We start from the raw sequence: 53,826 nt of genomic DNA, 5'->3' as shown, positions 1-53,826 counted from the left end.
AAATGAGCGTGTATAAGTAGTTCTTAACAATATTCAAAGCTTCGTTCACATTTTCTTATTTTCTATAAAAAACAATATTTTGACCATTTTAAAGAGACAGTTTTCTGTAATTGTTAAATCTATCAGTAATTCTTATTTTGATCTTCATAGAAGATTCTTTTATAGAAGAAATCTTCTATAAGATTTCTTATATCTTACAGCATTTTAAACCACGCTTATTAATAAGAAAAGGTAAAAGGTAAGAAAAGGTAAAAAAAGAAAAGGGTAAAGAGGAAAGAGAGAGAGAAACTCTCCTCCTTACATTGTTTACGAATCAAGTACATAAAAAGCATTTACATCCATTTTACTCAAACTATGGTGTTTTTCTCATTCTGTCTAAACTCTTTCTTCTTCTTTTTTTTCCTTTTTTCCAGTTCCAATATCCATAAAGTTATAAAGACTAACAGATTTAGTTCTTTTGTATTCCATATATGGAATACAATTGTTTAACTGTTCCAAATAGCTTCTTCTTCCCAAATGTCCATAAGTAGTTCAAAAACAAATTGAATACATCCAAAATCAAACCTCCTTAGTTTTTCCTCAATATACTCCAGTTCGAGAGATAAAAGACAAAGTTTCTTCTTCAAACAGCAAGGAATACACAATTTGCAGCTTCCACTTTCGCTTCTGTTAACAAGCATCCATCTTAAACTCCCTCCGCTTATTGTTTTCGCAGCTTTTAAAAAAGACATTCTGTTTCCTCTTCTCCTCCTTTCTCTTTACAGCTAGTCCATTCTTGCTGACACTTGGGGTGGTTTCAACTGCACTCATCTTGGCTTTAGAGATCTAATCTTTGGCTCAGGAGAGCAACGCAGGTGTTCCTTCTTATCAACATGGCTGTTTTTGGCTGGCTGATTGTTCTTTCTCTCCTATTCCTCTGTTTCTGGAAGAGCCAACGTCCAAACTCAAATAAAAAATTATAGACCCATCTATTTATTAAACACTGATTACAAAATTTCATGAATATAATGGCAAATAGGGTGAAAAAATTATTGAATAGCAGAATACACTCAGATCAAAATGGGTTCTTACCCACGAGACAAATTAAAAATAATATAAGAACAGTAATCAATGTAATGGAATATTACGAGGTGCATCTGGAAAGGCAGGTGGCACTGGTATTTCTGGATGCACCAAAAGCATCCATAGAGCATCCTCTTCATAGAGGATCCATTAAAAACAACACCAATACTAATAAAAGAGATAGAGGAATTCGGAAAAGTGGTGGGCCTAAAAATTAATGAAAAGATTAAAATGATAACGAAAAATATAACAGTAAAACAAGTAGAAGAATTAGTGAACAAATCAGGATTACAGGCAGTAAAAAAGGTGAAGTACTTAGGGATAAATCTGACAGCGAGAAGTGCAACTATAAAGGACAATAATTATGGAACCTTAGTCCAAAAAATAAAAGACGACTTGGAAAAATGGGGGAAATTGAAATTATCACTACTAGGGAGGATTGCAGCGATAAAGACAAACATCCTTTATTAATTTGGATAGAATAACTACAAAATTCGTGTGGGAAGGGAAGAAACCAAGAATCAAATTAAGTATTTTGCAAGACGATAAAACTAGAGGTGGATTTGGATTGCCAGCATGGGAAAAATACTATAAAGCAACAAGTCTAACATGGATTAGAGAGTGGGTGAGCTTGGAAAATCAAAGATTATTAAAATTAGAAGGACATGATCTGATGAAGGAGTGGCACGCCTTCTTATGGAACACCGGGAACAAACATATAAACCTTTCAGTAACCATATAATAAGAGACTCATTAATTTGTACATGGCGAGAAATCAAAAACAAACATTATTTGAAAGTTCCCGGATGATTATCTATAATGGAGGCAACAATGCACCCCAACACACTAGCAACACAAAAAACGATAAGATATAAGGAAATATTGGATTCTCAGGGAGTATTGAAAACACAGGAAGAACTTAGAGAGCAAGGAATATCAATAGACTGGTGGCCCTATTTACAGATAAAAATAAAATATAAAAAGGGTCAAGAGGAAGGAGGAATAGACCCAAAACCGAATCGATTAGATAAATTCTTAGCAACCAAGGAAGAAAAATTAATTTCAAAAATTTATAAATACTTATTAGAATTTGACCTAGCAGAGGAATTGGTTAAAGGACAAATGATAGCATGGGCAAGAAACATTGGACATAACATATAGTTAGAAGAATGGGAAAGGGTATGCGAAACCAATTATATCACGACAAAATCAGTAGTTTATAAGGAGAATCAGTAAAAAATGTGGTATAGATGGTATCTGGCCCCTTCGAGATTAGCGAAGATATATCCAAATTTAAACCCAACTTGTTGGAAATGTAAACAGGCACAGGGTACTTTCTGTCATGTCTGGTGGCTTTGCCCAAAAATTAGGAAATACTGGGAAAAAATAAAAATGTGGTTAACAGAAATAACAGAAGAGGAAATAAGAGTTTAAACCAGAAATTTTTTTATTTGTGCAGAAATGGATAAATTAACATTTGAGTTAAAAGACAAGGTAGACTCAAAATACTATATGGTATGGAATAGATGGTACGACTGGATAAGTCAAAAAAAAAAGAGAGTAAATGTAAAAGTTTGTATGAAAATAAAATTAACAAACAGGCACCGTCAACAGGATAAATGATGTAATAAGTCACTTTATATATATATATATATATTTAGTTTGTTTGTTTGGTTTTGTATTGTTTTTTCTATTTTATTGTTCAGTATATAAATGTATTTTGTATGTATTTGATTTGATATTTTATCTTTTTATGTTTAATAAAGTTTGTTTTTAAAATGAAAAAAAAAAAAGATGGCTTCCAGGTCTGACAAGTATTGCTTTTCATTCACTTAATTGAGGGGCCATCTTCTCCAGATTCACAGATGAAATGATTTCTGTGGTTTTAGACAAATGCGTAATGCTGTATTTTTCCTGAGGTTCCTAATGTGCCCAGGCTTGACTGAAATACCATATTATGGCTTGCCAAAGTACAAAATCTGACTTCAGAACACCGTGTACCCTCAACTTGACTTTAGAGATTTAATCTTTGGCTCAGGAGAGCAACGCAGAACGAGGTGTTCCTTCTTATCAACATGGTGGTTTTCGACTCCTATTCCTCTGTTTCTGGAAGAGCCAACATCCCAAAGGTTTCCCCCCTGGACCATGGAGGCTGCCTCTACTTGGGAATCTGATTTATTTCAGTACAAGGTTCCTTCTGAAGGAGTTGGACCAGGTAAAGCCCTTTACCTTCTCTCATGTTAAACTGGACAAGGTGAATCCGTCAATCTTTTTTTGCTGCTGAGGAAACAACTGAAAAAGGGACCAATGCGGTCGTTTAACTTTGCTACGTGAGATCCGATATCTGCTTGGCTCAGGATTGAGAGAAAAACATTTAGAATCTTGGAGATATGTGAACAATCCCTGTCATTTGAGGGTGGAGGATTCCTCATTCCCATTTGAATCAGCCAGAGGTGGTATTTGCCGGTTCTCCAAACTACTCAATATTTCTGCTACCGATTCTCCAGAACCTGACAGAACCTTCTGGATTTCACCCAGTTGAAATTGTCCCTTCAGGATAGTGCTATAGGGCATTGCATGCCAAAATATCTGGACACAGGGACAGTTTCCCCCCCCCTCATGCCTTCACTCTGTTGAACGCTTAATTCTCCCAGAATTACTACCGAACCGGTGCAAACCAGTAGAATCCCACCACTGAATAGAACTGAGTGTGAACTTAAGAGATATAAAAAACTGGGACTAATGCAGGGGTCCTCAACCTTTCGGACCTCAAGGACCACTAAATTCATAATTTTAAATCCCACAGACCACTAATATGATCTACCTAATGAATGGCTGGGTGGGTGTGGCTAGGTAGTCATGTGACTGGGCTGGTTGTGGCCAATTTGATGGCCAACTCAATGTCACTCACATCAAAGGGCGCCTTGCCGGCCTCTACTCACCCCTCTCCTGCCACCCACTTCTCGCCTCCCCGCCCGGGCTCCTTAGGGCCCCAACAGGAAGCAGCTGTTGGAGTTAGGCAGCCACCATGAGAAAGAGTTGGCAAAACAGCTGGCTCAGTTCAAATTGGATCTGACCGAGAAGGAAACTCAGCAGAAGCACCTCACTGAGGACTACGAGCATAGACTTTCCAAGCAGAGGGAAGACCTGTGGGGGTGCAAGGCCAGGTACAGGCACCTGGAGGCTCAGCGGGCTGAGATGGTCAGCCAGTTCCAGGCCATGAGGCTGTCCCACTGGAACGAGGCCCTTCAGCTCTTCACCACCAGTGGCACTTCCCTCCAGCTTTCACCCAAAGCCCTGCACCAGGAGGCCGAAGCAGACCCCAAGTCGGAATTTCTGTCCCCCTCCAACACGCACAAAAAGACCCCGAAGGGGGAGACTCTCTGCAGCAACACAAACGTTCATTGCCCATATCCGGCCCAGGGGGGATAGTTTGAGGACCCCTGATTTTGTGCAATATTTTTTTAAAAATGCAAATAATTTTTCTGCGGACCACCAAAATTTTCTCACAGACCACCAGTGGTCCACGGACCACCAGTTGGTGACCGCTGGACTAGCGTACTCCTTGAAAGATAGTTTAAAGACTAAATAAATAATTTTTGGACTGTTAGATCAATTTTTTAAAAAAAGATAATGAAGAAGGAGAGATGAGTGGAATTGTCCAGGAGATGGATCTACTTTTTCAAAATATAGAAGACATTATGGACAAAGGATTTAAGGATATCATGGAAAAAATGGAAAACACTATACAAGGGATGATGATTACAGACCAAGGCGCTCAGGAAAGGGAGGAGTCAAAAGAAAAAATAAAAAAGGAAGAAGACAAGGAGGAGATTATAACGAAAATAACAATGATTGATGAATTAAACTAGGCGGAAAACATATTAAGGGAGTTGGAAGATATGCTTGAAAAAGAGGCAGGGGTCATGGTAAAAACTTTAGAAAATAGGCAGTGGAAGAGGGTAGAGGTGGCAGAAATAGGTTGGACATCCAAGAAATAGGTATAGATGGAGATTTAAGAGAGGAATGGGGGAGGTAAGTAAAAAAAAAAAAACAGCATAGCAATTGAAGTATCAAAGCGGGCCAGAGACGATGGGTAGATGATTTCTTGTTTTTTCCCTTTATTGTTGTTTTTGACTTGTTTTTCCTTCCCCCCCCCTCTTTCTTTTAAGCTTAGCAATTAAAGTATAAGCACGCAAGAGATGATGGATGGATGATTCCTTTTCTTGGTTGTTGTTTTGAATTGTCTTTCCCTCCCTCCCTCCCTCTCTCTATTCTTTTCCCCCCCTCTTTTTGTAGGCAGGTGGTTGTAAGTCGAGGACTACCGATACAGCTAGTAGTCCTCAGTGTGCTACTTCTCTGGAGTACCTCACAAAGTTGGCATTGTAATAATCTTGTAAGTCTGAAAGTACTTCCCCTCCCCCCCCTCATGTTTACAGTCCAAGAAACTAGGGGGGGTCCCTTCTAAGATCTTTGCCTTGTCTCCGTTCTTTCCACAGGCTCGGCTGCCTCTTAACTCACTATTGCCTAGTCTGCAGCTCTTCCTCCTGTCTCCCAAGGTCAGGTCCACATACCACTACATCCAAAAAACAGCATTATTTTTCTAAATCAAGTTTATACTATTGAACATAATTTTTTCATATCATTTAGGATAAATCTTTTGTTACGTAATTGGTTTAAGCCACGTAGCCTATGAATTTCATCTGGATCTTTCAAGTGTCTTTGGAGTTGATGACTTTGCTTTGAGTGATGGAAAAAAACTTCCCTCGATCTAGTCACTCTCCTGGCGATCTTTCATGGATATTTTAAAGCTTGATGGGAATTGTGTGGGACCAAATTTAGGTGTGAGATCTGGTGCCTGGGATTTATCTGGCCAAGATAGCCGCAGGTTTCTCAGGTTGGTGGTGAGGAAGAGGAAGAGCTCCATCCGAGCCAGATTTTCTCCTGAGCAAACCCTTGGTCCTGAAAAGTCAAAGACAAGATGAACGATCAGGGCTATTCATCTAGAGCAGCACACACTTTGATGATAAAACAGCACCCCTGAAACTCAGACTTGTGGTTTGTAATGTCATGTGAAACTGACTAGTATCCTTAGGATTAATGGATTTATATCTTTGTGTGTGTGAGAGAGGGAGGAAGAGTAGGAGAGTCAGAAGGAAAGGGGAGGGGAGAGGGACAGGGGAGGGGAGGGGGAGAAGGAGAGGAAAGGGGTAGGTTGAGGAAGGGGGAGAAGGAAAGGGAGAGGGAAGGGGAGGGAGGAGGGGAGGGAGAGGAAAGGGGTAGGTTGAGGAAGAGGGAGAAGGAAAGAGAGAGGGAAGGGAGAGGGAATAGGAGAGGGAAGGGGGAGGGAGAAGGAAAGGGAGAGAGAGAAGGAGAGGGAAGGGGAGGGGAGAGGGAGAGGGAAGGGGAGAGGGAGAAGGAGAAGTAGTGGGAAGGGGAGGGGAAAGGGAGAAGGGAAGGGAGAGGGAGAAGGAAAGGGAGAGAGAAAGAGAGGGAGAAGGAGTGGGAAGGGGAGGGGAGAGGGAGAAGGGAAGGGAGAGGGAGAAGGAAAGGGAGAAGGAGTGGGAAGGGGAGGGGAGAGGGAGAAGGGAAGGGAGAGGGAGAAGGGAAGGGAGAGGGAGAAGGAAAGGGAGAGAGAGAAAGAGAGGGAGAAGGAGAGGGAAGGGGAGGAGAGAGGGAGAAGAGAAGGGAGAGGGAGAAGGAAAGGGAGAGAGAGAAAGAGCGGGAGAAGGAGTGGGAAGGGGAGGGGAGAGGGAGAAGGGAAGGGAGAGGGAGAAGGAAAGGGAGAAGGAGTGGGAAGGGGAGGGGAGAGGGAGAAGGGAAGGGAGAGGGAGAAGGAAAGGGAGAGAGAGAAAGAGGGGGAGAAGGAGAGGGAAGGGGAGGAGAGAGGGAGAAGAGAAGGGAGAGGGAGAAGGAAAGGGAGAGAGAGAAAGAGCGGGAGAAGGAGTGGGAAGGGGAGGGGAGAGGGAGAAGGGAAGGGAGAGGAAGAAGGAAAGGGAGAGAGAGAAAGAGAGGGAGAAGGAGAGGGAAGGGGAGGGGAGAGGGAGAAGGGAAGGGAGAGGAAGAAGGAGAAGGAAAGGGAGAAGGAAAGAGTGAGGTAATAGGAGAGGGAAGGGGAGGGAGAAGGAAAGGGAGAGGGAGGAGGAGAGGGGAGGGGAGGTGAGGGAGAAGGAGAGGGAGGGGGAGAGGGAGAGAATAGCAAAGGAAAACATGTATTTTCTGGTTTCTGGAATGGGTTGATGAAATGGCATATTTTAGCCTGCTGAAGGATACACTCATGCAGAGAAGGAGTGCTTTCACAAGTATGGGTGATGATATCCCCAAAGTGAATACACTTTTCATTTGCTCCCCGTTGGCAGCATTCACATGATATTTATTTATTTATTTATTTATTTATTTATTTATTTATTTATTTATTTATTTATTTATTTATTTATTTATTTATTTATTTACATTTCTATACCGCCCTTCTCCCGAAGGACTCAGGGTGGTGTACAGCCATATTAAATACAAACCCATCACAAGAATTAAAAAACGTTAAAATAATTAAAGTATGCATCCTAGTTTTCTCCACCCAATGGTGCCCTGAAGTAGGCTTAAGTACAGGAGCTGAGTTCACAGGGTTGTCTAATCCCTGATTCTGCCTATTGTGCAGCCCTTCCCATTCAGAGGAAAACAGAGAGAGAGAGAGAATTTACCTGCTGAAAATGGCAAAAAGGCTTCCGGCTTCACAAACTCTCCCTTTGCATTCAGGAAGTTGGAGGGGTTGAACTCGTGTGGGAACTTCCACTGGGATTCATCGTGATGAACAGAATGGAGGTTGGTCAAAATGGTTGTGCCCTGCAAATAGCAGGGCACCACCATCAATTTGGCTTAGCCCTTTTGAGATCTGGTTTAAAAATGAACTGATGATAGTGAAAAGAATCTTTCATGGAATCGTAAGGCTTGAAGGGTTGGCTCTCCAACTTTGTCTGGAAAACCTCCAGCAAGGAGCCTGGATAGCTCAGCAGACTAATGCATTGTAATTTAACTCCAGCTGTCTGCAATTAGTAAGTTCGAACCTTGCCAGGCTCAAGGTTGACTCAGCCTTCCATCCTTTCTAAGGTAGGTAAATTGAGGACCCGGTTTGTGGGGGCAATAAGCTGACTTTGTATAAATATACAAAAAGTATGAAGGCTATTGCTTAACGCCTTGTAAGCCACCCTGAGTCTCCGGAGAAGGGCGGCATATAAATCAAATTTAAAAAAAATAAAATGGTGAGGCTAGCTTTCCCACTGATTAACCATTCTCACTTTCCGGAAATCCCCCCTTATTTCCTGTCTGGAGCTCCCTGTGATGTGTTTTCACCCAGGTGCTTTGGAGAATAAACTGACCCCTTCTTTTCTCTGGCAGCCCTTTAAGTATTGGAAGACTGCTATGATGTCATGCCTCTCCTAATCCTTGTCCCCTCTTCTCTGTGATTTCCATTCAAGGATTGGAAGACTGCTATCAGGTCTCCCCTAATCCTTCCCTTCATTTGGCTAAATATACCAAGTTGCCTTAGTCTTCATTGCACAGTTTAGCCTCCAGACCCATGGCCCTCCTGTGAAAGTTCCCAGTGTTACCTTGGGAATTTGATAGCCCCAAAACCGTGCATTTTGGATGGGTGTGTGAGCTACTCCAAGAAGAACAATAGTTGTACAGCGCTGGATTTCATGAATGACGGCATTTGTGTAGGGCAGCTTTTCCCGATCTTCACATTGCAGGTTTGAATTACTTCCCAGAAAAGCGTCTATTTCCTTCTGGCATTTCCCTGCAGTGCAAATAAATCAGTTACTGAGGAGAGTAAGGAAGGAGACCTCAACACAATTATGCAGAAAGTGCTCCCTGAGAAGAAGGACTGAAGCATTTCTTTTTTAAATTTATAAACTTTATTAATACAGATAAAGAAAAAAAAACATAGTAAACACAAATGACAAAAACAAAACAAAAAACAAAATATACATTATAAAATAAACAGTTATAAATAGTCAATCATTTGAAACGTCTGTTTCGTAATGGTCTTTTCAGTAATACAATTTTCTTATTCCCTTAAATCCTAAAATAATGGTTTATTATTACTTCTTTATGCTCTCCTCTCTTTTACTCTTGAGGACTTCTAGTCTGTATGTTATATGTTTAAATTATGCCTTCGCATTCTGAGATCCTTTCTGAAGATTTATTCGCCCATAAGGAAGTAACTATATGCACGTTGTACTTCTGTTCTATCTAATTTCTGATTATATTTCTGACTGAAGCATTTTTAAGGGGAAAACAATTAGATAACATTCAGAAGAGAATGTGAAAGACCGCTCCCTAATCACTATAGTATAAGAAGGGGAGGATATCCATCCAAATGAGATGTGCAAGATCAATCAATCGATCAATCAATCAATCACAACAGAGTTGGAAGAGACCTGTCAGCTTTGGAAGCCATATTAGGCCAGAAGCTTCCATGCTGCCACCTTCTCATGTGTGGGAAACTAGGAGGGGGGAATTAATAGAGGGATTGTTGGTAGACATAATAGCATTCTTCCTGTCCGTCAAGGTCAGGGCGATCCGGCATCTGGAGAAGGAGTGGTCAGAGTGCTGAGTGGAGATGGGATGGACGTTGATTGCAGCATGTGATCGACTGAGGAGTGAGGGGATGGTTTTTGGGGTTTTGATTTACTGAGGGAAAACCCAGACCTTTCAGATTCAGGTTTTCCCAGATGTGCCAGTTTATCTATTCTAGTAAAGAGAACTTTGGAAAATGCTTGCGTCAGAGTTTTTATTTGGAGTTGGGGTTTTCTGGAACACTGACACCTTGGAGGTCTTCTACTCTTCTGGTCAAAGCAAATTGGAGAGAGATAAGAGTCAACGGAATTCAAAGTGGGCAGGACTTAGATCTCTTGTGGGCATGAAGGGACTCGAGACTAATGATGCACTTGACTCCTCCTTCAGGCTCAGCCATGTCATCTCTTACATATATATTTGAAAACTTTACACTGGTTCCCCACATTTTGTGTCTTTCTCAACTTGGTCCTCTCTTTGAGTTGTGGGAGAGCAATGCCTCTCTATCTGGGAATTCTTCTAGGTGTAATAGTTCTAAACATACCAGTCTGTATACAAATGAAGCTTTTAGAAAGGGTTATTAGAAGATCTTAGTCATTTCCATACCTTGGACCTCTGGAAAGGCTACCAAATACAGCAATGCCCACCAAAGTGTGCCAACCATTGTTTCTGATCCAGCAGTTAAAAGGTCCACCAGTAAAATTAGTAATTGTTCTTCTTCAAAACTCGAAACTTTCCTCTCTGCCTTTTATTTATTAAAACAAAGAAAGAAAGAGAAAATAGTCCTCAACATATAGTCCTGAACCATTAGTACACTGATAGTTTGAGGTTATGACAGTGCTGAAATGAAGAATAGACGAGAAGAGAAGAGGAGAGGAGAGGAGAGGAGAAAAGAAAAGAAAAGAAAAGAAAAGAAAAGAAAAGAAAAGAAAAGAGAAGAGAAGAGAAGAGAAGAGAAGAGAAGAGGAGAGGAGAGGAGAGGAGAGGAGAGGAGAGGAGAGGAGAGGAGAGGAGAGGAGAGGAGAGGAGAGGAGAGGAGAGGAGAGGAGAGGAGAGGAGAGAAGAGGAGAGAAGAGGAGAGAAGAGAAGAGAAGAGAAGAGAAGAGAAGAGAAGAGAAGAGAAGAGAAGAGAAGAGTCAAGACCATGGAAGTCTTCACATCCAACCCCCTGCATAGGGAGGAAACCTATACCATTTCAGACAAATGGCTGTCCAATCTCTTATGATTTAGGGACTCTTCTCACACTTATGACCATCACAGTATCCTGCATTCACAGGATCAAAATTTGGGCACTTGGAAACCAGCATGCATTTATGACGGTTGCAGCATCCCAGGGCCATGTTGATCACCATTTTATAAGGTTTCCACTCTCTCTCTGACAAGCAAAGTCCATGGGAGAAGCTGGATTTGCTTAATAACCATACAATTCAGTTAACAATCCTGGTGATTCACTTAACACTCAGGCAAACAAGGTTGTGAAATAGGGTGTGCATCGCTTCACAAGTGCCTTGCTTCGTGATGGAAGCTCCAGTCCCAACTGAGGTTATAGGTTGAGGGCCATTTGTATTATTCTAGGATATTTTCCAATCGCATCTGTTGAATGAAGTTCACATTCATTCATGTTCTGATTTAGAGCAATGGGTTGGCAGGGTTTATGCAACAGGCTAAGCAAAGTCCCATAGATGAGTTCAGATAACACAATAGCTTGTTCCTTTCTTTAGGACAAAACTCTAATTCACACAAATTTCAAACGACTTTGTGTGGAAGCTGTTTAACTGACCAAGCAACGTATGCTTTTAGATTATCATGTATGCTTTTAGATTATCAAATGAGGTTAGGGCCAACTACCAGAGACCTCTTTTTCATAGTCACACAACTGTAATTTGGTAGCCACGGATATAAGATGAGAAAATTTATATCATCACCGTCTTTTAACGACCCCAAAATCACTTGCGTGGTGGAGTCTGGGCAACTAAATGTAGCTGAGTGTTTACTGGCCGGATGCCTTTCCTGTCACCAATGCGGAGTTATATTCAGCAGATATATTTTCAACCTGCCCAGAGAGAGAAGTATCTGCCTCTACCTAGGATCGAACTCACAGCCTCCTGATTGTGAGTTGAGAGCACCGCCTCTAGGCCACCGCACCACTCAATGAGAAAAACTATATAAGAGTGCAAAATGAAACAAAGTGGAGTGAATTTTTTTACCTCCTTTATTTCTTCTAAATATGCATCAATGAAATCCCAGGTTTCTCCAGGGATCAAGGTTGCCTTGTGTTCCTCCAGCATTTTTTTCAAGAAAAGAAAAAATTTTATGGCCATTTCTTACTATTCTCTGATGGGGCAGGGGCAGATTTCTCACTAAGGGCACAGCATTATAAAGCTGCCAACAAAGAGAAAAGAAATCAACATTAAGTAAAATAATATTATAATTATAGTTATAATCTTAATATTATAGAATGTGTTGCTAGAGAAAAAACACCTTTGACCATCTATATTCATATGTTCATATATATTATCTCCTATTCAAGTTTGATAGGACACAAATATCCAAATAATATTTTAATAAAGAAGTGTCATGCCCTAATTAACTCTGTATCATCACCTTTTAACGACCCCATAATCTCTTGCAGGATGGAGTCTGGGCAACTGAATGGAGCAAGTGTTTACTGGCCAGATGCCCTTCCTGTCACCAATGCGGAGGTTTTTTTCCAGCAGATATATTCTCAGTGTGCCCAGAGAGTGAGAAATACCTGCTTCAACCTAGGATTGAACTCACAGCCTCCTGATTGTCAGGCGAGAGCTCCACCTCTAGGCCACTGCACCACTCGCCATAATTAACTCTGCTTCCTGCTGGCTTAATCAAGTCAGTCATAAAATTATGCTGCTCCTTAAAAAATAAATAAAATTGTGCAAGGAAAATTGGGTAAATTCCAATATATGTTAAGGCATTTTTTTCTACCAGTCTTATAATATCCTGCAAGTTGGTGTTTCTCAACGTCAGCCTTTTTAAGATGGCTGGAACATCTAATTGCAATAGACCGAAATTCCCACTAGTGTTTTGGGAATCGTGATCATTTTCCTGCACCCCTTTTGAGGATACCATGGCCCAGGATCCTGTTGCCATTTTGATATTTTGATGTATCGCATACATCACAGTCCTCAAAGAGTTGTCGTTGTTTTCAAAACGTTTCCCAAACAGAATGGAGGACATGATGTTGGTGACTGCAGTTTCAAGAAATAGAGAAGGATCAAAAGGGGCACCTGTGGAATAAAGCAAAAGAATGTAAGAAAGTCCTGTGAGGTGTAAACAACCAGACATGCAGAGTTCAAACTAGCTACTTTATGTTCTCTGCCTATAATACAGGAATCTTCCGAGACTGGAAGCTTTCGCCTGGGAAAGAGCAGGAAAAGTTCTAAATCATTCAAGGAGGCTGAGACTGCTTGTGTTTATGTAGGGAGACCAGACTGCTTCCTTGCTTGAGTCCTCCTCCCATCCATGATGGTTGCTCTTCAACAAGTTCTCAATTTATAACCCTTCAAAGTTAAAAGAGACTCCAAAAACAGGTGATTGGAGTCAGAGTGGAAGTTCCATTGTCCATCTCCCCCAACACATAATTATGGGATCTCATCTTGGGTTTTGCAGCCTGTGTTTGCAGCTCTCTGCAGCATATGAGATAACACAACCATGATTTGCGCATTTTGCAACATCCACAACTAGTCAAAACATCCATACAATCAACTATGGAATCAATTGAACTCTTTCCTACAGAATTCCCCAGCCATCCTATGAATACTGTGATCATATTTTAATTTGCTCTATTTTTATGCAAACAGAATTCTAAGCTCACTGGTCAACTTTGAGATCAACTGAATTGCGTCCTGTGGAAAAAAGAAGCAACATTGATATGACCATCCTGTCCCAGGAGAACTTACCCATGTTATCAGTAAATGTTTGAATCATATAAGATGCCTCCTGCAAGATCTTCTCTTCCATTGATTTTTTGCCCAGTCCAAAATTTCTGAGAAGCATCAATGAAAACCTCCGTTGTTCTTTCCATGCTTGACCATAGGGTGCTGCTACTATGCCTGTAACAATGAAAGACCAAAAATGAAGCACTGGAATTACACTTTTTTTTTCTTTTAATGACCCTGTAATCCCTTGCATCAGTGTGGAGTTAGACGACTGGACGGATATGAGCATTTACTGGCCGGATACCCTTCCTGACGCCTATGTGGAGCTCACAGCAAAAAAAATTTTCTTTGTGCCCAGAGAGAGAAATATAGGACCGAAATCACAGACTCCTGATTGTGAGATGAGAGCTCCACCTCTAGGCCACTGTGCCGCTCAAGCATTTGAACTACAATGATTCTTTTGTATTTTTCTTATGTTAACCTAATGGTATAACCTGCTAATTAATTAATTAATTATTCTGTTGATCAGTGGTGGGTTTCAAAAATTTTCGCTACCAGTTCGGTGGGCGTGGCTGGGGGGGCATGTGACTGAGTGGGCATGGCCAACTTGATATCACTCACGCCCATGCCCACTCAGTCACATGAACCCCCACACCTAGCCATGTCCACAGGAAAAGGTAGGAAAATTTTGGGAATTTCCACCTATCTATCCCTGCCCTCCCTTCGCCAGTCATTTCCCCTCCTTTAAAAGCCTCGGCCCTAGCCCCCTTCCTCTCCCACCACCGCCTCTTTGTTCAGGCTGCTTACCTTCCACGGCAGCTGGTCTAGAGTTCAGAAGGCAAGCCGACCGGAGTTTTCGACAGCCCCCTGCCAGCTGCCCCTGCTGGAAAGTGGCTGGCAAAGAAGCAGGCCACCAAAAAGTACTGGAGGGCACAGAAAAAGCTGCTGCCCTCGCTGCCATGTTCTTCATGCATGCATATCCCATTGGACTTGCAAGGCAATAGGATGAGCATGCGCGAAGAACATGGCGGCGGAGAACATGGCAGGCAGGGTGAGCGAGCGGTGTCCGGGGAACTGGTTCAGGGATGTGGCCAGCCGGCCATCGCTACCAGTTCGGTAACCTTGTCCAAATTTCCGCCAACGGTTCACGCGAACTGGTGCGAACCGGCTGAATACTATCTCTGCTGTTGATTCACATAGCCACTAATTGCCAACATCTGAATACTATCTCTGCTGTTGATTCACATAGCCACTAATTGCCAACATAAAGATCCAACAAAGCGAACAACAAAAGTAGAGAGGAAAAACAGTGTTTGGAAAGGATATATTGGTACCTTTTTTCTTCACGATATCATCTACTATTGGATTATCTGGCCTTCCAGCAAATTCTATGCCTTTTGTCACCAGGACCTCTTTGGCTGAAGAAAACCCATGAGTGAAGACCACAAGCGTTCCTCCGATGTAGAGGCTGAAGATGGGACCGTATTTTTGAGCTAGCTGAAATGAAATCACCGGGATTAACCTAGAAGCATTAGGACATTCAACTAGCTAAACATCTTGAAATAGATCTATGCTAGTCTCCCTTTATTTCTTTGTCAGTAAAATATAAATTCCACACAAAAAGAGTTTGTCACAAAAGCGACTGCCTACGAAGGCTCCCGGATTGGGGCTGAAAGGCGAAAGCGGAAGCAGTATGCTCCATCCCATAATTGGGTAGACCAGATTGCCCTGATAGACACTTATGACCTGGATGATTGAGAATCTCCATAGACACATGCTTCCCTCCATTCCCACAACTCAATTTACTTTCTTAATTTAGCCTAGTTTACGAATCAGATCAAATTATTCTTTCATAAGTGCTAGAAAAATATTGCAACCTTACCAATAGCCTGTCTTAAAAACTATAGAAGGACAGCTAAAAAACAGAGCACAACGTTATGGAATTACCATTGAGCTAAGCTCAATAAATTAGCATTTTAATTAAGAATAGGTTAATGAGTGGAAATGTAATATAAAACTGCAATACAGATGTAGATTGAAGAAAGGCCATTGAAAGAGGGGACAAGAATAGCAAGAAGACTCAACAGCAAAAACAACAAAGCTCCACCAACAATTTCACTTTAAATAACCAGGAGTGGCAGGCATATAACCACCGCCTTTTAATTACTGAAAAAACATCTGTTTTCTTCTTAAATGATCTGTATTTACGTCCTTCAAAGTACTGAATTTCTTTCAAAGCCCATGAAAGTCAAACATAGTTCTAGGATTGATTTCATCTTAAAAAGCTATTGATTCTCTCAAGAGCAGCCTGATCCCATTAACTATTAGGATTCCTTCGAATCAAACATATATTTCTACAGAGCAGAATCCTTTAATATCTAGGTAGCATTCTGAAAATTTCTTTCCCTAAATCTTACTTTGATCTCCTGTTTTGCAGCAAGACGCTTAACTAATTGCAAGGAAATGTCCTTCATTTTTGGCTGATTCACACAGAGGGGATTAATGAGGGATCGGATAAGAAGCCGTACCTGATCCAGGTCCTTGAGAGGGTCCTTCTTACTGAACTGAAGCAGGTTCCCAATCAGGGGGAGGCCCCATGGTCCAGGGGGAAAGCCTTTGGGGCGTTGGTTCTTCCATAAATAGAGGAATAGGAGGGAAAGAACGATCAGCCAGCTGAGAATAACCATGTTGGTTAGAAGAGACGCCTCTCTCTGTCTTTCTCTGCTGTGGTGACTTTAGCAAATCAGCCATAGATTAAATCTTTAAGGTCAGGATGAAAGATAAACTTTGAAGAGAATCTAGATTTCACAAGCTGCAACTTAACAAACAGGAAAGTTTGGGTTTTCCTGCCGTTAAAATCTTTCCCTTCATCAACAGGTGGCCTTTGATTTATGAGCAATTGATCAGGGACCATTCAAACTTCTGATGACACTGGGGGAAAAAAATGACTTACAGTCGGTCCTTACACAACTATTGCAGCAACCACAGGGGTCACACGGGATTGTGATCCAAACCCTTGGCAACAGGGTGTCCTCGAATCAGGACCATTTGTCATTCCCTAGTTCGTTTCACGCCCTGGGTTAGAAAGAATACAAGCCAAAATGCGACATAATGGCGATGTCGTGAAACAAGGAAAAACAGGTATCTAATGTTTAGACCCCACTCCCACCCACCATGAAGTGATTCGATGACACCTAGAGCAAGTAAAAACCATCCAAAAAATACAAAACCCTGGCCCTGATAGCAATAGCAATAGCACTTAGACTTACATAATGCTTCACAGTGCTTCACAGCCTTCTCTAAGCAGTTTACTGCTTAGTAAACTGCTTAGAGTTTACAGATTGATGGCCCCCAACAATCTGGGTCCTCATTTTATCGACCTCGGAAGGATGGAAGGCTGAGTCAACCTTGAGCCGGGGACAATCAAACTGCTGGCAGTGGGCAGAGTCAGCCCGCAATACTGCATTCTACCCACACACTTACTATAGGAGGGAGGGAGGGAGGGAGGGAGGGAAGGAGGGAGGGAGGGAGGGAGGGAGGGAGGGAGGGTAATAACAGTAGCACTTAGACTTATATTCCATTTCACAGTGCTTTTACAGCCCTCTCTAAGCAGTTTACAGAGTCAGCCTATTACCCCCAACAATCTGGGTCCTCATTTTATCGACCTCGGAAGGATGGATGGCTGAGTCAACCTTGAGCCGGGGAGAATCTAACTGCTGGCAGTGGGCAGAGTCAGCCTGCAACACTTACTATAGGAGGGAGGGAGGGAGGGAGGGAGGGAGGGAAGGAAGGAAGGAAGGAAGGAAGGAAGGAAGGAAGGAAGGAAGGAAGGAAGGAAGGAAGGAAGGAAGGAAGGGTAATAACAGTAGCACTTAGACTTATATACCACTTCACAGTGCTTCACAGCCCTCTCTAAGCAGTTTACAGAGTCAGTCTATTGCCCGCAACAATCTGGGTCCTCATTTTATCAACTTCTGGAGGATGGATGGCTGAGTCAACCTTGAGCAGGTCAGGATCAAACTCCAGACTGTTGGCAGAATTAGTCTGCAGCGCGTCTTTCCAGCCACGCACCATCACAACTCATATCTCTGGTTTGGCTTCATATGTTTTGGATTATTTCCTTACTCAATGCAGCTCACATTCCTTCCCCTCCTCTTCCCCCCACATGTTCCCAGCTACCAAGACCAACCCTATGATTTCCAGAGCCTGGTGTCAGGTGCAAAGGATCAGGACCATAGGTTGAGTTGTAGTTCAGAAAGTTTTATTGCTGTAGCCTAAACACAAGAATCTAGTCAAATAGCAGTCAGCATTAAATTGGGGATAGATAAGAATCGATGGAATTCAAGAAGGACTGGACTTGGATGGTTTGTGGCAATGCAAACACTCTAAACTGATGACACATTGAACTCCACCCTCCAGTTCTGCCTGCTCTTTTCAAAGGCTACAAAAAGCAACCCCATGATTTATACTCTGTTTCATGCAACGTCAGTTGTACTCTAACTTTGCAAGTTTTTGCCTGCTCCACATTCAGCCTACATTGCATTTGTGTTATTTTATAGAAACGCTTAATGGAAATGTTGTGAAGCAGGGGAAAACAGGTTCCTTGTTGTTTAGCCCGCCGAGTCATTGGTCAATGACCAAACAAAGATTTAATTGATGGTTTAGCCAATCCCCCAACTCTGTGAACTGACTCCGGCATAGCTCCAGGTAACTCTTCGAAGGCCCAATGACAACACTGATTTGAAAGCCGAACAGAAAGAAAACACTCAGAAGTTAGGAACCTCTGGCCATGATCATATCTCTAATGTGACTTCACATGTTTTGCATTATTTTCTTACTCAATTCAGTTCACATTCCTTCCCTTCCTCTTCCCCACATGTCCCCGCTTCCAAAACCAACCCTATGATTTCCAGAGTCTGGTATCAGGTGCAAAGGATCAGGATCATAGGTTGAATTGTGGCTCAGAAAGTAGCCTAAACACAAGAATCTAGTTGACTAACAGTCACCACTAAACTGGCGCTAGATAAGAATCAGTGGATTGTTTGTGGCAATGCAAACACTCTAAACTGATGACACATTGAACTCCACCCTCCAGTTCTGCCTGTTCTTCTCCCAGGCTACAAGAAGCAACCTTATGATTTACAAAGCTTGTAAACCAAATTTGCACATGTTTTTTTCTTCTGGTCCATAATTACCCTCTATTGCAGGGGTCAAACTCATGGCCCGCAGGCCAGATGCGTCACGCACTAGCCACACCCACACCTGGTTTAGCAAAAGGGGGAAGTAGTGATATCTCACGTGACAACGCCATGATTACGCCCCTTTCTAGATCGGGACTCCTTACACACAGTCACTCATGTCCTCGTCACCTCCCGCCTGGACTACTGTAATGCTCTCTACATGGGGCTCCCCTTGAGGAGCACTCGGAGGCTCCAACTGGCGCAGAGTGCGGCCACGCGGGTGGTTATGGGAGCAACGTGGCGTTCCCATGTAACACCTCTCCTGCGTGAGCTGCACTGGCTCCCGGTGGTCTTCCGGGTGCGCTTCAAGGTTTTGGTTACCACCTTTAGAGCGCTCCATGGCTTAGGACCTGGTTATTTACGGGACCGCCTGCTACCACCAATAGCCTCCCACCAGCCGGTATGCTCTCATAGAGAAGGACTCCTCTGGGTGCCGTCGGCCAAACAGTGTCGACTGGCGGCCCCCAGGGGGAGCATCTTCTCTGTGGGGGCACCTACTATCTGGAACGAGCTCCCCCCGGAGATAAGGAGGATCCCGGATCTGCGCACCTTCCGTCACACTCTCAAGACTTTTTTATTCCATCAAGCCGGCCTGGCCTAAATCTTTCCCCTTTAAAATGTAAATTTTAATTTGTTTTTAAAATTATTGGGTGTTTTAAATTTGTCTCGGCCAAATTGTTTAATTCGGTTTTATTCTGTTTTTAAATTTTGTATTTATGTGTTTTATTCTGTGGCTGTTCACCGCCCTGAGTCCTTTGGGAGTAGGGTGATATACAAATCCAATAAATGAAATGAAATGAAATAACATGAGTTTGACACCCCTGCTCTATCGCATTCATGTGATATTTCATAGAAATGCTTAGCATTTCGAAGCATTGCTAGTTTTTCGCTGGGTGTCCCTTAAATGCTAATTTGTGAAATTCAAATTTTATTTTTGGAAAAACTCCATTCTTTATAGTAGAATCAGTCCAAGGAATAGCCATCATAGGTAGGGAGACATATTAATCTATATGAGAAAAGCTCAGACATCGTGTAAGCCTGTTTCTTTAATTTTATTAAAAGGAATACACATTTGTGAACTACAGTGACAACTACAGATTTATTGTGTGATTAAACTGATCTAGGATTTAAATTTGAATGAGGTGATAGGGAAGGGAGGAGGAGGAGGAGGAGAAAGGCAGGCCGGTTGTGCAGATGCAAATTATACATAAAACAGATGATGAATATCAATGAATGAAAGAAATGTGTTAAAAACACAATGTGTTTGTGAGATCTTTGGAGATTGGCTGAAACCCTTTATGTAGGAGGATCCTTTAGGGATGCAGTGGCTCAGTGGCTAAGACGCTGAACTTGTCGATTGAAAGGTCGGCAGTTCAGCGGTTCGAATCCCTAGTGCCGCATAACGGGGGGAGCTCCCGTGACTTGTCCCAGCTTCTGCCCAACCTAGTAGTTCGAAAGCACGCAAAAAATGCAAGTAGAAAAATAGGGACCACCTTTGTTGGGAAGGGAACAGTGTTCCGTGCACCTTTGGGGTTTAGTCAAGCTGACCACATGACCACGGAGACGTCTTCAGACAGGCCTGGCTTTGAAACGGAGATGAGCACCGCCCCCTAGAGCCGGGAACGACTAGCACATATGTGCGAGGGGAACCTTTAATTTTACCTTTAGTCTAGAGAAAAGAAGGACTGGGGGAGAAAGGGGGACACATGACAACAGTATTCCAGAATTTGAAGGGCTGCCCCAAAGAAGAGAGGGCCAACTTATTCATCGAAGTACCAGAAGGCAAGACAAGAAACAATGGATGGAAACTAATCTAGGAGAGAAACAACCTGGAATGAAGGAGAAAATTCCTATCTGTGAGGACAATTAACCAGTGGAACAGCTCGCCACCAGAAGTTGTGGGTGCTTCATCACTGGAGGTCTTTAAGAAGAGGCTGTCCAGTAACTTATCTGAAATGGTACAGGTTCTCCTGCTTGAGCAGGGGGTTGGTCTAGAAGATCTCCAAGGTCCCTTCCAGTTGTATTCAGATTGATTAAAACTAGGGAGGGTCCCCTCTCAGAGATTTGCCTTGTGCCCATTCTTTCTGCAGGCTCAGTTGCCTCTTAACTCACTGTGGTCTAGCCTGCAGCTCTTCCTCCTCCCAAGGTCAGGTCCACATATATTTATACCCACAGAACAACATGATTTCTTCAAAATCAGGTCTACAATATTGAAGATAATTTTTTGAGATCATCTAGGATAAATCATTTGCTCACGTAACAGCTTTCAAAGCACGTAGCCTATGAATTTCATCTGAATCTTTCAAGTGTCTTCAGTATCTTCTTGGAGAGGACGACATTGTCTTGAGTGATGGAGAAACCTTCCCTCGATCTAGTCACTCTCCTGGAGGCCTTTCATGGATATTTTAAAGCTTGATGAGAATTGTGTGACACCAAAGTTAGGTGTGAGATCTGGTGCCTGGGATTTATGTGGCCAAGATAGCCGGAAGTTTCTCAGGATGGTGGTGAGGAAGAGGAAGAGCTCCATCCGAGCCAGATTTTCTCCTAAGCAGACCCTTGGTCCTGAAAAATCAAGGACAAGATGAACGATCACAGCTATTCATCTAGAGCAGCACACACTTTGATGATAAAACAGCACCCCTGAAACTCAGACTTGTGGTTTTGTAGTGTCATGTGAAACTAACTAGTATCCTTAGGATTAATGGATTTATATCTTTGTGTGTGAGAGAGAGGGAGGGAGAGAAGGAGAGGCCGAAGGAGAGGGACAGGGAAGGGGACGGAGACGGAGGGGAGAGGGAGAAAGAAAGAGAGGAAAGGGGTAGGTTGAGGAAGAGGGAGAAGGAAATGGAGAGGGAATAGGAGAGAGAAGGGAGAGGGAGAGGAAAGGAGTAGGTTGAGGAAAGGGAGAAGAAAAGGGAGAGGGAAGAGAGAGGGAATAGGAGAGGGAAGGGGAAGGGAGAAGGAAAGGGAGAGAGAGAAGGAGAGGGAGAGGGAGAAGGAGAGAGAAGGGGAGGGGAGAGGGAGAGGGAAGGGGAGAGGAGGGAGAGAGGGAGAAGGAGAGGGAAGGGGAGAGGGAGAAGGAGAGGGAAGGGGAGAGGGAGAAGGAGAGGGAAGGGGAGAGGGAGAAGGAGAAGGAGAAGGAGAAGGAGAGGGAGGGGAGAGGGAGTGGGAGAGGGAGAGAATAGCAAAGGAAAAGATGTATTTCCTGGTTTCTGGAATGGGTTGATGAAATGGCATATTTTAGCCTGCTGAAGGATACACTCATGCAGAGAAGGAGTGCTTTCACAAGTATGGATGATGATATCCCCAAAGTGAATACACTTTTCATTTGCTCCCCGTTGGCCTCATTCACATGATATTTATTTATTTATTTATTTATTTATTTATTTATTTATTTATTTATTTATTTATTTATTTATTTATTTATTTATTTATTTATTTATTTACATTTCTATACCGCCCTTCTCCCGAAGGACTCAGGGTGGTGTACAGCCATATTAAAAACAAACCCATCACAAAAATTAAAAAACGTTAAAATAATTAAAGCATGCATCCTAGTTTTCTCCACCCAATGGTGCCCTGAAGTAGGCTTAAGTACAGGAGCTGAGTTCACAGGGTTGTCTAATCCCTGATTCTTCCTATTGTGCATCCCTTCCCATTCAAAGGAAAACAGAGAGAAAGAGAGAATTTACCTGCTGAAAATGGCAAAAAGGCTTCCGGCTTCACAAACTCTCCCTTTGCATTCAGGAAGTTGGAGGGGTTGAACTCGTGTGGGAACTTCCACTGGGATTCATCGTGATGAACAGAATGGAGGTTGGTCAAAATGGTCATGCCCTGCAAATGTCAGTAAAACAAGATCATACAGAAGAAAATGCTGAGTGATGGAAGGGATCTGGAATCAATTTGGCTTAGCCCTTTTGAGATCTAGTTCAAGAATGGACCACTGATGGTGAAAAGAACTATTTCTGGAATCATAGAATCAGGAGTCCTTATAGCATCCCAGATAAATGGCTCTCCAACCTTTTCTTGAAAACCTCCAATGATGGAGCACTGGCAGTTTTTCCATGGAGTAATTAATTAGTGGAATTAATGAATTAATCCAATGATTAATAATTTCTAGGTTCTATCATATCACAAGATCTAAAATGGACACCCAACATCAAAAACGTCATCAAAAAAGCACAACAAAGTATGTTCTTTCTGCGCCAACTCTGAAAGCTCAAACTGCCCAAGGATCTGCTGATCCAGTTCTACAGAGGAATCATTGAGTGTCATCTGCACCTCCATAACTGTCTGGTTTGGCTCTGCAACCCAACAAGACAGACACGGACTTCAGAGGATAATCAGAACTGCAGAAAAAACAATGGCTACCAATCTGCCTTCCATGGAGGACCTGCATACTGCACGAATCAAAAAGAGGGCTGTGAAAATATTGACAGACCCCTCGTGTCAGCGTCCCAGCACTGACATATAATAAAGAGAGGAGAAGCCTGAACTTTTGCCTACTAAATCCCTTTGAAGATTCTGTCTCCTCGGAGAAGGGAGAGGGGGGAGACATTCCTGTGATCTGACGAAGAAGGGATCAGGAAAGTGACTTGGAAGATAGCCAATGAGAAGCAGAGAATTGGGGATCGGAAAGGGAGGGATTGGGGGGCAAAGGTCAGTACTGACCGCGAAAGAGCCAGGATCAGATTGCTGTGCTCGAATAAAAAGAAAATTTCCTTAAAGATCGGCAGTTTGGAAATTCATTTATTTTGAGATAGCATCGAAACCTGACACCTCGCATCCTGTACATAAACTGGTTCAACTCCTACCCTCAAATGATGTATAGAGCACTGCACATCAGAACAACTAGACATAAGGGGAGTTTTTTCTTGAAAACCAACACTCTGCTAAACAAATAATTCCCTCAACGTTGTCAAACTATTCACTAAGTCTGCCTTACTATTAATCTTCTCATCGTTCCTATCACCCATCTCCTCCCACTTATGACTGCAGGACTGTATGACTGTAACTTTGTTGCTGGTATCCTTATGATTTATATTGACTGTTTCCTAATATTATTTGATTGCTTATTTGTACCCTATGACTATCATTAAGTGTTGTACCTTATGATTCTTGAGGAACGTATCTTGTCTTTTATGTACACTGAGAACATATGCACCAAGACAAATTCCTTGTGTGTCCAATCACACTTGGCCAATAAAAAAATTCTAATTCACTGATTAATTATTGTCATTTTCAGAAAATTCCTGGTTGGATCTTCTTATGTTGAGCTTCCACCCATTGCTTCTTGCCCTGTCTTTGGAGAATAAATTGACCCCTTCTTTTCTCTGGCAGCCCTTTAAGTATTGGAAGACTGCTATGATGTCATGTCTCCCTTAATCCTTGTCCCCTCTTCTCTGGGATTTCCATTCAAGGATTGGAAGACTGCTATCAGGTCTCCCCTAATCCTTCCCTTCATTTGGCTAAATATACATAGTTCCCTTCATTGTACAATTTAGCCTCCAGACCCATGGCCCTCCTGTGAAAGTTCCCAGTTTTACCTTGGGAATTTGATAGCCCCAAAACCGTGCATTTTGGATGGGTGCGTGAGCTACTCCGAGAGGAACAACAGTTGTACAGCGCTGGATTTCATGAATGACGGCATTTGTGTAGGGCAGCTTTTCCCGATCTTCACATTGCAGGTTTGAATTACTTCCCAGAAAAGCGTCTATTTCCTTCTGGCATTTTTCTGCAGTGCAAATAAATCAGTTACTGAAGAGGGTAAGAAAGGAGACCTCAACACAATTATGCAGAAAGTGCTCCCTGGGAAAAAGGATTGAAGCATTTTTAAGTCTAGAACAACGAGGCCACATTCAGAAGAGGATCTGGGAGACACCTCCCTAATTCACTGGAGTATAAGAAGGAGAGAAGAATCCAGAAAAAGGAGACTTGCAAGATTCTTTGGCCAATCTCAATAAAAAGATCTTTAACCTGCAGAGTTTAACCTTCCACCGGCTATGCTTATTTTTGGGATGCGGAGGAGCGGGGCGCATGCAGGAGACGTGCCACATGTCCGTGGGGTTGCGCGCGCATGCGAGGTGAACAAGGAACAAGGTGATCCTGGAGGCTGCAGGGAGGCCTACAAGTCCCAAAACGGGGCGTGAGGAGTGGGGGCGGTCGTGCGCGCATGCGCAAGGGGGCACCCATTGCATTATGGCTGCCGGCATGCGTGCGTGCTGTTAGCCATCACTGCCCTAGTGGGACTAACACGAGATACAAAGTTGATGTGATCTGACAATTTAAAATAGTTCTTATTGTGTTGAGGTTTCAACTGGCATTTCCAGTAGAGAAATGGAGCTTCAGACACACATAATAATATGAAGCAGTCTCTTCTGGTGCTTCTTTTTTTTTTTTTTAATTTGATTTATATGCCGCCCTTCTCCGGAGACTCAGGGCGACTCAGGAGACTTACAATGCGTTAAGCAATAGCCTTCATACTTTTGTATATTTATACAAAGTCAGCTTATTGCCCCCACAAACTGGGTCCTCATTTTACCTACCTTAGAAAGGATGGAAGGCTGAGTCAACCTTGAGCCTTGGAGAGATTCGAACCAGCAGTAATTGCAGGCAGCTGTATTTTGGGCTAGTAGGCCTCTCTGTAGCCTCCTGGATCACCTTGTTCCTTGTTCACCATGCATCTGCATGCAACCCCTGCCCCCTGCATACGCGCTGCGACCATCCGTGCATGCTCTTGCGACTCCTCCGCATATACACGCACGTCTCCCACATGTGGCCCGTCCCCTGTGCATCCGAAAAATCAGCTGACTGGCGGGAGGTGCGCGTGCACATGCGCGGTGAAGCTGAGCTGGGCGATGGCTTGCATGCCCACAGAGAGGACTTTGCATGCGTGCCATATGTTCGCCATCACAGTTCTAGTAGCTAACTGGACACAAGGGAAGGAGATCTGGCACAATTAGATTCTCTTATGATATCCAATCTCAGTGAAAGCTGTTTTAGCTTCCTGAAGAATTGAGTTTGTGGTCTAGTAAGGTTGACAGTTATGTTGTCAAATGCAGGAAATCAGGAGTTAAGGCAGTTCAAATGAATACAGGTTCATTGCATGGAAACACTCTCTATGTTGTGGCTCCGTTACCTGAGCCTGTGTCATCGGCAGGAGAGGACTCCGAGATTGAAGGAGAGGAGTTGGCAAGGCCTCCCTCTCCAGGACCCGCCTCTCTGGCAATGCCTTCGGTGTCCGCTGAAGGGCAAGAGATAGGGCCGGGGCCAAGCACGTCCACGCAGCCACAGGTAGCCACAGTAATGAGGGAGATGAGTCTTGGCTGGATCCTCGGCAGCGTCACAGAGATAAACGCGCACAACAGAAGAAGAGGCGTGCCAGAGATTAAGCTGAGTCACTGGACCACACCCCACAGGGTATAAAAGGGGGTGAGGTGGCCATTCAGACTCTGTGACGGACAAAACTAACTATTATTGAGTCACATTGCATCTTTGGAAACAACATTATCTGCCTTGGATTTAATTACGGACTGGACAATTCTTGAACTGGGTGTATCTTGTTTATGAGTAAAGTTCTTGGCAAGCAGCTAATGGGTTGCTGCCAAGCCTCTTATCGGAAGAATTTGTTGTCTGCCAGTTTATTTAACCCCCGGCTGTCTGTTTGTGTGCATGTGTGAGATGGGGACAGAACACTCTACAAGAATCTGAACTACCAACTGTCAAAGCAAATTGGCGGTAGATAAGAGTCAGCGGAATTCAAAGTGGGCTGGATTTAGATCTCTTGTGGGCACGAAGGGATTAGAGACTGCTGACACATTTGGCCCGTCTCTCCGGCTCAGCCTGCTCATCTCTGTCACTGCGTTATGTGTTTGCCAGCTGAGCTTCCATTCTGAGCATTACGGTAGTCTGCCAGAGAACTTTATCAACAGAGATAAGACTGTCTTGTGATTTTTCGAGCTACTGTGCATGTCTACATTCTTTCTTTTCTAACTTCCTGATTTACTTCTTCCTTTGTTCGTCTGATGACTACCGGTAAAATTGTAGTTAGCTAGTTTTTTTTTACTTTTATAATAAAATGCTTCTTAGAATACATTCGGGTTTTCTTTCTTTAAAGTATACAGCATGGAAAAACAAGATCCGTCCGTCTCTAATTTGGTGCAATTACCCCGGGGGGGGGGGAATGGGGCTGATTTATGCTCCGACAATCTCCTACATATATTTTTGAAAACACTTGTTCCCCATATTTTGTGTCCTTCTCAACTCTCCGAGAGTTGTGGGAGAGCAATGAATCTCTTATCTGGGAATTTTAGGTGTTATAGTTCTAAACATATCAGAAGGGATGAATCTGTCTCTGTCCCAATGAAGCTTTTAGAAAGGTCTGGAATCATCACTTCAAGACCCATCCTGATTTCTATTAAGATTCCTTAATAGAAGGAATCTTCGTCATTTTCTATTTCCATACCTTGGATCTCTGGAAAGGCTACGAAATAGAGCAATGCCCACCGAAGAGTTTCACTCATTGTCTCTGATCCAGCAAACAAAAGGTCCATCAGTAAAACTAATAATTGTTCTTCTTCAAAACCTTTCTGCTCTGCCTTTTAAAACAAAGAAAGAAAGGGAAAATAGTCCTTCGTTTACGACCATTTGTTCAGTGAAGGTGTGAGGTTACGACAAAATGGACTTTGGACAGTTCTTGCATTATGACCCTAACAGCATCCTGCCGTCACTTGATCAGAATTCAGCCACCTGAAGGTTCCCAGTTAGTTTCTCACAAAGTCCATGGGAGAAACTGGATTTGCTTAATAACCACGTGATTCAGTTACAACCCTGGTGATTTGCTTCACAATGTTGCAAAAGAGATCATAAAATTGGGTATGACTTACTTAACAACTGCCTTGTTTAGAGATGGATTAGCAATAGCACTTAGACTTATATACTGCTTCATGGGTCTTTACAGCCCTCTCTAAGCGGTTTACAGAATCAGCCTATTGCCCCCCAACAATCTGGGTCCTCACTTTACTGACCTCGTAAAGGACGGAAGGCTGAGCCAACCTTGAGCCGGTCAGGATTGAACTCCTGGCTGTGGGCAGAATGAAGCCTGCAATGCTGCATTCTAACCACTTCACTACCGGGGGTCTATCTGTCCCAATTGTGGAGTCAAGGAGTACGGTGTTATTTTTCACCCTTATGTGTTGAATGAATTTCATATTGACATGGCCTGGTTTTGATTTAGAACATTGCTTTGGCTTGGTTTCTACATCTTGCTAAGCAAATCCCATAGATGAACTCCAATAACATTAACAGATTAACAGAGTTGGAAGGGACCCTGTAGGTCATCTAGTCCAACCCTCTCCCCCACCTATTCTGACAAATGGCCATCCAGTCTCTTATTGAAAGCCTCCAGTGGGGAAGCTCCCACAACTTCCGAAGGCAACTTCTGTTCCATGGGTTGATTGTTCTCACTGTCAGAAAGTTCCTCCTTATTTCCAGGTTGAATCTCTCCTTGATCCATTATTCCTTGTCTGGCCTTCGGGTGCCTTGGAAAATAGCTTGACCCCCTCAAACATTGGAACACTGCTATCCTGTCTACCCTGGTAACATAACAGCTTGTTCCTTTCCTTAAGACAAAACTTTAATTCACTAACCAACCAACCAATTCTGTACGCTTTTAAATACCAAAGTAGGTTATGATGATCCACCAGAGGCCTGTGGGTTGGATTCACACATCTGTTAACGTGGTAGCCACAGTTACAAGCCACGGAGAAGAACTATATAGAAGAACTCCCGGCTGGACTATTGTAATGCTCTCTACATGGGGCTCCCCTTGAAGAGCACTCGGAGGCTCCAGCTGGTCCAGAATGCGGCCGCGCGGGTGGTTATGGGTGCAACTCCTTGTGCCCACCTGACACCCCTCCTGCGCGAGCTGCACTGGCTCCCAGTGGTCTTCCGGGTGCGATTCAAGGTGTTGGTCACCACATTTAAAGCACTCCATGGCATAGGACCAGGATATCTACGGGACCGCCTTCTGCCACCAATAGCCTCCCACCGGCCAGTTCGCTCCCACAGAGAGGGTCTCCTCAGGGTGCCATCGGCCAAGTTATGTCGGCTGGCAACACCCAGGGGGAGGGCCTTCTCTGTGGGAGCCCCAGCCCTGTGGAATGAACTGCCCCCGGAAATGCGTAAGATCTCCGACCTCCGGGTATTTCGCTGTGCACTGAAGACCCAGTTCCGCCAGGCCGGGCTATCAATGTAATAATTTTAAATTGGGGTATTTTTTTTTTTAATTTGATTTATATGCTGCCCTTCTCCAGAGACTCAGGGCGGCTTACACTGCGTTAAGCAATAGCCTTCATACTTTTGTATATTTTATACAAAGTCAGCTTATTGCCTCCACAAACTGGGTCCTCATTTCACCTACCTTAGAAAGGATGGAAGGCTGAGTCAACCTTGAGCCTTGGAGAGATTCGAACCAGCAGTAAATTGCAGGCAGCTGTGTTAATAACAGGGTGCTTAGACCACTGTACCATCAAGGCTCTTTTAATTTTAAATTTCTGGGGTTTTAAATTAAGCCGAATTTATTTAATAATTTTAAATTTTTAATTGATGTTTGTCTTGTGTTTTAAATAAGCTGTACACCGTCCTGAGTCCTTCGGGAGAAGGGCAGTATAGAAATAAAATTATACTTATACTTATATAAGGGTGCAAAATTGAACAAAAGAGACTAAATTTTTTTACCTGGTTCATTACTTCTAAATAGGCATCAACAAAATCTCGGGGTTCACCAGAAACCAAGGTGCTCCTGTGTTCTTTTATCTCTTTCTCCAGCAAAGCAAGTATTTCATGGGCCTGTGCTACTATTCTCTGATGGGGCAAGGGAAGCTTCCTCACCAAAGGCACAGCGTTGTAAAGCTACAAACAAGGGGAAAGAAGCACAAAAGAATTGAAACAATCACAGGGTAATATATTTCACGGGGTGTGTTGTGAGGGGGGGACCGGGGAAATGTCCTTGATCATGTACAGGTAGTCCTCAACTTACAAGAATTCATTTAGTGACTGTTCAAAGTCACAACGGCACCGAGAAGAGTGACGTACGACCATTTCTCACACTTATGACCGTTGTAGCATCCCCAAGATCAACATTCAGATACTTGGCGACTGATTCACATTTATGACAGTTGCAGTGTCCCGGGGTCACGTCATCCCCTTTTGCGACCTTCTGACAAGCAAAGTCAGATTTACTTAACAACCATCTTATTAACAGCGGCGATTCACTTAACAATGGTGGCAATGTCATAAAAGGGGACAAAACTCTCTTAACCAGTGGTGGGTTGGTCCCGGTTCACACTGGTTTACAAGAACCAGTAGTAAAAATTTATAATAGTTTGGAGAACCGGTAATAACATTGGCTGGCCATGCCCCCGAACCGGTCCCCAGCCCGGTCGCCGCTCGCTTACCCCGCCTATCTCATCAGAGGCTCTTTTTTTTACTTTTAAAAGCAGTTTTTCTACAACCTCTTTGGCCGAAATAATTTTTTTAAAAGTAAAAAAAAAAAAAAAAGCCTCTGACGATCGCATGGCTCAGCTGGGATCGTCAGACGCTTCTGAAAGCATTTTTTCTGCAACCTCTTCAGCCGAAGAGGTTGTAGGGGAAAAAATGCCTTTAAAAGCCTCTGGCGATCCCCGCTGAGTTGCCTGATTGTCAGAGGCTCCTAAAAGCATTTTTTTCTGCAACCTCTTTGGATGAAGAGGTTGTAGAAAAAAAATGCCTTTAAAAGCCTCTGGCAATCCCAGCTGAGCTGCACAATTATCAGGGGCTTTTTTTTTCCTTTTAAAAGCATTTTTTTCTGCAACCTCTTTAGCCAAAAAAATTATTTTAAAAGTAAAAAAAAAAAGCCTCTGATGATCGTGCAGCTCAGCTGGGATCATCAGAGGCTTTTAAAGGCATTTTTTTCTACAATCTCTTCAGCCGAAGAGGTTGTAGGGAAAAAAATGCCTTTAAAAGCCTCTGGCAAACCCAGCTGAGTTGCCTGATCGTCAGAGGCTTCTAAAAGCATTTTTTTCTGCAACCTCTTAAGGTTGTAGAAAAAATGCTTTTTAAAAGTAAAAAAAATGTCCTTCTATTTTTTTAAATTAATTTTACTACTGCTGTAGTTCAGTTCATTATTAACAATTGTGTTGAAATCTCCCAAGATACAAATATTTTCATATTTTATTTCTAGAATCTTTTTATGAAGTTGCTTATAAAACTTCTCTTGTCCGGTATTTCGTTCATAAATAACAACTTTATGCCACCGACATAAAATATAAACTAATTGCCAAAAGACATCTAAATTTTGATCACTCGACCATGGGGATGCTGCAATGGTCATAAGTGTGAAACATGGTCATAAGTTTCTTTTTTCAGTGCGGTTGTAACTTCAAACGGTCACTAAACAAAAGGTTGTAAGTCGAGGATTACCTACGAACCGAAATTCCCACTAGTAGTATGTGAATTGTAACTGTCTTCCTGCACCCATGTTGAGCATACCATGGCCCAAGGTCCTGTTATCATTTTGACAGTTTCATGTATCACATCCATCACAGGCCCCAAAAAGCTGTCGTTGCTTTCGAAACGTTTCCCAAAGAGAATGGAAGACATGATGTTGATGACTGCAGTTTCAAGAAGTAGAGAAGGATCAAAAGGGGCACCTGTAGAATAAAGCAAAGGAAAATTAGATTACAGGTAGTCCTGTGAGGCGCGAACAATGAGACTCACACATGTAGGGTTTGAGCTATCTACTTTATTGTTCTCTGCCTATAATACAGGAATCTTCCAAGATTGGAAGCTTTTGCCTGGGAAAGATCAAAGTAGGCTTTAAGTCAGCAGTCCTCAACCTTTCTGGCTTGGTGGGAGGGAGAAGGGCTGGTTCTGAGCGAGCGGCCACACAGCTTGTGCAGCCCAGTTCCAAATGGACCGGACTGCAGCATGAGAGTTGGGGACCCCTGCCCTAAATCATTGGAGGGGGAGAGAGAATGAGAGAGCCCTCTTGTATTTATGTAGGGACAGCAGGCTGCTTCCTCAGGGGAGCCCTCCTACCGTCAATAATAATAATAATAATAATAATAATAATAATAATAATAATAATAATAATAATAACAACAACAACAACAATAACAACAATAACAACAATAACAACAACAACAACAACAACAACAACAACAACAATAATAATAATTTTATTTCTATACCGCCCTTCTCCCGAAGGACTCAGGGCGGTGTACAGCCTATTAAAAGCACAAAGACAAAAAATAATTTTAAAATTATTAAAATTATTAAATAATTTTGGCTCAAATATAAAACTCCAAATTTAAAACCCCAAATTTAAAATACCCCAATTTAAAATCATTACATTGATAGCCCGGCCTGGCGGAACAACAGGGTCTTGAGGGCGCAATGAAATACACGGAGGTCGGAGATCTTACGCAGTTCCGGGGGCAGTTCATTCCAAAGGGCAGGGGCTCCCACAAAGAAGACCCTCCCCCTGGGTGTCACCAGCTGACATAACTTGGCCGATGGCACCCTGAAGAGACCCTCTCTGTGGGAGCGGACTGGCCGGTAGGAGGCTACTGGTGGCAGAAGTCGGCTCGAAGGTACCCAGGTCCAATGCCATGGAGCGCTTTGAAGGTGGTAACCAATACCTTGGACCGCACCCGGAAGACCACTGGGAGCCAGTGCAGCTCGCACAGGAGGGGTGTCACATGGGCACAACGGGTTGCTGCTCTGCAATAAATCCTCGATTTATAGCCATTCAAATCTTTACGTTTTATGCAACCAGAATTATAAGCTCTTCCCACCCTGCTTCAAAACATTCATTCCCCAATAGCAGGGGTCCTCAAACTTTTTAAAGAGGGAGGGCCATTCACAGTCCCTCAGACTGTTGGGGGATGGGACCAGCTGGGTGGGCGTGGCTAGGTGGTCATGTGACTGGGTGGGCATGGCCAATTTAGCAGTCCATTAAACAATACAAACAAATTAAACTTTAATTTGTTTTTCTCCTGGGGGTAGAAATCAGATTTAGTGAAGGGATTTGGCTGCCTTGGGGTGTGTGGGAGGGATTTCTGTTTGTGTGTGTGTATTTCTCTCTTTCTCTCTTTTCCTCTCTCTTTCTCTCCCTCTCTCCCTCCCTCCCTCCCTCTCCCTCACTCTGGAGGCTGGGGAAGTCAAAAACGGGCACATTGGTCACCTCCGTGATCTCCAGAACCACTCTGCTGTCCAGAAATGGGCCCAATTTTGGCCTCCTGAGGCCTCCGCGCATCCCATCTTTGGTATCCTCAGCCTCCAGAAGATAGGTGGGGGGCGGCGGGTAGGTGGGGTGATGTGGGCGGGGCAACTTTGTGGTCCTGCTTGGGCTGGATTAATGGCTTTCGGCAGGCCACATCCAGCCCGTGGGCAATAGTTTGAGGACCTCTGCCCAGTAACAATAACACTTAGCAATAGCAATAGCACTTAGACTTATATACCGCTTCACAATGCTTTACTGCCCCCTGTAAATGGTTTACACTCAGAGTCAGGATATTGCCTCCAACAATTCAAGTTCTCATTTTACTGTCAGAAGAATGGAAGACTGAGTCAGCCTTGCGCACGTGAGAATCAAACCGCTGGCAGTCGGCAGAATTAGCCTGCAATACTTAAATCAACTACGGAAGCAACTGAAGTCTTGCCTACTGGGGAGGGGGGGATATGGAAATAATAATTCCCCAACGATCCCATGAACAATGTAATCATGTTTTAATTTGCTTTATTTTTACACAAACTAGAATTCTACGTTTCTCCCTCTCTGCATCAATACACACTCACTTGAGAGCAATTGAATTGTCTCCTGTGCAAATTCTGCAGAGATCCTTTCAACCTCTAAGTGCTTTAATGACCCTGTAGAAGGATGCAAATGACCAGCTCTCTGCAAGAAATATCAATCCTTCCATTCCCCGCCATCCAATCAGAGCTGAGGAAGCTACTTGGATGAGAAGTGAAACATCTTCAAAAGAAAAAACAAGAAAGTCCAGTTGCCTCCTGAAAAGGCATCTTTTGGGACAACATGACCTGGATGACTGAGAATCTCTACAGACTTTTAGCCATACAGTTTGGGATGAACACTCAATTTGTGGGAGTAGGAACGGATTTCCAGAGGAAAAATTGCAGACTACAGGAACCATTTTTTACCACTGAGATGACCCTGAAGACACGGATAAACCTCCAACTGCTTCAAAGACCTTCTAAAAGGATGCAAATGACCAGCTGTCTGCAAGAAGCTTCTTGGATGAGAAGCAAAATGTCTTCAAAAACAACAACAACAAGAAAGTCCAGTTGCCTCCTGAAAAAGCACCTCTGGGATGTCCTGTGGAAAAAGAAACACACACGTCCCAGGTGAGCTTACCAGTGTATTCAGCAAATGCTTCAGTCAAACTAGTTGCCTCCCCCAAGATCTTCTCTTCCATTGATTTTTTGCCCAGTCCAAAGTTTCTGAGAAGCATCAGTGAAAATCTCCGTTGTTCTTTCCACACTTGGCCGTAGGATACTGTGATTATGCCTGTACAAATGAAATGCAGAAAATTGGAACTAGATTTTTTTTCTCTCTCTTAACAACCCTGTAATCCCTTCCATCAGGGTGGGGTCTGGGAGACCGAATGGAGCTGAACGTTTATTGGCCAGATGTCCTTCCTGATGCCTACATCAACTTCACAGCAGATATTTTCTCTTTGCACTCAGAGAGAGTAATATCTGCCGCTACAACAAAAATTTAGAGGTAAAAGAATGCTTGGAAATGATATATTGGTACCTTTTTTCTTAACGATATCATCTATTATTGGATTATCTGACCTCCCGGCAAATTCTATGCCTTTTGTCACCAGGACCTCTTTGGCTGAAGAAAACCCATGAGTGAAGACCACAAGCCTTCCTCCAATGTTGAGACTGAAGACGGGACCGTATTTTTGAGCCAGCTGAAATGACATCAACCAGATTAATCTAGAGGAATTAAGAGATCATTTGAAACCAATAACTGCAAGAATGCAACCTAAAAGAGATATGAGAATCCTGAAACATCCGTCATCTTCAACCTCTCCTCTCTTGTTCATAAATAGATCTTATAAGTAGAATATTAACGGGATCCCTTGAGTAGAAAAGACGGTGTTTTTTAATCGGAGCCCATCCAGAACTGGATTTTCTTCTGATATGTCTGCAGACAAGCCAATTTATCTTCAACAGAACATTTAAAAACACAGCATGGTAACTCAAAGATGTTTTTCAAAAAGGCAACTGGGCTTTTTTCTTCTTTTTTTCCCCCCCCTTGAAAATGTTTCATTTCTCATCCAAGAAGTTCTTTTCCAGTTCAGAACTGAAGAAGCTTCCTGGATGAGAAATTAAACAATTTCAAAGGGAAAAAGAACCCCAAGAAAGTCCATTTACCTTTTGGAAAAAGCACCTTTGGGAGAACTATGACCTGGATGATTGAGAATCTTCATGATGTTCGTCCATCGTATTCGGTGAGGACCTTGACATCTACGTGTTGTGGGCTGTCCACAGTGTGTCCGCAGGTAAGGCCTATACGGGCACGGAATGTTCTGCCACATGTAGAGCAGTCATATTTGGGCACCATAGTTGCAGTGTTTGCAGCTTTGGCTTTACAGAGTACTCACTTCTCTTCTGCTGTAGTTGTACTTCTGTCTTCCGATGATCTCCATAGACACAGGATGATCAGAGTTCTCAAGTAGCCTCACTTCCCTCCGTTCCCACAACCCAATTTACTTTCTTAATTTAGCCTAGTTTATGAATCCGATCAAATTATTCTTTCATAAGCACTAGAAAAATATTGCAACCTTACCAATAGCCTGGCTTAAAAGCGATAGAAGGACAGGGGGACAAAAAAAATAGAATTACAAGGTTATGAAACTGCCATTTAACTAAGCTCAGTAAGTAAACATTTAATTAAGAGTAGGTTAGCTAGTTGAAATGTAATATAAAATGGTACAATACAGATGTAGATTGAGGAAAGGCCATTGAAAGAGGGGACAAGAATAGGGAGAACAATATTCAACAGAGTAAAAGAAAAAAGCTCCATCAATATCTTCATTTCAAATAAACAAGGGTAGCAGGTATATAACCACCGCCTTTTGATTACTGAAAAAAACATTCTTTTCTTCTTAAATGATCTGTATTTATGCTCTCCAAAGTACCAAATTTCTTTCAAAGCCCATGAAAGTCAGACATAGTTCCAGAATTTATTTCATCTCTAAAAGCTAATGGTTTTCTCGAGAGCAGCCCAATTCCATTAACTGTTAGGATTCCTTTGAATCAAATATAGATCTCTACAGAGCAGAATCCTTTAAATATAGATAACATTTTATATTTGTCCGAATCATTTGTTTCCTAACATATTAATTCAATCCCTCCTTTTGCAGGAGGGTGCTTAAACAATTGCAAGGAGATATTTGTGGGAGATTCATTCCATGGAGATTCAATGTGCGATCTTATCCAATCCTACATTATGGAGCCGTACCTGATCCAGGTCCTTGAGAGGGTCCTTCTTACTGAACTGAAGCAGGTTCCCAATCAGGGGGGGACTCCATGGTCCAGGGGGGAAACCTTTGGGGCGTTGGTTCTTCCAGAAACAGAGGAATAGGAGGGAAAGAACGATCAGCCAGCTGAGAATAACCATGTTGGTTAGAAGAGACACCTCTCTCTGTCTTTCTCTGCTGTGGTGACTTTAGTAAATCAGCCATAGATTAAATCTTTAAGGTCAGGATGAAAGATAAACTTTGAACAGAAACTAGATTTCACAAGCTGCAATTTAGGAAACGGGAAAGTTTGGGTTACATGCCATTAAATCAATTAGCTCTTTCTTCATCGACAGAAGATAGAACAGCCCATACAGGTGATCTTTAATTTGTGATCAATTTTTCAGTGATCATTCAAAGTTCTGATGACACTGAAAAAAAATTTTTACACAACTATTGTAGCATCCATGGGGATCATGGGATTGCGACCCAGGCAGCTGACAAAATTGTCCTCGAATTATGACCATTCGTCAACACCAGGTTTCCATGCATTTTATCAGCCAAGGACCCAGGGGAGGGGTGGGGGAGTGGCAGTGATTATTAGGGAAAGTCTTTGTCCGAGGGAGACAACTGTTCCTCAGATAGCCAGATGTGAGTCCCTTTTTGTGAAGTGGGGCCGTGGGGTGCAGATGGGTTTGCTGACTACGTACCTGGCTCCCTGCCACGTGGCAGCAACCCTGCCCGAGCTACTTGACGTCATTGCCGGGGTGGCGGTTGAGACTTATTGTCATGGGGGATTTCAACCTTCCATCCATGGGTGAGGCATCAGAGGTGGCTCGGGAGTTCATGGCTTCCATGACGGCCATGGACCTGACTCAGTTAGTTCAAGGCCCCACTCACATAGGGGGACACACTCTGGACTTGATTTTTGTCTCTGGTCAGTGGTTGAATGATCTTGGTAGAGGGGACCTAGATATTAAACCCTTGTCATGGACAGATCATTCGCTCCTTCACTTGGACTTTCCTACTGCTTCCCCCCACCACAGGGAGACGGAACCGATCAGATGGTTCCGTCCCAGGTGCCTGATGGATCCCGAAAGGTTCCTGACGGAGCTTGGGCCGTTTCCTGAGACTCTGACACATGACTCGACTGAAGAGCTGGTGGCCGCCTGGGAGAGTGCGGCCGCCGGAGCTTTGGACCGCGTCGTGCCTTTGCGGCCTCTGACCCGATGCCAATCTCAATTGGCTCCTTGGTTCTCTGAGGAGCTGAGAGAGATGAAGCATCGGAAAAGACGCCTAGAGAGCATTTGGAGGACTAGTCAATCCAATTCCGACCGGACACAGGTGAGGTCTTATATCAAGACGTACCTAGTGGTGATAAAAGTGGTGAAATCTAACCATTTTTCCGCTCTTATCGCATCTGCAGAGAACCGCCCAGCCGCCCTGTTTAGGGTGACCTACTCCCTTCTTCGGGGGGGAGTGCGGGAAGATCCCTTGCAGGGTCGCGCTGAGGATTTTGTGCAATTCCTGCATGATAAAGTCACTCGGATTTGGGATGACTTGGACTCCGATTGGATGAGTCCAGGGTAGGAGACGAGGGTAGGTCTTGAGAATATTATCTGGGAGGAGTTTGATCCTGTGGCTCCCAAGGATGTGGATAGGGTTCTGGGTAAGATTAGTGCCGCCACATGTTTATTGGACCCATGTCCCTCCTGGTTGGTACTGGCCTCCCAGGAGGTGACACGAGGCTGGCTCCACGGAATTATAAGTGCTTCTCTGAGTGGGGGTGCCTTTCCTGCCGCCTTGAAAGAGGCGGTAGTGAGGCCCCTACTCAAGAAGCCTTCCCTGGACCCGGCTGAATTAGCCAACTACCGTCCGGTCTCCAACCTTCGTTTTGTGGCGAAGGTTGTTGAGAGCGTGGTGGCACGACAGCTTCCCCGACACCTGGATGAAGCTATCTATCTGGACCAGTGCCAGTCGGGCTTCAGGCAGGGGTACAGCACAGAAACGGCATTGGTCGCGTTGGTGGATGATCTCTGGAGGGCTCGGGACAGGGGTTGCTCCTCTGTCCTAGTCCTATTAGACCTCTCAGCGGCTTTTGATACCATCGACCATGGTATCATGCTGCAGCGGTTGAGAGGGTTAGGAATAGGGGGCACCGTTTTGCAGTGGTTCTCCTCCTTCCTCTCCGACTGCTCGCACTTTGTGTTGGCAGGGGGCCAGAGGTCAACCTCGAGGCACCTCGCATGGGGAGTGCCACAAGGGTCGGTCCTCTCGCCCCTTCTGTTCAACATTTATGTGAAGCCACTGGGTGAGATCATCCATGATTTTGGGGTGAAGTGTCATCTGTACGCTGATGATACTCAGCTGTACATCTCCACCCCAGACCACCCCAACGATGCCCTTGATGTGATGTCTCGCTGCCTGGAGGCCGTGCGGGTCTGGATGGGGAGGAACAGGCTCAGACTCAACCCTTCCAAGACCGAGTGGCTGTGGCTTCTGGCGTCCCGATATATATATATATTTATTTATTTATTTATTTATTTATTTATTTATTTATTTATTTATTTATTTATTTATTTATTTATTTATTTATTTAATTTGTATACCGCCCTTCTCCCAGAAGGGACTCAGGGCAGTGAACAGCCAAAATTAAAAAACATACACATGCAAAAGTTAAGATAATTAAAAGAATTAAATCATTGGCTACCCAATTTAAAACCCCAAATCCATAAAATTTAAAATCCCAATTAAAAACCATTTAGGCTAGGCCGGCTTGATGAAATAAAAACGTCTTCAGGACTTTACGGAAGGTCCGGAGGTCCGGGATCAATCGTATTCCAGGAGGCAGCTCATTCCACAGGGCGGGTGCCCCCACAGAGAAGGCTCGCCCCCTGGGGGCCGCAACTGACATTGCCGACATTGATATAGTCAGCAGGTGCCATCGCTGACTATTGGGGTGAATCTTTGCCCCCCACAGAGAGGGCTTGCAATCTGGGTGTCCTCCTGGATACATGGCTGTCTTTAGAAGAGCATATGACGGCCGTGGCCAGGGGGGCCTTTTATCAGGTTCACCTGATTACCCAGTTGCAGCCCTTTCTGGACCGGGACGCCTTGCGCACGGTCACTCACACCCTTGTCACCTCCCGGCTGGACTATTGTAATGCTCTCTACATGGGGCTCCCCTTGAAGAACACTCAGAGGCTCCAACTGGTCCAGAAGGTGGCCGCGCGGGTGGTTATGGGCGCAACCCATTGTGCCAACGTGACACCCCTCCTGCGCAAGCTGCACTGGCTCCAAGTGGTCTTCCGGGTGCGATTCAAGGTGTTGGTTACCACCTTTAAAGCGCTCCATGGCATAGGACCCGGGTACCTTCGAGACCGACTTCTGCCACCAATAGCCTCCCACCGGCTAGTTAGCTCCCACAGAGAGGGTCTCCTCAGGGTGCCATCGGCCAAGTTATGTCGGCTGGCGACACCCAGGGGGAGGACCTTCTCTGTGGGAGCCCCAGCCCAGTGGAATGAACTGCCCCCGGAAATACGTAAGATCCCCGACCTCCGGGTATTTCGTCCTCCCCAAAACCTGTTTTTCATGTTGAAAGAATATAAAGAAATGAAACAGTGAGATAAAGTAAAGGTAGATCAATAACAAGTCTATTTCAGGTAGTCCTTGGTTAACAACCTTTGGTTAACAGGAGAGGTACAGACTTCAACAGATAGTCAGAATGGCAGAAAGAAAGAAAAAACACTGCAACAAGCCTGCTTTCCCTGCATGAACCAGAAAGAGGGCTGAGGAAATATCTACAGACCCCTCACATCAGTGGTGAAATCCACATTTTTTTTTACTACCGGTTCTGCGGGGGTGGCTTGGTGGGCATGGCAGGGGAAGGATGCTGCAAAATCCCCATTCCCTCCCCACTCCAGGGGAAGGATGCTGCAAAATCTCCATTCCCTCCCCACTCCTGGGGGAAGGATTTTGCAAAATCTCCATTCCCACCCTACTCTGGGGCCAGCCAGAGGTGGTATTTGCCGGTTCTTCAAACTACTCAATATTTCCGCTACCGATTTTCGAGAACCTGACAAAACCTGCTGGATTTCACCCCTGTCTCACATCCTGGACATAAACTGTTTCAACTTCTCCCTTCAGGATCGCGCTATAGGGCATTGCATGCCAAAACATCTGGACACAGGGACAGTTTTCCCCCCTCATGCCTTCACTCTGTTGAACACCTGACAAATGCTTAATTCTCCCAGTATTGTTTTATGTCTTAGGATATTTACTCATGTACTAGGCTGTATTGCTATTCTTTTTCTCATCTTCTCATCTTTCCTACTACCTTCTCCTATTGGTATCTATGATTATCACTTGTATCTTACGATTGAGGATTGCAACTATGATCTATGATATATGACCTATCACTTTGTTGTTTGTAAATACACTGAGAGCTTATGCACCAGAGACAAATTCCTTGTGCGTCCAATCACACTTAGCCAATAAAGAATTGAGAATTTTGTTCAGTGACCATTCAAAGTTATGTCAATCCTAAATGAAGGGACCTATGACATAAAATCATCTGCTACAATGTCCTACCTGTCAATGACTACTTCAGCTCCAACCACAACAATACACAAGCACACAATAGATAAAAACTTAAAAGTGAACCGCTCCAAACTCAATTGCAGAAAATACGACTTCAGCAACAGAGTGGTCAATGCCTGGAATGCACTACCTGACTCTGTGGTTTCATCCCAAAACCCCCAAAATTTTAACCTTAGACTGGCTACTGTTGACCTCACCCCTTTCCTAAGAGGTCTGTAAGGGGCGTGCATAAGAGCACCAGTGTACCTACCATCCCTGTCCTAATGTTCCCTTTAATTGTATTCATTTTATGTATTCAATTCATGCTTTAGTTATACTTATATATATTATCTAATACGTACTCGACAAAATAAATAAATACATAAAATAAATGACATTCCTTGAGGTTGCAGTACCATAGTTTCCCTGTGGTCACATACCCGCAGTTGGACATTCAACAAATGCCTCATAATTATGACAGCCAGTGTCCTGTGATCATATGACAAGCAAAGTCAGTGGGGACTGGAAACCCACCTAACAAGTGTCTTGCTTAGCAACATAAATTTTGGACTCCATTGTGTTTAATCCCAAGTAATTTCCTGATGCCTCTATGCTAATATTCCAAATTACTTTGTTTCAGCTAGCAAAAAAATATGGTCCTGTCTTCAGTTTCTACTTTGGAAGAACACCTGCGGTCTTCATTCATGGATTTACTGCAGCAAAGGCGGCTCTCGTGATACAAGGCACAGAATTTACTGGAAGGACAGTATTTCCTATAACGGACGCCATCGCTAACAAAAAAGGTAACTGAGTATAATTTCCAATTCTTTTTTCCCCCACCTATTTTATTTTATTTACAAATGCCTGTTTGCTCTCTATAAAATCCAAGTTATCCTATTACCAACTACCAATGGTAGCAGGATATTGTTGTAGTCCGCCAGCAGCCTGAGGAGCTGGCAGCGAAGTCGGACAGTGAGGAGGCTGAGGAAGAACATGGGCCAGTCCTGGAGACTGAAGAAGGCCTGGATGAGGGCTCTGTGCCAGAGGCAGAGATGGGGCCAGGGCCATCAGAGAGTGAGGTGTGGACTCCAGAGCCTCCAGAGACTGATAGGAGTGAGGCAAAGGAACAGGAGGAGCCTGTTCCTAATGCACACATGAGAAGAGCTGCCGGAAGGCAAGAGCAGCCCAAGCAAAGAGGACAACTTGGGAGTAGGGCCAAGAGATGATTGGCCCCTCCCATAAGGCTTAAAACTGACCAGCAATGCCGTTTGGGCTTTGCCGGAAAACAACGTTGGTAGCTTTGTTTTCTTCTTCGTCTACGTCTTGTATTTATTTTTGTATCTGGGACTTCTGAACGTTTGCCAAGAAAGGCCTTTGGCAGTTTGCCTAATTGGACCAAGGTTTGAGATAGGACTGAGGAATTTGTGTTGGGAGGAATTTGCTTTAATTTGGTTGAATGACGCTGGGAACAAAGTAATTCTCAGCTGTTCAAATAAAGTTTGTTTTTTCATGGACTGATTTTCCTACTTCTTACTTGGGCCTGGGTCACAACAGATATCTGTTATCCAGTTACCAATATCCCTTTTATTCTGCATTCTGGAGCGCTGACCAAAGGTTTCCAGCAAAACAGAATAACAAGGACCTTGTATGAAAGGACCTTGGAGGTCTTCTAGTCCACCCCCCTGCTCAAGCAGGAAATCCTATACCATTTCAGACAAACGGTTGTCCAATCTCTTCTTAAAAACCTCCAATGTTGGAGCATTCACACTATCTGGGGGCAGGTCATTCTACTGGTTAATTAGTTCCTTAGTTCCAGGTAGCATCTCCCTTTAATGATTTTCACCCACTGCTTCTTGTCCTACCATCAGGTGCTTTGAAGAATAGGTTGACCACCCTCTTCTTTGTGGAAGGCTGCTATCATGTCATTCCTAGTCTTTCTTTTCACTAAAGTAGATATGCCCCATTCCTGCATCCATTTTTTTATATGTTTTAACCTCCAGCCCTCTAATCATCTCTGTTGATCATCTCTGCACTCTTTCTAAAGTCTCCACATCTATTTTATATTGTGGTGACCTAAACTAGATGCATTATTCCGAGTGTGGTCTTACCAAGGCATTATAAATGGTTACTAACACTTCTCGTGATCTTCTCATGAAAGAAAGAAGAATCTCTTGAAGCGTTAGAATGCTCTTCCTAATTGTTACATGAAAAATCGTAATTTGTTCATGGACCAGAAAAACAACTCAATGTATTTTTCTTGCCATGAGAACTGTTCATTAGTTTAGCATTGGTAGTATAATTTTAGTAATGCTTTGTTCATTTACTGATGTTTGTCATATTTGAAAATATACTTTTGCTTTAAAAATAAATAAATAAGTAAATAAATAACACGAATGAGTGTTGGTTTTTTCCCCAGGTTTGCTGACATTAAGATATGGTGAAGTATGGAAGGGGCAAAGGAAGTTTTCACGGATGCTTTTCAGAAACTTTAGATTGAGCAAAAAATCAGTGGAAGAAAAGAACCTGGAGGAAACAGCTTATTTGATTCAAGCGTTCACTGATAACATGAGTAAGCTCTCCTGGGACAGGATGGGATGGTTGGGAAGTTGTCATTCGAGTGTGGTTGTTGTTTCCCATTGAACCCAACTGAGTTGACCTCAAGGATGACCATTAAGTGTGTGTATTACAGCAGAGTAGGAGGATCTTAGGATTCTGGTTGGATAAAATTCCATGTCCCATTGACCAAAATAAGATACATCGTTCATTTTACCTCTGTGTGTCAGGCTTCGGTGCTATCTTAAATAAACTTCATTCTCAAACGCAAAGTCTCTAATGAATCACTTTTATTTAAGAATAGAAAAAATCCGACATTCCTGATTCAAGTTGCAGCCAAACTGGCCCCTCCTTCCAACCCCCTCCTCTTCCGCTCTCCAACCCCAATATCCCATTGGCCATCATGCAGATCCATCTCTATGTCCCGGCACGTTCTTTTCACAGGAATGTGCCCCCCACCCTTCATCACCCAGGTAACACTATCTGTTGCATGCAGAAAACTAGGTAAAAGTTCATCTCAGCAATAAATCAACGCTTCTGCTCTCTGCTTCATTTCGTTCATGTCAGCGCTGGAAGAGAGCCTAATTTGGAATGCTGACACTGTGTTTGTAATGTTTGTAGAGCAGGAGTGTTATAACATTCTTGGTGGCAACCTGAAAATTAGAATTCTGAGAATGCTTTTAATTGTTGATAGGAATTTGTGGAGAAGATTAATCTACATAAAATGACTAGCCTAGGAAGCATAATGTTGTGGCCCACCAGCAGCCAGCAGAGCTGACAGCAGATTCGGACAGTGAGGAGGTTGGGGAGGAATGTGGGCCAGTCCTGGAGTCTGGGGATGGCTTGGACGAGGGCTCTGCGTTGGAGGTAGAGAGAGGGCCAGGGCCATCTGGTAGTTATGTGCTGCCTCTGGAGCCTCCAGAATCTGACATAAATGAGGCAGAAGAACAGTGTGAGCCTGTTCCCAGTGTGTGCATGTGCAGAGCTGCCAGAAGGCAAGAACAATTATGAAAAAAAAGGGTGAGTCGGGAGTAAGGCTTGGAGATGATTGGCCCCTCCCATAAAACATAAAAGAGGAGCAAACGGACGTGAGCCTTTGCAGGAAGCAATTAGTTCCTATGGTCAATTCAAGATCTAAGAAGTCCGTTTGACTCTGTGCTCCATTTGGCCTTGCAAAATTAATGGACAATTAGGTCTCTGACAGCGTTTCAAGGGAGATAAAGGTGGGTGTTTATCAACATTATCCTGAAAGATGGTGTCAACTCGAGCAGACATCTGTCGGAATGTTTAGATTTTAGCAAGATTTATTCGTTAGAAAAAGATAGACAATAGCAGATATTATTTGACCTTCATGACTCCTTTGCATGAAAGTTCATTGTGAGCTGATCCAAGAGCTGGAATCTATAGTGGACATATGACAAAAAGTGACTTATGTCCAGTTTTCTCACTTACGACCACACCAGCATTCCAATGGTCACGTGATTTACACTCGGATGCTTGACAACTGACTCATATTTATGACGGATGCAGCTTCCCAGGGTCATGTAATTGTTTTGCAATCTTTAACAAGCAAAGTCACCGAAGAAGACAGATTCACGTAACAAACGTGGCAAGAGAAATTGTAAAATGGGGAAGGATTTAAAAAGAAAGACCCAAATTTCTCACTTAGCAACATAAATTTGGGGCTCAGTTGTGGCCGTACATTGAGGACTACCCGCATGTTGTATTCTTCTGCTGATACCTCTGCAATGAGTAAAATTGCTTAGAGGATTGCGTCTTATGACTCTCCTAAATAAACACGCAGGAAGAATAAATCTCTATAGAGATTGATTTCCTTTCATTTTGTTTCACAGGCATTCCTTTTGATCCTTATGAGTTTCTGGACACCGCAGCCGCCAATGTAATTTGTGCCATCATATTTGGGAAACGTTTGGAATATGACAACCGCTTCTTCAGGACTCTCCTGGATGAGATACATCAAGGTTCCAAAATGACGGCGGGACCTTGGGCCTTGGTATGCTTAACAACAATTCTGAAGATTGTTTGTAATTAATCCACAACCAGGGGTGGGTTCTAAATTTTTTTACTACTGGTTCTGTGGGCGTGGCTTATTTTGTGGGCGTGGCTTGATGGTCATGTGACAATTCTTTAGGATTTAGCAGAGGTACTGGTCTACCAGGCTTTTAACTGCTTGCAGAGCTGTACCGGTCTACCCATTTGTTCTTGGAGCGTTCCGGTCTACTCATTTGTTTTTGGAGGCAGTCGTCTACCCATTTATTTTTTCAGGCACCGGTCTACTCATTTGTTTTTGGAGGCACCGGTTTACCACCACACTGCCTTTTAAGACTGATCAGCTGTAGGGTGGCCCTTTGAATCCCCGCGGCAAGAATTTAAACAGTTTTTTCCTTCTAGCCGATCATCTGGGACTCAGGAGGCAGCAATAGATTGAGGGTGGGGCCAAATAAAAGGTAAGAATAACGCGGAGGGTAGGCGGGGGGGCAGAACCAGTTTGGCGATGTCATATCATCACTGCTACCGGCTCGGCGGAACCAGGCAGAACCGGGAGGAACCCACCACTGTCCACAACTAATTGCAATTTGTATTTCCATATCTCACTCATTCTGGAATGTTTTGGTTTTCAATTGCAATTAGAGCATTATCTCACCAGAGCGTAAGGACAAGTAAGTGGAACTGCTGTGTGAAGCAATTTGGTCCAAACTTGCAGTTATCCCAATTTAATTATTAAGTCTAGTTTTGGTACTGAGATGTATCCTTATTGGGCCATTTGATTCCCGATCAAATTGAGAATAAGAGATATTACAAGCTATCCTGATTCAAATTCATGCACAAGTGGCCATTTAAAAGTTCCATAGTTCACACATTCTGGAAACTCTGTGGGTTTCCTGAATTTGGAACAGCATCTCACCATCTGTCAGAAATGGTGTAGGATCTCCTGTTTGGGCAGGGGGGTTGGATTACATGACCTATAAGGTCCCTCCCAACTCTGTTAACCTGTTAGAGAAGTGAAACATCTTCACCAGAGAGCAAGGACAAATGGGTGACAAACTACTGTGTGAGTGATTTGGTGGAAACCTGCAATTATCCCAATTTAATGAGGGCCAGTTTCTATACTGAAATTTAACTTTATTGGGACATTTGATTCCCAATCAGTTTGGGAATGAGAGATAACTGCAGGGATTACTTTTTCTGCTCAATACATCCTGCAAAGAAGCCTTTAAGGTAAAGGTAAAGGTTCCTCTCACACATATGTGCTAGTCGTTCCTGACTCTAGAGGGCGATGCTCATCTCTGTTTCAAAGCCAAAGAGCCAGCACTGTCTGAGGACGTCTCCGTGGTCATGTAGCCGGCATGACTCAATGCCAAAGGTGCACGGAACTCTGTTACCTTCCCACCAAAGGTGGTCCCTATTTTTCTACTTGCATTTTTTACCTGCTTTCGAACTGCTAGGTTGGCAGAAGCTGGGACAAGTAATGGGAGCTCATCCCATTACGCGGCACTAGGGATTCAAACTGCTGAACTGCCGACCTTTTGATCAACAAGCTCAGCATCTTAGCCACTGAGCCATAAAGAAGCCTTTACCACGATCCAATTCAACCGTTTTGGTTTTTCTTCTGTTTGCTGGCAGCTTTACAATGAGGTGCCCTTGGTAAGAAATCTTCCCCTGCCCCACCAGACAATATTAACAACTGCAAAGAAAATAGATGTCTTTATTCAAAAAGAGGTGGAAGAACACAAGGTGACCTTGACTCCTGGAGAACCTCGTGATTTCACTGATGCCTACTTAGAAGAAATGCAGAAGGTAGATGGTTCAACTGGCAGATCTTTCTTTTTCCTGTGGTTTTGACATTGTCCCTTAGGAAAGTGCAACAGAAACATTTCTTTTCTAGAGATCTACTTTCTACCTGGTGCTTTGAATGTTTTATAGCCCCAACTAACTAGGGCACCCCCCCTCCTTTTGGGCACCAGCGACTGGTTCTGGGGAGAAAGGTTTTTCCATGGACAGGAATGGGTGTGGTTTTGCATGCTGCCTGTATCTCATGGATGGGGCTTCACTTATTTGCACTGCCTGGTTTCTGGCATGCTGAGGCCCCATGCTAGTCCATGGACCAGGGGTTGGAGACTCCTAAACTAGAGTAGGTCTTTAGACCAGGACAAGGGAGAAAGTCCCCTTTGCCAGCTCTGCGGGATCTTTATTCTCTTCCTGAACTCTTTCTATCATAAGGGGTTAAAAGTCTGTAGAGATCCTCAGTCATCCAGGTCACGGTTATTCCAAAGGTGCTTTTTCAGGAGGCAACTGGACTTTCTTGTTTGTCTTTGAAGACATTTCACTTCTCATCCAAGAGGTTTCTTCAATTCTGAGCTGAAGAGCTAAACAGTTTGGGATGAACCCCCTTTGAACGGTGTGGGAGTAGGAATGGATTTCCAGAGAAAATAATTTGCAGACTACAGGAACCATTAGCACTAGTCAGGTGACCCTGAGGACACAGATAAACCTCCTAGTGCTTCAACAACCCTCTAAAAGGATGCAAATGGGATTCAACCCGAAGTGTCATGACGAGACAGTCAGGGATTAGCGGGCTTTAATGAGCCTTGCAAAATCTCGGGCTGACGAACTACTGCAGAGGGGTCTTCAAACTGGATCTGTCCTGTAGGGAAGAAGGAGAGGCACCTCAGAAGACCAAGCGGAACAGGCAAGTTCCTTGGAGGGCAGAGGAAACTCTCCCTGACTCTGCAGCAGGGGGCGGCGGCCATTGCAACCGCCAGTAAACTGGGGCAACTGGATCAAGCACTGTGCAGGAATGGAGAACTGAGCGGAACATTGATGCCGGGTGAGTGACGACCAACTCATAGGCAGAAGAGAAAAAAAAGAGGAGTACTTTCAAAATAACTATAAATGTCCTAGCGGTATAATAGTGGCTAATAGGTATGGCGAAAGGACAGAAGAAGAAGATTAAAGCTGAAGCTATAAAGTGATAAAACCCGATTAGAAAATTGATTATTGGATTTAAATATTTGGAGAACTTTAAAAAATTAAAAGAATTAAGAACCTGAAAAGATCTATCTCTAATTGGTGAATTTTAAAGGAAGATTAAAGAATGAAGAAAAGCCTGCAATAGAAAGGACCGGTTAAAGATTTTAAATTGAAATTGAATTGGAATGTAAAGTTGGAATTTGGACTTTGTAAATTTGGACTGATCTTTAAATTGATTTGGTGCATATAAAAGTGAAAAAGAAGAAGAGGAGAAAATAAATAAGACTGTTAAAGTGGATTGCAAACAAAATGGATACTTTCCTAGACTGCTAATTACAATTGTGGATTGTAGAGAGCCATCTTCAGGAGAAAAAAGGTCATTACAACATTGAATCCTTATTTTTGGGGAAAAAAACAAACCTTGAACTTTGAAAGGGATAACAGCTGTGAATTTTTAAGGAGGCTTTGTTTGTCTATAAGCACTTTAACTTTGATGATTAAAAAAGGAGGACTACAACACAATTTGAAATTGGAATAATATCAACCTAGAAAGAACAAAATGGTGCAGGAAGTTAAGGAAATGATGAAAACGATGTATTTATCATTGAAAATGGAAATAAGGGAAATGACCACAATGTTGCATGGCAAACCGAAACTTGATGATCAAAAAATTAACTTAGAATACATTCAAGCTGACAAGGAAGCAAACAATGAGAAGCAAGAAAGAGAGACTGTCAATAAAAAAGAAGATAAAGACAAAGAGATTGATAATGGAAAATTAAATGTTTATGTGGGTAGTAATAATAAAAAAGAGAATTTTAAAGATTACATTGGGATTAACAATGGAAGAAATAGAAAAGGGAGAAAGAAGCAAAGAAAAAGAGGGTGCAATAGAAAGAATATAAAAAAACTTAAATGATTGCACGGTGATTATCAGTGGGAAAATAAGAAAAAGGGAAAAGCGATGGAAAATAACGAGAAATGCAGGGCAGAATAGAAGAGTTTATGATTTTAAAATACAAAATGATTACACTGGGATTAATAGTGGAAAGATAAGAAAAAGGGAAAAGAGAGCTCAGGACTTTAAAGCACAAAAGAAAAGAAGGGGAAAGAAAAAGAAAAAAATTCAAAAATAGAAAGGGAGAAAGAAATGGAAGAAGAATATGTGGTATATGAAATGAATATTAGAGAAAAGATGAAATTGTGATATTAATTAAGTAATTTAAAACTATATGGATGTATGATGAATGTAACAATTGGAATACTTTGAACTATATATTTGGAATTATTTGGATAAGATTTATACTTAATTGGTGTTTATAAACATGTTGAATTGTATTATTTGGAACAGAGAGAATTCAGGGAAACAATTGAGAATTGTATTATGTTGTATTATTTGAATTAAGATTTATACTTAATTGATTTTTTATTGAATACTCTTAATTAATCAGGGAAATTATAATAATTGGAATATCTTTAAGATAAGAGATAAGAACATAAATTTGATGAAGTAATAGAATGTAATAATGAATTAATTAAGTTAATATGAAGTAATGGTAAAATGTATGGAAGTTTAAGAACTGAAATAAGACTTAGAAATATTAATAAGTTTAACATATAAGATTGTAATAGTTGGGACATTTGAGTTAAGATTTATACTTAATTGGCTTTTATTAATATGTTGAATGGTGCAGAAATGTAATATAATTGTATTATTTGGAATAGTGATAAATAATTGGGGATGGTATTATGTTGTGTGAATTCAAATCTAGGGGTTCAAATTTTAGGGAGGAAAAAGAAAAATTGAATTATATCAGGATTAGAAGTTAAGATGAAGGGTAATATTGGTTTCTTAAAATTAGAGAAAATGTTATACGAAAAATTCGAATACATTTATGACCAGGTCAATGTTTTATTCAGAAAAGATGCATTGTATGTTTGTCTGTATGTTTAAAAAAAAAAAAAAAAACTTTACAAAAAATAAAATAAAAGGATGCAAATGACCAGCCGTCTGCAAGGAATATAAATCCTTCCATTCCCCACTATCCTGTCAGAGCTGAAGAATGAGAAGTGAAATGTCTTCAAAAGAAAAAACAAGAAACTGTAGTTACCTCCTGAAAAACCACCTTTGGGACAATTATAATGGGTTGTTACTGGAAGAAATTATTGGTACACTTTTAGTCATCGTTCTCAGAATGAATTCCAGTGTTTAAATGGATGTTATCAACTCTATTAAAAAGGATATGCAACTGGGAGAAAATCCTTTTTTCCATTTGATATTCATATTTCTTGTTTTAACTGACAAAAAGCCAGAGAAGAAAGCTTCAGGCTTTGAAGAAGAGCAATTACGAATCCTAATGTCTGATCTATTTCTGGCTGGAACAGAGACAATGGCCGCAACTCTTCAGTGGATATTGCTCTATTTGGTGGCCTTTCCAGAGATTCAAGGTACGAAATTATGAAACAGTCTTCTTGTAATAGTAATATCTGCTCTTATTGTGGAAAGCAAAAAAAAAAAGGATCCTGAATTGGGGGTCATTTTCAGGGCTGAGAATTCAGTCAGCTGCACTCTGCTCAACATCTGGTGGGCATCTGGTTGGGAAGTATATCAGATATGTCTACACAGAGCCAGTAAATGTTCTTCAGAGTGTAACCGACCTGTTTGTTCCACAGAGAAATGCTGGAAAGAAATAGACACAGTTCTGGGAAACAAAGTAAGTCTGAAGTATGAAGACAGAGGAAAATTGCCCTACACAAACGCCGTCATTCATGAAATCCAGCGCGTTTCAAATGTTATTCCTCTTGGACTACCTCATGCACCCATTAAAGATGTGCAGCTTTTTGGATATAAAATTCCCAAGGTAAAAAAAAAAAAAACCCTCCCAGAAACCCATAATTGTTTCCCATAAAGTCAAGTGTGGGTGAATCTGCAGGTGTCCATCTGTGTCTTCCTGACCTGTCTCTGTGTAAGAGCAAGAGAAAGCAAGAATTGAGATCTCCTTCTTTTTATCAGAGGTTCTTGCAGAAATTAAATCCAGAAAGCACACACAGGCAGACTGATACAGCAAGATTCATTAACTTCTTTATATACATAATAATACATGAAGATAAAATGTACAATACCAATATAGAAGATTCTTCCAATGTAGCAGTTACAACACAAGACAGGAGAGAACAGTTAGTTTCATTTCAGCAGAGCACACTAGTTTCAGTTTCTCTGCACAGACTCAGAAGCTGCAGACTAAGACATGCCCTGGCTCCAGTGTGTCTCAGCTCCCAAACAGCCCTCATTGGCTGACTTAATTGCTATGCCTATACATTGGCTGACCTTGTTACCATGTCCTATTCCAGTTGATGAATATACTCTGACACTTTGAACTCCCCTTTATTAAAGTAGTATAGACCTATTGACCCTTTTTTCTGTGGGGTGCTTTGCAAGATGACACAATTTCAAGGTTTTCTGAAGACCTTGTAACAAAGATGTTTCTTAAATCTCAGGCATTCTCATTTAGGAATGGTATACTTGGGAATAGAAATACGTTTTCCTACTTCTGAGTTCCACTCTGCTTGATTCCATCAGTCCCCCTTGTACTGTTTCACCTGCATCTGCCATTCTCCAACCACATCTCAATGGGGTCTACCTGGAAGCTCATTCAGAGCCATGTCTGACAACGAGGGCTTTCCTCAATGTGACATACCTCTCTTGGCTTCTGCAGGACACCATGGTTTTCGTCAACATCCAGTCTGCCCATCGTGATGAATCCCAATGGAAGTTTCCCAATGAGTTCAACCCCTCCAACTTCCTGAATGAAGAGGGAGAGTTTGTGAAGCCGGAAGCCTTTTTGGCATTTTCAGCAGGTGAATTTCTCAGTCTTACTCTCAGTCTTACTCTCAGTCTCAGTCTCTGTCTCAGTCTCAGTCTCTGTCTCTCTCTCTCTCTTTCTCTTTCTGTGATGGAGAAAGAATTAGACAAGTAAGTACCTGATCTCTAAGGTCAGAATCAGAAACGAAAAGAGGAACTGAAGCGAGAGAGGAAAAAAGTGAAGATTGATTTGAGAAGGTGAGTCTTTTAAAGAATAAAGCATCCCCCCCCCAAAAAAAACAACCCTCACCAACTTTGGCAATTTAGTGAAATTTAGGATCATTTTGGGAAGGGCCAAGATGGCTCCAGTGGTTGGAATAATTTGTCAGCCTTCAGCTGTCTGAATGGCTCCTCTTTCCTCTTTGCCTTTTCAGGACCGAGAGTCTGCTTAGGGGAAAATTTGGCCCAGATGGAGCTCTTCTTCTTCTTCACCAGCATTCTCAGAAATTTCCAATTATCATGGCCAGATAAATCCCAAATTCCAGATTTTACACCACACATGGGGATTACACAGTTCCCGTCTCGCTTCAAGGTGTTGCTGAAGTGTCGCCAGCCCTGTGAAAAGATGTAAGTGAGGATCTACAAAACAACTGATTTAAGACAATCCCATTCTCTGCAACAGCCAGTGGCCACCTCTGCTTCAAATTCAGCACAAAATCATTTAAAAAATAAATAAATAAAATGCTATCCTATACAAAACTATCCAGTGGATGACCGGTCTTATTTATATTTTTTTCTGATGATGAATTTCATTTTCCAACTCTCTTCTCAATTTCTTTAAGATTACTGTCCCAAAGGTGCTTTTTCAAGAGGCAACTGGGCTGGTCTAGTTTTTCTTTGAAGGTGTTCAAAGAAGCTTCTTCAGCTTCTTCTTCTGTTGGATGAGAAGCGAAACGTCTTCAAAGAAAAAACAAGAAAGTCCAGTTGCTTCTTGAAAAAACAACCTTGGGGCAACCATGACTTGGATGACTGAAGATCTCCGTAGGCATTTAATCACCACCATCATCATCATCATCATCATCATCATCATCATCATCATCATCATCATCATCACCATTAATAACAAGATCACCATTGGTCAGCTGCAGAAGGCAGCTGGGATCTGCTCGCATAATCCACCGATACATCACGCAGTCCTAAACGCTTGGGAAGTGTTCGACTAGTGATTTCTGATATGAAATCCAACATGGTTATCTCATTTACTGTGTATACTGTCATTTTTGTGTATATAATAATAATAATAACAACAACAACAACAACAACAATAACAACAACAACAACAACTTTATTGTACATGTATACACAGTATACCCATACAATGAAATTCACTGAAGACCCAGAGACCAGATCCAACACACATAACAATCCCCAAACACACTCCCACCCACCACAATTCCCCACCCCTAAACCACCCAAACATCCACACAACAGACCAAGTCATGCTGTCCAACAGCTCATTGATGGTGGCCCTTTAGTTCATTGTTGAGTGCAATTATAGCTCTGAGATAAAAACTATTCAG

General features: G+C 42.8%; 2 protein-coding genes and 1 pseudogene across 3 annotated transcripts; 1 reads left to right on the top strand and 2 right to left on the bottom strand.

The window, feature by feature from the left end:
- Positions 1-5,657: 5,657 nt before the first annotated feature.
- On the bottom strand, positions 5,658-16,234 carry LOC117659579 (cytochrome P450 2J6-like; annotated as a pseudogene). The gene is made up of 9 exons (XR_015729649.1): positions 16,076-16,234; positions 14,882-15,044; positions 13,569-13,721; positions 12,736-12,896; positions 11,841-12,015; positions 10,240-10,378; positions 8,667-8,854; positions 7,761-7,902; positions 5,658-6,024 (listed from the first exon to the last, which is right to left on the bottom strand). The product of XR_015729649.1 is annotated as a cytochrome P450 2J6-like (transcript).
- A 3,586-nt stretch (positions 16,235-19,820) lies between these two features.
- On the bottom strand, positions 19,821-36,482 carry LOC117670336 (cytochrome P450 2F2-like). The gene is made up of 9 exons (XM_034425404.3): positions 36,324-36,482; positions 34,605-34,767; positions 34,203-34,355; positions 31,316-31,476; positions 29,525-29,698; positions 27,252-27,384; positions 24,334-24,521; positions 22,480-22,621; positions 19,821-21,349 (listed from the first exon to the last, which is right to left on the bottom strand). The coding sequence occupies exons 1-9, from the start codon at positions 36,480-36,482 to the stop codon at positions 21,159-21,161; spliced, it is 1,464 nt and encodes a 487-aa protein (XP_034281295.2). The 3' UTR covers positions 19,821-21,158.
- A 5,027-nt stretch (positions 36,483-41,509) lies between these two features.
- Positions 41,510-52,949, top strand: LOC148112296 (cytochrome P450 2J2-like). The gene is made up of 8 exons (XM_087877319.1): positions 41,510-41,702; positions 43,316-43,468; positions 45,306-45,466; positions 47,098-47,271; positions 50,754-50,892; positions 51,118-51,305; positions 52,161-52,302; positions 52,681-52,949. The coding sequence occupies exons 1-8, from the start codon at positions 41,510-41,512 to the stop codon at positions 52,875-52,877; spliced, it is 1,347 nt and encodes a 448-aa protein (XP_087733445.1). The 3' UTR covers positions 52,878-52,949.
- Positions 52,950-53,826: the final 877 nt, after the last annotated feature.

The sequence above is a fragment of the Pantherophis guttatus genome, chromosome 11 (genome assembly GCF_059756535.1).
Source record: "Pantherophis guttatus breed Tessera chromosome 11, ASM5975653v1, whole genome shotgun sequence".
In the NCBI taxonomy this organism is placed as follows: Eukaryota; Metazoa; Chordata; class Lepidosauria; order Squamata; family Colubridae; genus Pantherophis; species Pantherophis guttatus.
Note: the sequence above shows the minus strand (reverse complement) of the source record. Positions and strands in the feature narration are given on the sequence as shown.

Coding starts and splice junctions, on each gene's coding strand:
- LOC117670336 (XM_034425404.3), bottom strand. CDS start 36,482: ATGGTTATTCTCAGCTGGCTGATCGTTCTTTCCCTCCTATTCCTCTGT. Junction 31,477..34,202: donor AGCATTTGCTGAATACACTG/GTAAGCTCACCT, acceptor TTTATTCTACAG/GTGCCCCTTTTGATCCTTCT. Junction 24,522..27,251: donor AGCCTTTCCAGAGATCCAAG/GTATGGAAATAG, acceptor TTTGCACTGCAG/AAAAATGCCAGAAGGAAATA.
- LOC148112296 (XM_087877319.1), top strand. CDS start 41,510: ATGCTAATATTCCAAATTACTTTGTTTCAGCTAGCAAAAAAATATGGT. Junction 45,467..47,097: donor CGGCGGGACCTTGGGCCTTG/GTATGCTTAACA, acceptor GTTTGCTGGCAG/CTTTACAATGAGGTGCCCTT. Junction 51,306..52,160: donor TTGGATATAAAATTCCCAAG/GTAAAAAAAAAA, acceptor TGGCTTCTGCAG/GACACCATGGTTTTCGTCAA.